Genomic DNA, 72089 nt, shown 5'->3' with positions numbered 1-72089 from the left:
AAACAGAAAATACAAATCCTGTTTCTGAGGAAAGTATATTCAGTGATGACTCAGACGAATGCTGGGGCCTGATAAGAGGGCTCCTTCAGGTTTTTAATTGAAATGTGACTACAGCAAGGAGTTGACAGAAATCACCTCTGATTTCCAGATAAATGCACAAATCCAATGTCATTGAAAGGCGATAAGACAGATTTCCAGAATAGGGATTTGAAAAGTTCCTCCCATCCTGCTTATTCTGAAATAGGGCACCTCCAATGCAACCTCGTTTATCTGACAACTGAATTTGTAATGGGTATCCGGGTGTCTTTGGCAGTAAAGTGGTATTATTTCCATTTCCTCAGACTTTTTAAAGCCCCTTTTCTCCCTGTAGCTATATAAATGCAAGGTAATAAGATAATAATATCAATAGCTAGTATAAGGGCTTTCATGTTAGTTACTAGAGCAGAACACTCACCTCTAAGGTTGTTTGGTTTCCTGATGTGCTAAGCAATGTGTCTTTCTAAGCAAGATCGTAATATTGACAATCATCTCATCTTTACCCATAACGCCTCAGGGCAGATGTTGCACAGCATGATATGTGCATGGGGAAGGAAGTAGAATGGGTGTCCCTACTACTTCATTCCCCAGAAATCAAGCTTCTTAAATTTGATGCAAATCAGAACTAAATGTTTGTGTAGTATTCTGTCACCTCCTCTCTTCAGTGTGGCTTAAACATTTGTTCCTCTTCTGATCAGTCATTGTATGCAGGCTGCCCCAGAAAGGAGCCCCAGGTGAGGAGCTCTTTCCAGCTGAAGCAATTTCTGGAGAGAGTTGATAGTTGGGAGCTGTCAGCCACAGTGCTTCCTCAGAGGTTCCCATCCTTCAGCCCTGTGCCTTTGAGGATCTGGGGAGCACACCCTAGCGTTCAGTTCCCCATGTGATGGTGGGGCTCCAGAGCCATTATTTGGGCTGAGCCTCGAGATGGGAGCAGTAGGTGACAAGGATTTATTTTTTTTCCTGCAATTTTACAAGAAAAATCTGGAGGGACTCATATATACTAATGTGTTTCAGTCCTGTCTTGAGGTAAAATGGTAGAGCTGCTTTTCTATGTTTCCTGAATGTCTGATTGCATATTGTCCTTTTATGACTTATTTACTTTTTAAAGTCTAACACTGATGTTTGTTTTAACCTAGCTTTACCTGTATGAATACATTGAGAAAATACAGACATTTGTCTTGGACATCCCTCCATCCCCAGGGATATTCTGAGGCCTTTATGAAGATACTTGGAAGATCCTAGAACAATTTCTCATAGACTTATCATTAAGCCATCTGCAGCAGAAACTCCTAAAGGAGTTTGTTGATTCTCAGGACCACTTCATCCCTAAAATATAATGAGTGGCGGACCAACAGATACAGTTTCTAGGCCAGAGAATTGGCATTTAACAGATTTTCTGGGTGAATCCTATATGCAATAAAGTTTAAAAATATCAGGCCTAGAGAGATTATTATGTTCTTTAGGTATTCCTGGCTGGGCACAGTGACTCATGCCTATAATCCCAGGACTGTGGAAGGCTGAGATGGGAGCATCACTTGAGCCCAGGAGTGCAAGCCTGCAGTGAGCAGTGATTGCCACTGCATTCCAGCCTGGATGACAACAACAAAAAAAGATATTCATGAAATATGCACAATTAATACTGATGAAAGTGTTTTAGTCTACCCTTTCCAAGGGCCTGGACAATTTTTCATAGATCATGCAAACTTGGCTTTTTATCACTGACTTCTTTTTAAGGGTTTAGTAAGTAATTGTTTAAGTAAGTGAAGATATTAATTAGATGGTTTTATCTAAAGCATTTTTGAAACTTTGCTATCTTGAGCAAACTTATAGTAAAATCTCCATCTTTAATTATTGAAATATTTGTGGAGGTGAACTGGGAAAATATCAAAGAAAACACACAGCAAAAATAATTCTACACCCTCCATTAAAATTTTCCCACTTACAGGGTTTCAAATTTTGTAACTGTAGACTAGTGACGTGTCTCATCAAGAGTATAATGGTATAATATTTTTTAAATTACTTATTGTAAATATGCCAGATTGCACATTAGAATTGCATTTAGACAGCTGATTCCTTAAGTCATAGTCTCTAGAGGATGAATATTGGAGATCACTGCTTTTATCCTTGTGGAAGTCAAAATAAAATGTAGAGATGAATTTATAAATGTAACATTTTATTGGGGAAGAAAAAAATTGCCATTTGGGGCATACACTCAGGCTGGGTGGTCTTTAGTATGTCTGAAAAACAAAGAGGAGTTTGGAAGTTTTATAAAAAAGAGAAATATTACCTACTGTTTTTCCAGAAAGTTCATTGGCCTTAGTGAAGTGTTGAGGAGGTGGCAAGCTCTGATTGATGAGTGATAGCAGTGGGTAAAACTAGTCTTACAGGTAACTGCAGGAAGTTTCAGAAGCCATTAGATGGACACAACTGGTTTCAGGTTACAGCAAACAGTTTTTTTTTTTTTTTTTTTTTTTTTTGCAACGAGGCTTGCAGAGGATTACATTCTTGGAGCAATGTTACCTGCCTTGAGTGCTCTTCCCCCGGCTTCTCGACTGTGTTTCAGTTGGGTATGACAAGAGTGACCCGATTTCTATCATCAACTTTCACAGCCTCTTTCTACCTGATTTACAAGATTTTGTCACGGTTGAGGAGCCATTTTAGTTAATTCTACCAATATACAAAGTTCATATGAGAACCTTTTCTAACAATGCTGAAAAATGTATCAGAGAGTTGGGTTCAAGCACAAAGATGGAAAAGTGCATTTATATTAGCCCTTCCATCTCTGTCAGTTTAAAATATTTCCATTTTGCAAAGAGATGATACAGGAGATAGAAATAAATTATTTAGGCAGATAGTGAGGGCACAAGAGTCCTTGGAAGAACTTCCCTTCTAACAAAAAGCAGCCCAAGAAATCACTTTTTTTCTAACAAAGAACAGCCTGGAAGATCAGGCTTCAAACATAGATGAAGAAGCTGGAAGCTTGCATGCAGGGGGATGCCGGCGGCTGCACAGATAGAAAGGGCTACCTGGGGCTAGGCATGTTCACCATGGAGGCTCCACCTTCCCTTTTTTGTTAGCACATGCACAGTAGGAAAGAGATAAGCAACATGGAGTAGTTCAGGCAGAGGACCCACCTGCATAATAAAAGACTGGGGTGGGGGCTGTCAGAGATTCAGATCCTCTGCAGATGGCACATCTGGTTCTAACCGGTTTTTCGTGCCCTATGTAGATCAGGTTCCGCCTTCCCACTAGCTGTCTATAAAAACCCTTACATGTCACCGCAGATTGGCAACCCATTTTTCCGGGACCTCTCTCTGTAGCACAGAGCTATTCTCTTTCTTTCGCCTATTACATTTCTGCTCTAAACCTCACCCTTTGTGTGTGTCCACGTCCTTGACCTCCATGACTGTGAGACCCAGAACCTCGGCTGTCACCCCTGACAACGAGGCTGCTTCATAGATGACTTTAATTCATTGTAAGCTTCAAAAATGGAGCATTTTCTACCGTTGTCACCATGATTTATACCATATAAAATTATTATTATTGTTTATTTTGACCAGACCTTCATGTATGGTAGGTTTGTCTTCGTTAACGGTTAAGGAACACATTTTAGATGAGTATTTGTCAAAGTTGGGCCAGAAAGGCTTTCTTTTTAAGAAAGTAATATAGTGCTTCTGAACCTTGCATTCCCATGAATTACAGAATTCATACAAATCCACAATTAGGTGCCTTTCTTGAATGCCACCATTCATTTGCTAACTTCTTATCCTTTGTCTCTATTTGCCAATATAATATCTACTCTTGGAGTCACAGAGTCTTAACTGTCCAGCTAGTTGATTATGTTTTCACTGTATAGTTTGTAGGGAGTATAGGATTACATAGCACAATTTTTTCTTGTAGGGTTTTGGAAACCCACTCTATATTTGGAGCTGCTCTGGGAAAAATTAAATCAATTTCACAGCACTTATTAATGAAATTATCAAGATTTTATAAGCTTCATGATTTTGGTTGCTATACTTTTGCCATTTTATTGCTTGGCATTACTTAGTTACAAGGGAGGATAAAAATGTTGAAATTTAAACCAATTATGAATGCTGGTTTAAAAAAACATGAAAAGCACTTACAAGGGTGGATTTAACATCATGACAAATTTTCTGTATATTAAAACTTTTGTGTTATCTCTGCCATTGATTATTGTGGGTGGAGTGCTGGCTACAGTAACTATTCAAAATCTTTAAAATATTGTGGGATCTATAGATCCTACAACTTCTCAAGTTCCACAGTTTTAACTTTATGTGATTTCTCACCTTACAATAAATTATGAGGGAGCCCTTTGGAAATGCTTTTTACTTTATTTAAATATTTAATCGACAAATAAAAATTGTATATGTTTATGGAGTATAGCATGATTTTTGATACATGTGTACATTGTGGAATGGCTAAATCAATCTAATTAACATAGCCACTACCTCATATACTTTTTTGTGTGTATGAGAACATTTAAAATCTACTCTCTTGGCAATTTTCAAGTATATAACACATTGTTTTTTTAAAACCGCTGTTAAGTGTATATTTCAGCAGCATTCAGTACATTCCCATCATTGTTTAACCATCATCACTATCCAGACATTTTTCACCATACCATACTGAAACTCTACCCATTAAACAATAACTCCCCATTTCGATCTCCCCTGCAACCCCTAGTAATCTCTTCTATTTTGTTCTATGAATTTGACCGTCTAGGCATTTCAGATAAGTGAAATCATATAGTATTTGTTTTTTTGCTTCTTGCTATTTCACTTAGCATAAGTTTTCAAGGTTGATCCACATTGTAGCACAATAGGTGTACAATACATGTTATTAACTGTAGTCACTATTGTATACTGTAGATCTCAACTTATTCCTCATAACTGAAATTTTGTATCATTTGACCAATACCTCCCCAATTCTTGCCACTTCCCCCAAGTCCCAGGTGCCCACTGTCCTACTCTCAGCTGCTAGAAGTTCAACTTTTTAAATTCCCCATATAAGAAAGATTATGTAGCCTTTGTCTTTCTGTGCATTTGATTTTGAGAATTCAATGAATATTCACTGTTATTTCCTTTGCCCTTTGCTGCTGTTAAATATGTTTACTGGCCTCCATTATTAAAATAGAATTTATAGTGCTTAAAAATTAATATGACTATTATGATTTTTCTTTCTTTGATATTTTCTGCATGTAGAGTATGACTTAAATTTGAATGTTGAAGCATGCTGAATTGGTTAATCACTATGAACCTATTAACCCACTGATTCAACAAATACTTGTTGAGCACTTAATATTGTATGCTTTGGGTACTTTAGGTATGCAAAGATGAAATATTAAAGGATGCAATACAGTGTGCAAAGGCAGAATAATAATCCATGTTGGGAGAAGTTATACCCCAGGAAAAAGAAGAATTTCCATGGAGAATGCCTCCTGCAAAGGCACAAAAGATAATGTAAATCTAAAAAGCAAAAGATCAAATGTAATGTAACAGGTAACAGAAAGAGAGGAAAGGGGAGATGATGGTGCCAGAGAAACAAATTGAGGATAATAGCTACATCACTTACAAACTAAACAATTAATTAAGAATGTGGGCAGGGTGCAGTGGCTCACGCCTGTAATCCCAACACTTTGGGAGGCTAAGGCAGGTGGATCACCTGAGGTCAGGGGTTCAAGGCCAGCCTGGCCAACATGGTGAAACCTTCTCTAAAAAAAATACAAAAATTAGCCAGGCATGATGGCAAGTGCCTGTAATCCCAGCTACTCGGGAGGCTGAGGTGGGAGAATTGCTTTAACACAGGAGGCGGAGGTTGCAGTGAGCCGAGATTGTACCACTGCACTCCAGCCTGGGCAACAGAGCAAAACTCCATTGCCAAAAAAATAAATAAATAAAAAACAAAAACAAAAACAAAACAAACAACAACAACAACAAAAAACAAACAGAAAACAGTATGCAAAAGAAGAGAACTGATGTAGCAGAAAACAGTCATTATCAGGGAGGACAGCTTTGAAAAATTGTGTAGTATTATATTAGTCCATTTTCACATCGCTACAAAGAAATATCAGAGATGGGATATTTACTTGTAAAAAGAAGTTTAATTGTCTCATGGTTCTGCAGGCTGTACAGGAAATATGATGCTGGCATTTGCTAGGCTTCTGTGGAGGCCTCAGGAAACTTACAGTCATGGCAAAGAGGGAGCAGGCACGTCTGTCACATAGCAAGAGCAAGAGAGTGAGGGGAGAGGTGCTACACACTTTAAAATGACCAGATATCACAAGAACTCATTCATTTTCGTGAAGACCAAGAAAAGATAGTGCTAAACCATTGATGAAAAATCTGCCCCCGTGATTGAGTCACCGTCCACCAGTCCCACCTCCAACATTTGGGACTACATTTCAATATGAGATTTGGGTGGGGATACACATCCTAACTATATCAAGTATTGAAAATGAAAAGAAACAAAAAAAAGTTGCGGAATGCTGCAATAACAATCTCACATACGAAAAACTGTTCCTGAATCAAATAACAGACCAAATGGAAAAACAAACACTCAAAGATGTATTTGAATAAATCTTTTCTGAAATGAAGGAAGACTTGTATTATTGTATTGAGGTTTTTAATTTAATTTAAAATTTATCAGCATAGACAATATGGAGTTATTTATGTACCTGTTGCCTGTCAGTGCCCCAATGAATGATGTATATAGTCCAGACGTTATGTCAGAAGGATCTCACTCCAGAGGCATCTATTGCCAGTGCTTCAGCTAATCACAACTTGATTAACACCTGGAACTTTTCTAATTAGCATATTGAATGTCAGAAAAAGGTTTTCATGGAGCACTTAGTAGGTAATTAGTTAACATGTGGAAGGTTAAAAATGGGCTCTCGTTAGTGAAATTAAAAATATTCAAGGTATGTGGGATGGTTAAAATATTTTAAACACTCTACACTTAGGTGAACAGCATATAAGACTCGAGCAAGTCCTGTATTCTCTACCTTTGAGGATAACACACAAAGCTTTATCTGTAAACATTCTGGTGTTTAGGTATTGAAAGAAGATTCCTCATTGCCTGATGATAACCATATGGATAAAAGGATCCCATCTCTCAAATATTGTACTATCTTCTTTAAGTAAATTGTCTATGTGTGATTGGGTCACCTAAAAGTACAGAGCACTGGGACTTCATGTACTTCAAAAGACTGAAATGCTGACTGAAATGTTTTATGCTGGCTTGTTATTTAAACACTGTAAGTGTGGCCTGAACCTTACCTTTGTTAAAATCTGGTAGTGAGGTTGTAGGGGAATAGCTAATTATTGCTCACTCCAAATATGTGGGAGGCTACTGTTGTATATCAAAATAGACTAAAAATTGTCATGACAAACTTGACTTAGACCAACACACAACAATTTAAAACTATAAATTAAAAAGTTATATTCTATTCCAGAAAAAAATGATCCAGGATGATCAGCTTCTGAATGTGTCCTATGAAATTGCTGAACTACAAGAATGAATAATTCCTTGGGAATCTTGGAAAAAAAATCCAGAAGGCAATAGATGAGAATGGCAATAGTCATGAGAAGAAAAAATGAAAGCAATGTCTGCAGAATTGAAAAAAAATAGAATGATACAATACTTTTATACATGGTAAAATACTTTTTAGTACAATATTTTTTATACTCAGCCAAGTTGTCATTTATGTAGAAATGAAACAAAGACATACTTGTATATGCTAAGAATTCAGGGAGTAGTTACCATGAGACTGGGGGGCAAAAAGCTTTATGATTTTTCTGGTGATCTAGAGAGGTATCAAAATAAGAATTATCTCAGAAAATGGAAAACCATTGTAGAAAAGGGATGGTATTGGATATCAAATTTATTTAAATTTATACCTAGTACTAAACACCAGTTATAATAATGGTAGCAGAAATTAGTTTAAGTGTCATAAATATTGAAAGAAAGACTGCACAATGGGTTGGGACAAATATACCTGAAGTTTTTAATAAAAGTAACGTGCAAAGGACAAATTAAGAGATAATTATATTAAATAGAAAGAAAAAATTATATGATGAATACTTCTTACACATGTATAAATTAAATATTACAGAAAAAGCTATAAAAACAAAACAGGCAGAAGTAGTAGACAGGAAATTGATGGGCACTGAAGTTGATTCCATATTTTACCTGTTGTGAATAGTACTGCAGTAAAAACAAGAATGCAGGTGTCTTGTTGGTATATTGATTGCCTTTCTTTTGGGTATATAGCCAATAGTAGAATTTCAGGATCATATGGTAATTCTATTTTTAGTTTTCTGAGGAACTACCATTCTGTTTTCCATAGTAGCTGTACTAATTTTCTTTTTCTTAAGATTTTTTTTTTTTTTGGCCACAATCTCAAAATAACTACATGGTGTTTTTCTGTGTGCCAACTCCTGTCAAAGAGCTTTGCAGTTATTAACTTACTTATTTCTTGCTATAATTATTTGAGTTAGGTTGTTCTTATTTTCTTTTTTTTTTTGGTTTGCTTTTAATGTTGAACTTTTTTTTTTATTATACTTTAAGTTTTAGGGTACATGTGCACAACGTGCAGGTTTGTTACATATGTATACATGTGCCATGTTGGTGTGCTGCACCCATTAACTCGTCATTTAGCATTAGGTATATCTCCTAATGCTATACCTCCCCACTCCCCCAACCCCACAACAGGCCCCAGTGTGTGATGTTCCCCTTCCTGTGTCCATGTGTTCTCATTATTCAATTCCCACCTATGAGTGAGAATATGCGGTGTTTGGTTTTTTGTCCTTGCGATAGTTTGCTGAGAATGATGGTTTCCAGCTTCATCCATGTCCCTACAAAGGACATGAACTCATCATTTTTTATGGCTGCATAGTATTCCATGGTGTACGTGTGCCACATTTTCTTAATCCAGTCTATCATTGATGGACATTTGGGTTGGTTCCAAGTCTTTGCTATTGTGAATAGTGCCACAATAAACATATGTATGCATGTGTCTTTATGGCAGCATGATTTATAATCCTTTGGGTATATACCCAGTAATGGGATGACTGGGTCAAATGGTATTTCTAGTTCTAGATCCCTGAGGAACCGCCACGCCGACTTCCACAATGGTTGAACTAGTTTACAGTCCCACCAAAAGTGTAAAAGTGTTCCTATTTCTCCACATCCTCTCCAGCACCTGTTGTTTCCTGACTTTTTAATGATCGTCATTCTAACTGGTGTGAGATGGTATCTCATTGTGGTTTTGATTTGCATTTGTCTGATGGCCAGTGATGATGAGCATTTTTTCATGTGTTTTTTGGCTGCATAAATGTCTTCTTTTGAGAAGTGTCTGTTCATATCCTTTGCCCACTTTTTGATGGGGTTGTATGTTTTTTTCTTGTAAATTTGTTTGAGTTCATTGTAGATTCTGGATATTAACCCTTTGTCAGATGAGTAGGTTGCAAAAATTTTCTCCCATTTTGTAGGTTGCCTGTTCACTCTGATGGTAGTTTCTTTTACTGTGCAGAAGCTCTTTAGTTAAATCAGATTCCATTTGTGAATTTTGGCTTTTGTTGCCATTGCTTTTGGTGTTTTAGACATGAAGTCCTTGCCCATGCCTATGTCCTGAATGGTATTGCCTAGGTTTTCTTCTAGGGTTTTTATGGGTTTAGGTCTTATGTTTAAGTCTTTAAGCCATCTTGAATTAATTTTTGTATAAGGTGTAAGGAAGGGGTGCAGTTTCAGCTTTCTGCATATGGCTCCATGCGGAGTCTCGCTCTTTCACCCAGGCTGGAGTGCAGTGGCACGATCTTGGCTCACTGCAACCTCTACCTCCTGGGTTCAAGTGATTCTCCTGCCTCAGCCTCCTGAGTAGTTGGGATTACAGGCACCCACCACCATGCCTGGCTAATTTTTTGTGTTTTTAGTAGAGATGGGGCTTCACCATGTTAGCCAGGATGGTCTTGATCTCCTGACCTCGTGATCTGCCCACCTCGGTCTCCCAAACTGCTAAGATTACAGGCGTGAGCCACCACACCCGGCCTTAGCTGTACTCATTTCCATTCCCACCAACTGTGTATGAGGGTTCCCCTGATGGGAGCAAGCCCCCCCAGAATCTGGCCATAAACTGGCCCCAAAACTGGCCATAAAGAAAATCTCTGCAGCACTGTAACATGTTCATAATGGCCCTAACGCCCAAGCTGGAAGGTTGTGGGTTTACGGGAATGAGGGCAAGAAGGCTTGGCCCTCCAAGGGCGGAAAACTGCTTAAAGGCATTATTAAGCCACAAACAATAGCGTGAGCAATCTGTGCCTTAAGGACATGCTCCTGCTGCAGTTAACTAGCCCAACCTTTTCCTTTAATTTGGTCCATCCCTTTGTTTCCCGTAAGGGATACTTTTAGTTAATTGAATATCTGTAGAAACAGTGCTAATGACTGGCTTGCTGTTAATAAATATGTGGGTAAATCTCTGTTCGGGGCTCTCAGCTCTGAAGGCTGTGAGACCCCTGATTTCCCACTTCACACCTCTATATTTCTGTGTGTGTGTCTTTAATTCCTCTAGTGCCGCTGGGTTAGGGTCTGCCCTACCAAGCTGGTCTCGGCATTACCCTTTCTCTACATCCTTACAGCAACCATTTTCTCTTTTCAATAAAAGCCATTTTAACAGGAGTAAAATGGTACCTCATTGTAGTTTTGATTTACATTTTTCCAATGATTCATGCTATTGAGCTTTTTTTCAAATACCTGTTGGCCATTTGTATGTCTTCTTTGGAGAAATGTTTATTCAGATATTTGTTCATTTTTCAATGGGTTTAAAAATTTTTTTTTGCTATTGAGTTGTTTGAGCTCCTTATATATTCTGGTTATTAATCCCTTGTCACCTGGGTTGTTTGCAAATATTTTCTTCCATTCTGTGGGTTGTCTCTTCACTTTATTGATTGTTTCCTTTGCTGTGCAGAAGGTTTTTTAGTTTCATATGATCCAATTTTCCCATTTTTACTTTGGTTGTTTGTGCTTTTGAGGTCTTACTCAAGAAATCTTTGCCCAGGCCAATGTCCTGGAATATTTTTCCAATGTTTCCTTTTAGTAGTTTCATAGTTTCAGGGCTTACATTTAAGTCCATAATCTTTTTTGATTTGATTGTTGTATATGATGAGAGATGAAGTCTAGTTTCATCCTTCTGCATATGATTATCCAATTTTTCCAGCACCATTAATTGAAAAGACTACCCTTTACCCTATTGTATGTTCTTGGCAACTTTGCCAAAAATGACACTTGCACTGCAAATGCCTGGATTTATATCTGAGTTCTCTTTGCTGTTCCATTGGTCTATATGTCTGTTTATATGCCAGTACCATGCTGATTTGGTTACTATAATTTTGTGGTATGTTTTGAAGTCAGGTAATGTAATGCCTCCAGCTTTGTTCCTTTTGCTTAGGATCACTTTGACTGTCCAAGGTCTTTTGTGATTCCATTTAAATTTTAGAATTTTTTTTTCTATTTCTGTGAAGTACGTCATTGGTATTTTGATAGAGATTGCGTGGAATCTATACTATAGATTGCTTTGGGTAGTATAGACAATATAAAAATATTCTTACAATTCATGGGCATGGAGTACCCTCTCATTTTTTGTGTCTTCTTCAGGTTCTTTCATCAGTGTTACACAAACAAACTAGAAAATCTAGAAGAAATGGATAAATTCCTTGACACATACACCCTCCCAAGACTAAACCAGGAAGAAGTTGAATCTCTGAATAGACCAATAACAGGCTCTGAAACTGTGGCAATAATCAGTAGCTTACCAACCAAAAAGAGTCCAGGACCAAACCAAACACTGCATATTCTCACTCATAGGTGGGAATTGAACAATGAGAACACATGGACACAGGAAGGCGAACATCACACTCTGGGGACTGTTGTGGGGTGGGCGGAGGGAGGAGGAATAGCTTTAGGAGATGTACCTAATGCTAACTGATGAGTTAATGGGTGCAGCACACCAGCATGGCACATGTATACATATGTAACTAACCTGCACATTGTGCACATGTACCCTAAAACTTAAAGTATAATAATAATGAAAAAAATTTCACTTCTTTAAATGTATTCCTAGGTATTTTATATTCTTTGTAGCTGTTGCAAATGAGATAGCTTTCTTGACTTCTTTTTCAGATTGTTTGCTGTTGGCATATATAAATTCTACTAATGTATATTGATCTTGTATCCTGCAAATTTACTGAATTTGGTTATCAGTTCTAACAGTTTTTTTGGTGGAATCTTTTGTTTTTTCTAAATATAAAATCACATCATCTGTGAATAACGCCAGTCTGACTTCTTCCTTTCTAATGTGAGGAACTGTTATTTATTGCTCCTCCTTTATTGCTCTGTCCAGGACTTGCAGCATTATGTTGATTAAAAGTGGTGAAAGTGGGCATCCTTGTCTTGTTCCATATCTTACGGGAAAGGATTTCGATTTTTCCCCATTCAGTTCATTATTAGCTGTGGATTTGGCATATATGGTCTTTATTATTTTGAGGTATCTTCTTTGTATACATAGTTTGTTTAGGGGTTTTTAAAATCATAAATGGATGGTAAATTTTGTCAGATGTTTTTCACTATCTATTGAGATGATCATATGGTTTCTGTTCTTGGTTCTGTTAATGTAATGTATCATGTTTATTGATTTGCATGTGTTGAACTATCCTTGCATCTCTGGAATCAATCCCATTTAATCATGGTGAATTATCTTTTTTATGTGTTATTGAATTTGGTTTGCTAGTATTTTGTTGAGGATTTTTGCATTTGTGTCCATCAGTGTTATGACCTGTAGTATTCTTTTTCTGTTGTGTCCTTGTCCGGTTTTGGAATCAGAATAATGCTGGACTTGTAGAATAAGTCTGGAAATATTCCCTCCTCTTCAATTTTTTTTGACAAGTTTGAGTAGAATTGGTGTTAGTTCCTCTAAATGTTACTAATGTTACTATTTGTCACTATCAATTCAGCAGTGAATTCCTCAGGTCCTGGGCTTTTCTTTGATGGGAGAATTTTTATTATGGCTTTGATCTTGTTACTTGTTCAGGTTTTCTATTTATTCATGGTTCAATCTTGGTAGATTTTAAGTGTCCAAGAATTTATTTCTTCTAGGTTTTCCAATTTGTTTGCACACAGTCTCTAATTATTTTTTTGTATATCTAACAATTCTTAGTTGTCTTAGTTGTTATGTCTCCTTTTTTGTTTCTGAGTTTCTTTATTTGGGTCTTCTCCCATTTTTTTTAACTTTATCTAAAGATTTGTTGATTTTGTTTATTTTTTCAAAAAATCATTTTTTGTTTGATCATTTGTATTTTTATGTAATTAAATTAATTAATTAATTCATTTATTATGTTTTGTAGAGATGGACTCCCACTTTCTTGCTCAGCCTGTTCTTGATCTCCTGGACTCAAGTGATCCTCCTGTCTCAGCCTCCCAAAGTGCTGGGATTAAAGGCATGAGCCATTGCATGTGGCCCCCTGTATTTTTTGTAGTCTCAATTTTATTATTTTTGCTCCAATCTTTATTATTTCTTTCCTTCTACTAATTTTGAATTTGGTTGTTCTTGTTTTTCTATTTCCTTGAGAAGCATCATCGGGTTGCTTATTTGAGGTCTTCTTACTTTTTTGATGTAGGCATTTGTTTCTATAAACTTCCCTCTTTGGCTTGTATCGTATTGATTTTGGTGTGTTATATTTCCATTTTCATTTGTTTCAAGAAATTTTTAAATTTCCTTCTTAATTTTTTCATTGACCTATTGGTCATTCAGGAGCAAGTTGTTTAATTTCCATGTGTTTGTGTAGTTTCCAAGGTTCCTCTTGTTATTGATTTCTAGTTTTATTATATTGTGGTTAGAAAAGATACTTGATATAATTTCTAATTTTTAAAATTTGTTGATACTTGTTTTGTGGCCTAACATATAGTCTATGCTGGACAGTGTCTCATGTGCTGATGAAAAGAATGTGTATTTTCAGGCCTGTATAGTTTTCATTGAAAAGTCTGATGCCAGACAAATTAGAGCTTCTTTATATGTTATTTGCTTCTTTTCTCTTGTTGCTTTTAGGATCCTCTCTTTGTCCTTCACTTTTAAGAGTTTAATTATTATGTACCTTGGGGTAGCTTTATTTGGATCAAATCTGTTTGGTTTTCTCTGACCTCCCTGTACCTGCATATTCATATGTTTTTCAAGTTTATAAAAGTTTTCTGTTATTTGAATAAGCTTCCTACCCTTGTTCTTGCTCAATTATCTCTTGCATACTAAGAATACTTAGGTTTGGTGTTTTGAAGTAATTTTCTATAAATTGTGGGTGATTTTCATTTCTTTTCCTTTTTTTGTTCTCCCCTGACTCTGCATTTTCAAATAACCTGTCTTCTAGCTCACTGATTCTGTTTTCTGCTTGATTTATTATGCTGTTGAGAGCCTCTAATGAATTTTCAGGTCAGCAAATGTATTTCTCGGTTCTAAGATTTCTGTTTGATTTTTTAAAATTATTTCAATTTCTTTGTTGAATTTCTCTGATAAGTTCCTGAATTGGCTTTCTATGTTATCTTGGAGATCACCAAGTTTCCTTAAAACTACTATTTTAAATTACTGGTCAGAGAGCTTATATATTGCTGTGTCATTAGGATCAGTCACTAGTTCCTGGCTTTGTCTGTTTGGGAAGGTCATAGTTCTCAGTTTGCTGGTGTTTCTTGTGGATGTACATCTATGTCTTTATTTTGAAGGATTATTTATTCCAGTCTTTTGCTTCTGGCTTCTTTTAGTTTTCGTTAAGTATCTTCACTTAGAGATTCTTTGTGATTTATTTGTTGAATTTCTTTCTTTTCCCCCTGCTGCTTCTTTTCTTTTCTTTCTTTTCTTTTTTTTTTTTTTTTTGACAAAGTCTCCCTCTGTTGCCCAGGCTGGAGTGCAATGGTGTGATCTCAGATCACTGCAACCTCCACCTCCCAGGTTCAAGCAATTCTCCTGCCTCAGCCTTACAAATGGCTGGGATTACAGGCACCCGCCACCACACCTAGCTAATTTTTTGTATTTTTAGTAGAGACGGGGTTTCGCCATTTTGGCCAGGCTGGTCTTGAACTCCTGACCTCAGGTAATCCACCCACCTCGGCCCCCCAGAGTGCTGGGATTACCAGCATGAGCTACTGTACCCAGCCCCTGCTGCTTCCTTTTGGGCACTAGATGGTGCCTTGTGCCCAGGTTTGCCTCAACTCTATTAAAAGATCAGAGTACTACCTGTCCCAAATGAGGGAGGTCCCAAAGGGGATATCTGGGCAGTGTGGGAAGGCTGGCTGGGGGTTTGTGCCCAGCGGACCTGTGGGACATACCTCCTATAGCACGGTGGTACTGAACAGGTACTTTGATTTGGCAACTACTTTGGTTGAGCTACAGTGCAGAGTTTCCAGGGCAGGGGAATGATATTCCAGCATCCCTCCATTGTCTCTGGCTGTTCTCAGAGATATTTCTCCTTTCAGGTACTCATGATGCTTCCAGTGGGTTGATGCAGGGACAGATCTCCTGCTAGGGAACCCTAGATGGTCAGAAAGCTGGTTGTCCACCGCGACCTTATTTTTTCTAGTGTAGAAACCATGAGTTGAGGGAAATTTTCTGTGTGTTTGGTCCTGGGAAGATTGGGAGGAGGGGTGTCACATATATGGAAGTCGAATTGTTTTAGTATCTTCTCACAGTTTTTTTCATTTTTCTGTGCCCGCCAGGAACTGTCTCATCCTCATATTTGAGTTCCAGGATATTGCTAGTGGTAATCTTGGTACTGTGTATTTGTTTCTGGTTTACTGGGGTTGGGGGAGAGGAGGGAAGCCAGCTTGTTTCTTGGCCACCATTTTGGAAACAGAAACAATTTTTAAAACAAGGTGGAGAACTTGACCTACCATTTGTCAACACTGAAAGTAGAACATAGTGATTAAGGCAGTGTAATAAGATAAATAGGGCACTGAAAAGAATATAGAGTATAGAAACAGCTATATGCAAATATGAAAACTTGGTAGTCTATATGGCATTGCCGAATGATTCAAGAGATAATATTCAGACAATTGGCTACTTATGGGAAGAAAAGACCTATATCTTTATCTTACATGCTACCAATAAATAGATATATTTCAGATAGATTGAAGCCTAAATGAGTAAAAGAAAACAATACACATTTGTAAGAATATACAGGAGGATATTTTTATATCAAGTCAATTACTTTTTAACAAGATGCTAATATCATAAATTATGAAGAAAAAGATTAACATTTAAAGTTTTTACACCTCTATGGATAATTCTCAAAACTGAAGAAACAGCTTGAAGGTACTGGGTATTGGGCAAGGGGAGGGATGAAATGGGGGAGAAGTAAAAGAGAAATAAATGCTAAAAATGAGTAACACTTAGCAATACAGTGTCAGTGAGAAGCCAGAGGTGTAATGCTGAAAAACTGGTTAGTATTTTGGCTTCATTTGATGGTACTAACATTCCATAGCCTATTGTGTTGACCATGCTTCCCTAAACTGTGTGTCTTCATGGAAAAATTTTTAAAGCCACATGTTGACCCTGGGAATCACCAGGGCAACACATCTTCCCACGATGAGAATTAAAACTCATGAAGAAATACTCCAGTGCCTTTACCTTATGGCAGACATAGGGTGAACCATTCGTTTCTGAATGTAAGAAATTTAAATTAAAAATAATATTATCATGCTAATAATTATCATCTAGTAAAATAATATCCAGAATTGAAACTAGCATTTATATTTTTTTAAAAAATAAGCTGCTTACGGAAGAAAGCAGACTTTCAAATTCAGAACAATGTATAATTTAATTCTCCAAACAGCATCTTAGGCACTAATTGACTTTGAAATGATTTTGCTTTTAGAAAGAGACCTTGTTGAACTCTTACCTCATCTGATAAAACATGCATTAACTTACTGAAAGTAAAGAGAATTATAGCATGATGGAAATAAAGAGCAATATAAATGCTGAATGACAACAATGCCATCTCTACATGACACCTGCTGAGTCTTTGTGGTTGGAAAAGTTCTGATTGCATACTAGGTTACTATTTATTTTCTTCTATATTACATAAGTGAAATGAAAGTATTTCTGCAAGAAGCAGAAAATCAGTAAGTGCAGAAAAAATTATATTTATATTGAATATTTAATATATTAGACATAATTGCTAAATGTGTTATCAGCTGTAGAGTTGTAAGAAACACATACCAGTAGTAAGTCAAGTAAATATGATAGAAAGAAGATAAAAGTGTCAATATGGAAAGGAGTAATGACACAAAAGATAGATATCTAAACAATCAGCCATATTTTTCGAATATGTGATTTTATGAGAGCAACCAACATGGCCCTGAATTCTGCTGATGGTCATAATAGAGTTCCTGTTGTGTCAGGATTGTGTCTAGCACCTGTGAAAGGAGAAAAATTACACATGCAAGCCTTTATATTGTAAATCAGAGAGGTGTAGAGGGCAAGAAGTAAAACCTGAAACTTTAATTCAGAAGAAGAATATTAGATGCATGAGAGGAGTAAGATCAGTTCTTTTCTCTTCTTTAAGGAAAATGACTCCAATTAAGTCAAACAGGCAAAAAGAATATATTGGCTCACTAACTGGGAACTTCAAAGGGGTAAATGGGCCTTAGATATGACTGAACTCAGCATTAAAACTACGTGATTAGGAAATTTTCTCTTCCTCCATCTCTCAATTTCACTTCCACCATGTTGGCTTCATTCTCAGTGTTTTGTTCAGAGAAATAAAGAGAATCACCACCAAATGGATTAAATTGTCTTTCAACCTGGAAATCTTAGTGAAAGATTATACATCTTTTCCAAGAGTTTCAGCGAAGTTTCAAAAGATTCTGATTTGCCTGGCTTGTATCATGTGCCCATCAATAATCCAATCACAGTCTAACGAATGAGGACTCTAATTGGTGGACTTGGATCATGTTTCAACCATTATATAGGTGAAGGGTTCAGGAGTGAGCAGGTTATAGTCATACACAGACACAAAGTGCTTTTTATAAGAAAAGGGACCAAAAAAGGGGAGCAAAATGCATGATGGGTAGATAATAAACACAGCTATAACAGTTCATTACATCCTGTTTCTCAAAGGGTGGTGTATTAGGCCATTCTTGCATTGCTATAAAGAAATTCCTGAGACTGAGTAGTTTATAAAGAAAAGAGGCTTAATTGGTCCACAGTTCTGCAGGCTGTACAGGAAGCATAGCACTGGCATCTTCTTGGCTTCTGCGGAGGCACCAGAGAGCTTTTATTTATGGGAAAAGGTGAAGCAGGAGCAGGCACATAACATGGCCAGAGCAGGAGCAAGGGTGCTGCCATACACTTTAAATAAGGGTGGCAGGGAGATGCCACACACTTTAAATAACCAGATCTCATGTAAAGTGAACTCACTCACTATCTCAAAGACAGCACCAAGCTAAGAAGGATCTGCCCCCATGACCCAATCACCTCCCACTGGGTCGGACCGCAAATGTTGGAGACTACAATTCAACGTAAGATTTGGTGGTTACACAGATCCAAGACACAATAGATGATGTGTAAAGGGGCAGTGTCAATATTACTTGGGAGCTCTGTGCAAATGCAGAATTGCTGTGCAGACTTTATACCTACTGAGTTAGAATGTGCATGCTAAAAAGATTCCCAGGTGATTTGTATGCATACTAAATTTTGAATAGCATTCATTGATACTTTCACAGAGAATTATATCCGTATCCAATCTTTCAACACTGCCTTTTGCCAGTTCATATTATTAATCTTTTTTCCTACGCATATCCCTAACTTGGTGGCACAAAGGTCCCAGAATGCCTGACACCTTTCTTTGCAGGCTCTCATATATCAAAATAGTAGAAATAATCCTCATGCAAAGTGACACTTGGTAACAAGTTAGTTTGTTCATAGGATTATAAATACGTATCAATTCCTTTTTCTAGATAAATTTTAATTCAACTCTGTTATTTTACTTATTACTCATTTCCATTTTACTCATTTTCTTTTGCTTTGTGTAAGATTATTTTATAGTGTATGCAGATATAAATTTAGAAGGATTATTTCCATTTTAGTCATTTTCTTTTGCTTTGTGTTTAATTATTTTATAGTGTATGCAGATATAAATTTAGAAGCATTATCAGATGTCCTTTTAGTCAACAGTCTTTACTCAGATCTTGTTTAATTCACTTGATTGGCAATTGTTTTCTCTGCTATTGTCTGGATAATCCCAAATACCCAGACAGGGATTGTCAAACACATTCATTGTTCTTTCTCTTCCTTGGCCTCATTGCTGTGCTACTGCACTTGCTCTGTGTTAATGTGACATTACTGTTAGAAAGTTTTCAATTTGTCTGTCACTAAAAGTTTCACTGCATTTTTCCGTGGCAGTTTAATCACATGCCCTGGTATGCCTTGTCACTTACTTGCAATCACAGAGCTAAAGTGATTTTGGCATTTCTCATCTGTAAGTTTACCAAAATACACTGCAGCCATTTTTGCATTAAATATGATATTTATTTGTCCTTTAACTTTAAGTAAATAGTAAAGTGATCACTACTTTATTTCTATTTCTAAAGCTTAACTACTCCCATTAGCTACCAAAGTCCTTGCTTCCTGACTCCTGTTTCCTGGAAGATATTTTGCTAAAATGTGACATTTTTGGAAACCAAAAATAGCCTATTCACCCAAATAGAATGATTTCTGGTGTTGTTATTAGGAAAAATAGAGAAGTAGACATTTAGCCTCAAAGAGTTTAACATGGAAATTTAACGTTTATTTACAATTACCTCCAATTTCCTAACAATCAGACCACTTCAAGAGAAACAACAACAACAGCAGAATCACATGGAAATCATCATACATTTTTGAAGTATGGTGAAATGGGATGCTTCTGAAAGGGTCAAAATTCAAAATGGCTATTTTACACATTTTAATACATCCTTTTACACAATGAAGAAATCAATACACCTACCATGTGTAGGTCTCCAGCCTGTCTCTCATTCCATGGGATAACATTAATTTCTGCTCCTATGATATTAGTATAACTACCTTGTGGCACAATGTGAAGACAAGACAAACATGCACAAAGTCATGCAATGATTATCTCATCTCTGCTTGGAGGTTGTTTTATCCTTTATGGTGATGAGCAAATACAGGCAGAATGAATAAACGTTAGAACACATTTTCCTTGGTAAAATATAAAATAGCTTATCAGGTTTTAGAATACTAACCAGCCATAATTTTAATTTTATTTAAAATGTAATAAAATATTACATATAATGGAAATAAAATAAAATCTATTTTAATGAAAATACATAATAGAATATTATTCAGCCTTTAAAAAGAAGGAAATACTGCCATATATGAAAACAAAGATTTACCTGGAGACCTTCATGGTAAGCGAAATAAACAAATACAGAATGACAAATCCTGCATGATCTCATATGCAGAATCTGAAAAAGCTGAACACATAGAAATAGGGAGTAGAAAGGTGGTTACCAGAGGTTGGGCAGTGAAGAAAATGGGGAAATTTTGGTCAAAATGTACAAATTTCTAGTTAAAATATGAATAAGTTCTAAAGATTGAATGTACAGCATTGTGACTACAGTAATAATATACTGTATGATTGATATTTGCTAACAGAATAGATCTTATTCTCACCTCACATACACACACAAACCATGTGAGGTCATAGATACATTAATTAGCTTTATTGTGGTAATAATTTCATTATATATAAATATATATTAAAGCATCACATTGTGCACCTTGAATATATGCAATTATTTGTACAATTTATGGTTCCTCAATAAAGCTGAAAAAAATATAAATAGTACTGTTTGTGTGGATAGATCCCATTCTAAATCATACTTTAATCTGAGTTCAAAGGAAGCAGCAAGAAAGGGAATATCAAATGCTTCATATATGCTAGGCAAGTGAAATGAGAAGAAAATGGATTAGATAATAGTCATCTTAAAGTAAAGTAATTAAAGGGAATTCCTTTCAATATAAGCTATACTTAGCTACCCATAAAACTGGGCTGCATAAACAGGGATGGAAGGGCATGATGTGAACTTTTCAAGCCACTCATTGAGTCATCTCTCATGACTCATGGAAGTTCCCTAAAAATATATATTTTCCATGAATTGCTTAGGCTTTTAGAAATGATTGAGCTTTATGAAACTTTATTAAAAATTTCTGATCTTTCATAAGTAGTCCTAGGGCAATGAGTCTCTGTTAAGATAGATCTTGACCCTTTACCCTTGAGAACTCACTGGTCAATGTGGTAGCCACTAGCCATGAGGCTAATAAAAGCTCTTGAAATATGAGTAGTTCAGATTAGAATATGCTGTAAATGCAAAATACATGCTGGATTTTGAAAGTCAATTTGAAAAAAAGTAAAATACATTTTGAATGAGTTTTATATTGCTTATGCATTGATAACAGTTTGCATATATTGGATATTTATTATTAAAATTAATGTCAACTGTTTCATCTCACACTTTAAGTGCAGCTACTAGATAGGATAATAAAAAATTACCTATGTGGCTTCTATTTGTTGCTCACATTATATTTAATTTGCAGTGATGATCTAGATTTTTACTGTTTCTGAAAAAATTTTAACTTGTTTCAAAATTGCTTAATAATACTTAAGTTCTTAGTTAATTAATGAGATATGTTTATCTTCAATATTTCTAGTGAGAATTGAGATGGAAGGACATACACATATCTAATGTGATTTGAAATTAGGAGAATATATAATGCAATGTATTTGATGGTGCAGTGCTTTTCATTTACTATTTGAGCTGTCAAATAACTGAAATATGGAGAATAACAAAGGAGTTAATGTTTAAAAGGGAAAGAGGCAGAAAAATGTTTCCCCTGGGTACTCTTTGGAAATACGAATAACCTTTGCATTCACTTACCACATCTGTGGCTTAGCTAGAGATAATGTTTTATATGTATTAGAAGGAGATACAGTTAGGCTCTCAAAAGGAAGATTAAAAATAAGTATAAGTCACTAGCATTCTCAATTACATTATAAAGGACAAATCTTTGTTAGTTGTTGAATGAAATAGCCAGTTTATAAAAACTGAGTAATAAGAAAAGACCTTGCATAAGGAAAAAACAAAACAAAACAATAAAACAGTTGGTTTCCTAGGAAGCAATTTGCATAGGTATTCCGCAAAGTTAAGAGTTAGTATTGAATCTTGCATTGTTAAGTAGTTTTGCTCAGGAATTTTATTGACATAATTATGATGTATTTTTCCATTAGAAAACCAATTTTCACTTAAGTGGTGAAATCAAGCTCCAGCTTGATTGTTATGATGAGAAGGATTATGCTGTCAAATCAGATGGATCCATGTAAAAGCAGTGTTTTTGTTTAGACAAATACTGAAAATTATTTGAGTGCAAAAGATCAGGACAACAATAAACTTCTAACTTCATCCAAAAAACTTTAAAGAAAAATTTTCTTTCTTAAATGAGTTTAAAATAGACTACAAAATTTTATGAAGCAGAATTTTTTCATTTTGAATTCAAAAATTTGATTTTGATTTATTTATTAATTACATGGAATACCATATTGATAGTGTTTTTCTTTACTTATATTGTTAATATTTTGTACACTTCCAATATTGCAAGGAAGACCAGACATTCTGATCATATCAGCCTGTTTCTAATAGCACTGCTTATATCACACGGGGAACCATCAATCCCTTCCCTCTCTGTACTGAATGGTGCTTCTGAAATAAATAGGTGAAATGTCATCCTTTCTTTTAGAATATGGCCTAGCTATAATGACTCAACTTTTTTGGGTTTTTTTTTTTTCTGGTAGAACATGGCAGAAGTCACTTTATAGAATGCCTGTAATTTCATAGAATGCCTTTAATTTTATATGATGCTTTCATTGTTTGTAAAGTACATCATGAAACCAGTAGTGGTCAATGGGATGAATTCATATCCGTACACACTTTGCTCTTGGACCTTTATTTTAATTCTACCCCAAGATCGCTAAGTTTAGTTTTGAGATTTTTTTTTTTCTGGTATTCCATCCTTGGATTTTTACAAGAAACTTATCTTGCCTTTTTGGCTGTGGCAATTCCAGGCTCCAAATCTGCCCCTGCAAATGAAGCAAATACTCACTACATGTTTGCTGAATAGCTGGGCATCCTAACCTGGAGTTTTTTGAAAGGCTATTGTCATTAGTGAGATACGTTTTTCCATAGTTCCTGTGAATTATGGAATTCTGGGAGAACAGTATAATTACTTAACACAACTGAATTCTGTGATGAAAAATAAAGTGAGTTGGTTATGTTGTTGGTAGGAATTGTGTGTTGGCAGCAATGTGGATGTTCTTTGAGGTGACTCCCATTTTACGTAATCCGAAACTAAAAGTTGGGCAGTGTATGCATTATACAGATGAATTTGAAATTGGAGAGCCTTGAAGAACATCCTAAAATCTGGCATCTCCATTAAAAACAATGAGGTTTGAGGGTTGGGGACAGTGGCTCACGACCATAATCCCAGCACTTTGGGAGGCTGAGGTGGGTGAATCACTTGAGGCCAGGAGTTCCAAACCAGCCTGGCCAACACGGTGAAACCCCATCTCCAATAAAAATACAAATTAGCTGGGCATGGTGGCTCGTGTTTGTAGTCCCAGCTGCTTGGGAGACTGAGGCATGCCTTGTTTGAACCAGGGAGGCAGAGGTTGCAGTGAGCTGAGATTGCACCACTGTACTCCAGCCCGGGCAACAGAGGGAGACTCTATCAAAAAAAAAAAAAAAAAAAAAAGAGGCTTGACAATCCACAGAATTGCAAAAGCACATAGACAAAATGAGTGCAAGGAGCTGTTGTAGTTGGGGGAAGGGAGCAAATGCATGGGATGAAGGATATTAATATATCAATGCAAATAAAGTATGTAAAAGAGTAAGGCCAGGTGGATGATATCATGGAAGTATAGGTATTAGGAAGTATTAAAATATTGTTCTACTGAAAATATGTGTAGATCCTTCCAGCATTTTGAGTTGTTGTGGTTGTCTGACTGGCAGGGACATCACAAAACATGCACAACATGAGGTTAAATTGCTGGTGGAATGCAGTGTCAATTGCATTGACACCAATTGCACTGACAATTGGTGGGCACTTACCTTTCTGAAACTGTATGAGGAGTTAGGCACCACAGAGATACAATTTTTAAAAGAAACATACTTTAAGATTTGGGAACCACTGGATATTAGTTTTTATCTTGACTTGTAGCTGCACTGAGCCCACAGAAATGCAAAAGTAGGAGGGAATTTTTTTTTTTCTTTCCGTATGAGAAATACTATGTTTTTCACAGTGGAAGAGGAAGCTTTGATGAATGCCTGACAAGTTGATCTCTCTAGACTAGTGCGGATCATATGTCAGACACAGAGAGTTTATAGACCTACTTTGAAGCACATGGTCCCTAGGAAACAAATCCTAGTTATATATAGTTATTGATCATGATAGACCACATTCTCCTCCTTGTTATTGAAAATAAATTCTCCAAAGTAATACTTTTGTTCAGTGCTTTGGGTTAACTAAGGTTGCATAACTGACCACCCCAAAACTCTGGGGCTTTAAATGACAATTTATTATTATCTCTCAGTACTGTGGGTTGGCCAGGCTCAGCTGGGCAATTCTCACTTGAGCCCTCTCATGCTTTTATAGTTGGATGATGGCTAAAACAGGAATCATCTGGAGGTTCAACTAGGCTAAAAGCCAAAGATGACCTCTTCATTTCTATATTTGTCACCTCTGCAGAATTGGGTGCAACACCTGGAAGATGGTTGGGCATCTAGCTCTCTTTCTACAGTTTCTCCACATGTCTGCTTCAGACTTCCTAACAGTATGGCAATCCTAGGGAAGTCAAATTTCTTAGTGCTGACTGGCTTATCCTAGAATAAGTTTTGCAAAAGCGAAAGTCACAGACGACATAGGCAGAAGCTGTGAAACGTCTTATAATTTAGCCCTACATGTCCTATAAAGTCACTTCTGCCATGTTTTATATGAAAAACAAGTCACATTTTGGGTAGGCCATATTCAAGGAAAAAGCAATGAGATTTTACCTCTTGATTTCAGGAACATCATTCAGTATGGTGAATAAAAGGATCATTAGTTTTCTTTGTGACATAAGCAATGCTAGTAGCAGCAGGTTGATATGATCAAAGTGTTTGGGTTCCTGAGAGATTACTGGGTAACGAGTTCTCAGATTAGACAGAAGAAAATTAACAACAACAACAACAAACTTCTTAACATTATCTACATAAAACTTTCCATCCTGTTCCCACAAATGGTATAAGTAGAATATGAATAGTCTTGGGTATCATTGGTCACATAGTAAGGGACATGCACAGGCAGTCATCAGCAAAACCTTGACTCCTTGGGCCTACTTGACAGGAGCTTGGCCTGTGCAATGATGTAATATCCTCAAGACCATCATGACTTTAGTTTGCAGGCAGGAACTAACCTTCCTGCCACTTCTATTTTTCCTTAGTTCCATTGTCTTCCTTCCTTGCTTACTTTTCTATATTTTTCCTTATATCCTTTCTTTCTACTCTTACTTAACTATTTTATTTTAATTCAGTGTCTGTTATGTACCAAGCCCTATGCTAGGAATGGGTAAAACAATAGTTCAAAGAATCAGACATGTTTCCTGTTTTCGTGAAGTTAACCTCTTAATGGTAAAACAAAAACAAAACAAAACAAACAAACAAAAACCAAAAAAAAAATTCCTTAAATACAACACTGAATTTTATTTTATTTATTTATTTATTTATTTATTTTTGAGAGAGAGTCTCACTATGTCACCCAGGCTGGACAAGTGCAGTGGCTTGATCTCCGCTGACTGCAAGCTCCACCTCCCGGATTCACTCCATTCTCCTGCCTCAGCCTCCTGAGTAGCTGGGACTACAGGCGCCCGCCACCATGCCCTGCTAATTTTTTTTTCATTTTTGTATTTTTAGTAGAGACGGGTTTCATTGTGTTAGCCAGGATGGTCTCGATCTCCTGACCTCGTGATCCTCCTGTGTCAGCCTGCTGAAGTACTGGGATTACAGGCGTGAGCCACTGCGCCCAGCCACAACATTGAGTTTTTTAATAAAATTAGGGTTCGGGCTCAACATGGTGGGCTAGAAATAGCTCGTGTGTTCTGCTCTCACAGAGAGAAAACAAAGTGGTGAGTGAACACTAACTCTGCAAGTGGACCACCTAAGAAAGCACATTGAGACCCATCAAGGGAGTGAGGCAACATGAAGAAAAGAGAAGAGCAAAACTGGGCAGCCACTCACCCAGGACTTTTACGGAACCAGGAGAAGCTCTCTAACATGGAGAAAGAGTGTGAAAGTGAGAGCCCTCAGAAAATTCATACTTCTCACAGGAACCTGTGCAATCCTGGGAAGAGGCGAACCCCTCGCCCCAGCCACCCCCGCCCCCCAACCCTGGACCTCTGGACTGATACAGAGAACCACCTGGAGTTGATGGGGAGGTAGCACTCAAGTCCATGGGGATCCCCACAGGCCTTCAATCCCTGAAAAGCCCAGTGACAACTGCATAGCCCCAATAGAAGCCTCAGTCGCAATGCCAGGGAGCAGCCAAATTGCTCTACTCCTCCTTGCCAGGCCACACTTGGTGCTAGCTTTCAGAATGGCAGGCCAGCCTCTGCCTGAATTATGTGGGCAGGCATGGCTAGGGACTGGGGAGGTTTATAAGGTATGTGGTTTTTACAGTTTCCTTGTTGAATGCTCAGAATCACTTGTTTTTCTCTTTTGCAGGGGTTTAACTTCAATCTAACTCACTCAAGAAGCTAAGAAAAATGAGTTATAATTCCACAATCTGTAATTTCATAAGTTCATGGCAATAAAGAAAAAAGTAATCTCTATGGGCGGAAGTAATTGTTGAGGGATCATAGGAAGACACTGGGGTAAAAGTTAGAAGATTTTAGTTCTTGCCCAGTTCTGCCATTTAATAACATTATGACCTGGGGTCTTAGTTTATTCATCTGTAAAATGAGGTAATTATCACACCAGGTCTTTTCACTAAAACACTGTATAACTCTCCAGCAGTCCATATGGATCTGTTGTTTTACTGGAGGCTTCAAACCCAAGCTACATACTGTGTCTTCGCATTTTACTTACTCTAATATATATATTGTGTTATTTCATTTTTTTAAAAATGAGGAAGAATATATGTATAGTTTTTGGTAGCCACTGGGCTTTACATCAAGTAACTTGATAATTTTTTACCTAGAGGGTAAAATAAATCAAAGGGATGATCTACTTGGTAACTCTTGACCTATTTTATGTTGTCATTTGGATGCATTTTCAGCTACCTATGCCAATACTAAGGTTGTACTCCACATCTGAGTGTATATTTGGGCTTTTAAAATGAAATTGAGTTTTCTGTGCCTTTTAGTATTTTGTACACTAAAAAATTATTGATATGGGGTGGTGGTAGTTAAATGTTGCTTGTAGTAACAGAAATTGTATTTCTGCTGGTGAAAGAGAAAAATGCTTAAAGGTTGTGTAAGGGTGTGCATATGTATATATGTATATATACATATGCACATTTGAACAAACTATAATTCCCACTAGCAGAAGTAACACAAACATTAATAACCCTCAGTAATATATTTCAGTAGAATTGATTTGTTTTATGAATATCCAAAAGCTCTGTGTTATACAACCAATCGGATCCTAAACCAAGTCTTCCATAAAGTTGGTACTGTTTTATTTGTTAGCCTAAAGTACCATAGACATCTACCAAAAGTAAGGAAGGGCAGCCTGTTATCATCTTTATTATGCCCCTCACAAAAAAATTGCTATATTTTCTTAGAATCTAGTTAGTTAGAGGGACTTTTGAAATCATCCATGGAAATAACTTATATTTTAGTCAAAGAAAAATATATTTTTCTCTATGTAGCAATACACATTTCTTTCTATACCAATGACTCAAGTGAGGAGCTGTGCAAGAAGTCAGAAATTAAAATGAGCCATGATATTTTTCCTCTATTTCTCTCTTTAAAGCTTGCTTTGTTTGTGGAGTACACAGATAAGTTTTCAAATCAAAACTGACTATATTATCAAGACAAGAATAGGAACTAGCCAAAGAACCACCTATGAAGAGGCCGGGCACAGTGGCTCATGCTTGTAATCCGAGCACTTTGGGAGGCTGAGGCAGGCAGATCACTTGAGATCAGGAGTTCAAGATCAGCCTGGCCAACAAGGCAAAACCCAGTCTCTACTAAAAAATACGAAAAAATTAGCATGCCTGTAGTCCCAACCACTCAGGAGTCTGAGGCAGGAGAATTGCTGGAACCCTGTAGGTGAAGGTTGCAGTGAGTGGAGATCATGCCACTGCACTCATGCCTGGGCGACAGAGCGAGACTTTGTCAAGAAAAGAGAGAGAGAGAGGAGAGAGAAAGAAAGAAAAAAGAGAGAGAAAAGAGAGACAAAAAAAGAGAAAGAGAGAGATGTATGAGGAGTTGCTACTGGTAGACACATATAAGTACCTTTTCTTCCCATCCTAACTGATAACTTATTATATTAGTATTCCATAGTGTTGCGCTTATAGAATAGTAGAGATCACATTGTCTAAAGTCTTTATTAGAAAGTCTTTGTCTTGGCTTATTTGGGGTGCTTGGACTGTTTCTCCTCTGGTCATCTGATTGATTCTATACTGTCTGATATTGTGATACAATTACCAACAGAAAACACATGGGGTTTTCAAACAAGTATGAGTGAGGTTCTTGGGTTTGTTAAGAACCCTGCAGAAGGATGGGAGTGACAAAAGGAGTAATGACTCAGCAACTGTACTCAGGGCCAAAGTCTTGAGGCTGGATTACAAACAACGGTTTATGCAATCTGCCTATGGCATATTCTCTAACTCTCTCTAAGACAAGTGATGGGTCTAGGCAGGTGGTTTTACATACCAGACTCTTCATGTTTCCTGGGTATATGAGTTTTGGAAAGTCATAGGACTGAGACATAAAGGCATTGGGAACTCTGTCAGGGGAAGTCTGTCTCAACAAGAGCTTAGTGTAAGCTGTAACATAAAGACTTGGTCTTTCTAGCTGTTTTTTTGTGGATGATTCTCACAAAGAGAGACAACCTCCTCAAAGTCACATAGTTAATAACTTGGACTCATTCCCAGGTCTGTCTTACTTTAGAACCTGGGCTTTGTACCCCATCAGTGGTTGCCGTCTGTGCTTGGAGATATTCCCACAGCTCCAGAGAACTCCTGAGAGGTCTGGATAGGGTGGAAGTTAGAAACTAATCTAAACTTTTATCTGATTCACATATTTGATTTTTAGATAGGGTGGCTCTTAAAAAATGATACCATTATTTTCAATACTTTGAAAACCTCGCAATATTTTTTTCTAATATTGCCACTGCCGTATTTCAAAAAAATAGAAGTAGATATGTGGATATATATGTCAGTGCAATTGAATTATCTTCTTCCCCCGATCATATATGCTCTGCTTTAAAAATGTATGCATATTTTTATGTATACATAAATGGAGAGAGAGAGAAAGAGAAAGATGCATTCTATGTTTTTCCCTACAACCTTAACCACCTGCTTTAATTGCCCAGAAGGTAATATTTGTAATACTTTGGTTTAGTATGAAGGTGACATTGTTAAATCTGGTGGCATTTTCTCTTCTCGTTATCATTTTATTAACAAGCAAGCTTTGGCGTTGTAGCTTTCTTTCCCTTCAGATCCACTTTAATTCTAGCTATGAACACAGAACATGCAAAACTGTTTTGCCCTTATATCATATGAAATTTGGAGGGGGGGTGTTATGGTTTTGAAAATACCTGGTGATAAAACAGAAATCCCAAGATTCTTTGGGAACTGCAAGTTTGGTAAAGAGTCAAAGTCTATCCTTAATGACTACCAACAGTGTCAATAAAAAGTGATGGACTTTTTTGTTTTGCTTTAAATATGAGGAAAAATTGGTTGGGAAGTAAAAGATGTCATGAATATCTACAGTATTAATTACTGTGTAGTAGAGCGTCCCAGAGCAGCTGAGGTAGTACTGCATTCTGCCCCTAGGTGGCAGCAGAGCACTCCGGGATTGGTGGAAGTCTGTGGTTTGCGACCAGGGAATCACGGATTTCAGTGAAAGGGTCTGAGACCACAGTCATAAGCTGTGAAAGCCAAGAGGACAGCTAAGGACTAAGGAATTGACACTAAGCCCGAATCTGGCAGAACAGTCAAGCCCCAAATCGTGACATGCACACAGGTATGGAACTGAAGGGGGTCGGAATGCAGTTTTTTTAGCCATCATGAGCAATTAAGGGAGCAGCACAGGTCTCTGAGTAGGTAGTTTAGAAAGCTTGAATGTTTCAGAGCAACTTTCTTCCTGATTTTAAGACACTGGATGAGAAAGAAGATCTGGATTCAAGATCTACCTTCGTCACTCATTATAGTGCAACATGAGGGAACAATGGGCTTCAGTTTTCAGATTTAGAACAAAGGCAGCTCAAAGGTTTTTCAAGCTCCTCTATTTTACAATTCTCCCAGTCCTGGCTACACCTGGATGTTAAATCCTCCTGTGTCTTTAACTGCATTCACCTGATTTTGTGGATTTTGTTCGTCAGCCTCCCTTTCAGGTTTGAGTTTTCATCTGGTTCCTTGTTTTCTGGCCCTCATCTTGCTACACCAGCCTCTGGATTATCCTTGGTCTTTGATCTGGGTGTGCTTTGGTTTGTTATCTCTTTTCCTTTGTTCCCTGTTGGAGACCTGTCTCAGGACTGGTTTAATCTTGTCCTTCTTCCACTCCCACAACGATCTTCCCAATCCAATCAAATTACCAGGGTTTAGGTATCTTAACTCTAAAAGAGGACAGTGCAGAAAACAATTGCTTGTTTTTTAGTTTTAGGTACACTGAATGGCCATAGAATACAAATTATGGGAAAAAATGAAAAACAAGAACTCTGGAAAGTCTGTTTTGTTTAACATAAATAAATTATGCAAATAAGTTGAAGAAAGCATGAAGAAGCATTTGGCATGCATTGAAAACATCTGGGTTTAACTGAAAAGAGAAAACAAAACATTTCATAAAACAAATATTTGAATTTAAACAATGAATTTATTAATTTTCACATCCTAAGTTAGATTTTGTGATGGATTCTCTTTTTCCTAAGTATGGCAAAAAGTATTAAGAAATAAAAACATATATATAAACATAAAATGTGAATTTACGGGGAAGCCTTGATGATACAAACAAAATCGGTCATCTCCAGAATTCTCTATGTGAAACCTGTAACAGGTTCCTTGGAATCGTTCCCACGACATCCTCTGGCTCTTGCTATGGCTTAGCATCTTTTACTATGCTTTCAGCCTATACCCTGGTGTATCACATTCTTTTTTTTGCCATTTTAACAACACGAAATTTCCATTGCAGAGTCATTTCTATCCATCAATTAGGCCTTCTGTTGACACATCTGCATTTTGTAGACGGGCCACTATGGCATCCTCAAGTGGAAATTTGTAGCCAGATGCATCACACATCCACCTATGTGGCAGATTGCGGCGGACTTCTGCAATGATTACAGTAATGTTATTTTCGTATTGGATGACGATTACAAAAACTGTTCTCTTGACATAATGTGGTTTGGGGTGTTTAGCAGTTAAAGAAATACTGGCTTTAACTTCCGTGTTTCCTTACTGGTTTCCCGAAGCTCTATGAAGCTACATTGCCCTGTGGAAAGAGATTGAACTACGAAGTTAGGAAAATCTAGATTTGAATTTATGCTCTGCCCTTTATAATCTGAGCAAAGTTTGGCGAGCTCTTCATCACTTCTCAGCCTGTGTTTCCTCTTCTATTAAATGAAGACAATACCTTGTAGTAGGGTTTCTTAACCACTATTGACATTTTGGGCTGGATAATTCTTTATCATAAGGGCTATTCTGTAGTTTATAAGGTTTTGGCAGCATCCCTAGCCTCGCCCCACTGGATGCCAGTAGTTCCTCTCTAGTTATGACAAACAAACATGTTTCCAGACATTGCCAAATATACCCTCAGGGGTAAAATTTCCCCTGGTTGACAACTCCTGCCTTACGGGATGTGAGGATTAAATATGATGATATTTGTGAAGTGCTTAATTTATGGAAATAACTACTTATGCTCTCTTGGATATCATATCCACCTCTGATTTGAATTTGTATTTTGAATGCTGAGAATTAAACTACACAGAGCAGAAAGACAGGATCCAAGAGCCTGATGATCATTAGAAGGGATTTAAAGGGTCATTGAGCTGGAGTTAGGCATGAAGGCAATTTGAATAATATGTTTGGTGGCATATATTATAGTGTGACACTGAACATCTGAATCTCTAATGTCTCCATCAACCTCTCTTAATTAGGCAGACATGAGGGTAATGTATTTTTTATAAGGGGGTAAAATACTTAATTTAGGGACACAAAGAGCCATTTGGGCGTATAACATTAGCCAGTGGTAAACCTGGCAAACGTCTAAGAGTAATAACAACAAAAAAATACCCAGAGCCATCCAGGAGACTGTCTTCCTGAGAGAAATACATTTTGCAATCCAGGATCTGTTAGTCTTTCAGCAAGATCTTAAAAATGTTTCTCAAGAGAAGATTTCAGTTTTCAATTGTCTCTTCTCTGTTGTTGTTTTATTGTGTAATATGTAATATTTCATCGTGATTTACAATGTAGTATGTGAATTATTAGTTCAGAGATCCAGAAACCTGTACCCATATTCTCCCATGCAACTATAAATATTGCCTTGGAAATCTTTGTGGCAATACACTATATACTCTGGGTATTGCTCGATGTAGTGTGGACAGTTCTATAAATTAGCTTGAAAGGAAGAGGGTAGTAAATGTGAGTCATGGTACTGCATGCTGCTATAAACAAACTGGGGTGGGCCCAGTGACATTTTGAAGTCATTCAGAAGTGTTTTGTGAGGTCACCTGTCCTATTAGATGCATATTCTTATTAATGGTTTTTTTGCTTTTTATTTTTATTTTTTTTTTGAGAGGCGACAAAGAGGAGCTAGGAAAGGAGTAGAGGCAGGTGGGAGGAAGTATCAGGACTTGCAATTAAATTTATTAACTCAATTGCCTAGGATACCAATAAAAGCTGTAATCATGAGGCCATCTAAAAGGCATTAGCTGTTTTACTGCTAATGGGGCCCTTGCCAACAGGAAATAGAACCAGATGCTTTTGGTGGGTGCCGGCAGCTGTTTGGTAGCACAGAATCAAATAGGTTGGACTGTGATAGGGCATATGGACTAATGACAAAAAACATTTTGTATTCATAGAGTATCTCCATTCAAAAAATACCAATATATAGTTTGCAAAAATGAGTGCATGAATCCTTACAGGACCTCCCCTGGGGAGATAGCCGTAAAGGTAGGATGATGATTTTTATGGATGAAAGGAAATATAAGCGGGAGCACATTGGGGTGTGCCTTCCCAGGCCATCTGTGATGGAATGAGCTGTAAAATCATAGCTGAGATATGCCCTAGGTTTTCCTTTTTCTTCCAAGCTTTCTAGGTGGGGATGCTCTAGAAGTTTTAGTGCCCACTTTAAACTATCAACCTAACTAGCCAGTGAGCTGCTTGAGAGGGGACATCTATTCTACATTCTGAGATCTGGAATCACTTATTTTATGAACAATTATAGGTTGGCCCTTGAAATGCTAAGATATAAAGCATGGCATCTAAATATTTAGATCGTTTATTCATTTACTGTATATTTATTTAAATATGCTAAGTGCTAAACATTGGGTTGGAGAAATGAAGTCAATGAAAACACAAAGTTTTTTGCACAGAGTCCTCAGGACAGCCTACAACAAGGGATATTAATAATATATCGAGGCAATTATGATAGATACATATAGTCTGGTACATTCATGGATGGTTAGGAGAGACTTCATGGCAGTCATGAGAAAGGCATGTCAAAGCTAGATGAGAAGGAAGAACAAGAAATATCGAGGTAAAGGGTGGAGAGAATAGACAATGCCATGTAGATGGCTGAGCATGTCAAAAGCCTGGTGGCAAAAAAGCATCTTCTGTTCCAAGAATAATAAATGAAGAAGTCAGAAGATAGGAAAGGAAGAGAAGGAAGGAAGGAGAATGGTGGAAGGTGAACTGGAGAATTATTCATAGGAATAAATTATTACAGGCACATGAAGAATTCAGATGGTGAGATCAGTTGGGGAGGACACCCAAAGGTTATTCTGCTGGCATTCTGGAACTGAATAAAATTGGAGACAAGAAGACTAACAAGTGGTGGCTGTAGTAATCCAGAAATGAGGTCATGAAAATCCGGTAGTGTGCAAGAAATAATGGAAGGTTTCAAGAAGTACATAGCAAATGGAATCTTCAAGACTTAGTGATTGTTGGATGAGATCTATTTCTGAGTCTCCCTTACTCTGGGGTGTAGCCATCAGGTCCTAATTCAAGGTGACTTGAGTGTTCCAAGGCCCTACATCTTAAACTACAATATTTCCCTGTAGCTCACTGCAGCTGGCAAACGCAGAGCCCAGATTCTGTCACACTTAGAAATTCAGGAAAGGCATTTGCTTTCCATTTCTTGGAAATAGAAAGCTCCCTTTTGATAATTACCAGTTAAAATAGCCTTGCAGAATGTTCAAAAGCTTAACAGACTGTAACACCAATTTACAGCCCTAAAGAATTTCCACATGGTTTTCCTACATTGCAGTGATAGCTCTGATGGGGCAATGGAGAAGATAAATAATGACTGATTTTTTTTTGCCTCTGTTTTCTATAAGGCAAGCACTTCTACAAATGGTATATGGAAGTGCCCATCTTGTTATTCTCCTCTCAAAAGTACTGAGTACTACATTAGGATTAAAATTAAATAAAATTTTCCAATTCGGAAGATAGAGTGATTGATTTACTTGTCATTATTTTGTTAATGAATTGGTAATGAGTTGAAGTCGGATATTTTGAGTATCATCATACATCATATTGGGTTTGTTTTTTTTGTGTTTGTTTTTGTTTTTTTTTTTAGGCAGAGTCTCACCCAGGCTGGAGTGCAATGGTGTGATCTCAGTTCACTGCAACCTTCTCTGCCTCCTGGGTTAAAGCGATTCTCCTGCCTCAGCCTCCCGAGTAGCTGGAATTACAGGCACCCACCACCATGCCCGGCTAATTATTGTATTTTTAGTAGAGATGGGGTTTTGCCATGTTGGCCAGGCTGGTTTCAAACTCCTGACCTCAGGTGATCCACCCACCTCAGCCTCCCAAAGTGCTGGGACTACAAGGGTGAGTCACTGCGCCCAGCCCATATTGGTATTTTCTCCAATCATTATGTTCTTTTATTTGTGATGATTTCTACTTTTAAAATTTAATTTAAAAGTTTTACGGTGGCATACCTTGAAGTGAACTTTGCTGAATCATGCTCTTATAAAATTCCCTCCTAATAGAATATGACAAAGGTGGTGGAAGTATATTGCATTATATAATACTTCCCCTTAGCAAACTGGAGTGGGAGCTTCCCTGTCGCTTTGAAGTAAGCTGCCGTGTTGTAAGAGAGCCTCTTAGAGGAACACTTGGGAAGGAATTACTACTGGCATGTGGGAGCTGCGAGTAAACTCTAGCTAATACCCAGCAAGAAAATGGGAACTTATGTCCTACAATCAACTGGAACTGAATTCAGGTAGCAACTGTGTGGTCTGGGAAGAGCACCACGAGCTCCAGAACACAGCCAACATGACAACTCGATTGCAGCCTTGTTAGACTCTGAACTGAGGAGCTGCTTTATGCCTGGACTCCTAACCAGTGAAAACTGAGATAATAAATGGAAGTTGTATTAAGCTGCTGGTGGTGATTTGTTACACAGCAACAGATAACTAATACAGTTTTCACTGGATCAGATTTATTTTTGTGTGACTTTCCCACTGTTTAAATTCCATAGAAATGCTCTGCCCACATCAAGATCATTAAATAGTCTTCTAATAATGATGTGTGTTCAAGTTCAGATTGAATGCTGGACATTCACTAGGAAATAGGTGTAATAGGCTCTATGTTTCCAATTCATTCATTCATTTATTCTTTGAGTTATTCATTAAAAAAAATTGACCTCAACATCAACTGTTTGCAAAGCACATGATGAATAAGCCACAGTTCTTGTTTTTGAGAGGTTGTAGTCTGGTGCAGATAGAGTCTGAACATAGACAAATATTTTCTCTGTAATAGGTGGAAAACTACAAAAGAGGCCTGTGCAAAAGTTAATAAGAATACATAGAAATTTAATTTTTTTAAAGGATGATATAAAAAGTCTTCAAAGAAGAGATAATCCTGGCCTGCATCTTAAGATATGCAGATGAGATTATCAGGCAGAAAAGAAGACAGGAAGATATTTCAGAAGGAGAAAAAAAGATTTGCAGATACATCGAAATATTTGAAATAGGTTTCAGGCTCAATGAAGTTCGATCCATTTCTGGCTCTATCACTTTCGTCCTAGCACATAGCACTTTTCTTTGCCTAAGTGAGCTTTTAATATGCTCTGGATACATGAAAGAATGAATGCAAACAATTGTGCAGGAAATAATGAGAAGTAGTTCAGGAACAGAAACTTTTTTGCTATGGCTGGAGCACAAAGTGGGCTGGTAATGGGATGTGAGAGGGAACGGGAATGGGAGGTAAAGGGCCTCGTTTATGTAGAACCCTCACACCTGACACCCATTCAGGTCTGAACGAAATGACTGGCCACTTTTATCTGATAACAGAGTGAAGTTTTGTTACTTTACACAAGAGCTATTTAATGTGATAATGGTTAAAAAACTAAAACTCCTGATTTCTTTGGCTTTTTAAACTTTTGATTTCAATCTATTAATTGTTTTTTTTTCTGACGATAATCCAAACATATGATTAAGATGGTAGAGTTTTGAAAGCATTGGCAGGGATATATTCATGTATCTATGCTGTAGAAAAGAATGTGAAACTACTGTCCAAGCAGCAAGGTTATTTGTTACCTTGATTCCTGCACCGTGAAGCAGATTTTGTCCTTTCCAGGTCCTGTTGGTTTTCTCCATGCCAGCAAGGCTGATGACTGTCTCTATGTAAAACACTGACGATTTTCATGACCTCTTTTACCTCAGAGTCTTAGTGTGATGTGACTTGTTGGTGTATACTGCAAATGATGCCTATAAAATTTGGAGGCTGATTTCTGAAGTCATTAAAGTGCACCTTGTGATGTTATTTCTGATATTATTTCTCAAGAATAACTACCATAATTTATCATCTTCTCAACTCCCATAATCTGGAGTTGAGAAGCCTTTTCAGTTTAACACATTATGAAGAGAGAATTAAAAGGAGTTGGTGATAATATAATTTTCCCTTTCTATGCTGCTTTAGAAATTTAGTTGACAAAACATTTCCTATGTAGGGAAAATGCATTACTGAATAAAATTTCCAGGGATGCTTTCTGACCAGAACTACTCATAATGAGATAAGATTGCCTGGCTTAGATTGAGAAGAAAATAACATATCAGACAGAAACATAGATGAATACACACACACCATAAATATAGCAGCTTTAAAGAGATTTTGCTAAACTGGTATCATTTAAATAATCCAGTGATCATTTTTGCAGTCCTTCAGCACCCCAAGAAGCACTCCTGGGTCTTCAGCATTTGATGATAATAAAAAAATGTTTGCATATCTGTGCTCATTATTGGAGGCATTCTACCATTGGGAAATGGTAGAAATTTTTTTTGAAAATTTTTTGAAATTCCCATAAAAATGCAATGACTCTGGAGCTGGCGTGGACATATGCATGAGACAAGTTACAATCAATGCCTTCTTAGATGTAGCTGTGATGGTAGTCTCCTGTTAATTCTAGCAGGAGGCCGTATTAACTCCTCATTAATAATTTCCCTTTCAATGAAATGACTTTCGAAATATAACAGGTCAGAAACGTATTTGTTTTTCCATATCATGTTTGGTAAATACCCCAGTTTTGAGTGTCTTTAACTCAGCGTTTTGGCGATGGATTTGCACTGGTGCTTTGTCTTCTTCTTGTTCTCTGATCCTACTATGAGGGTGTTTTCTCTTACTTGAGGAATTTATAGATGTATAATTGTTAACTGTATGTTTATGAAGCCCCTGTTTCAATAACTTGCAAGTTTGTTCAGATGAGATTTTCTGGAAGTCAAGAAGATCTGTGTGCAACGACATGAAAGACTTATTACTTGAATACAAATATGGCAATAGGGAATTATCTGGCTGTTTGCAAATAAGACTAAGTTCTGTGTGTGCTTCATTAAAATTACCAACATAAGTTCCAAATCCACATAGTCATAAATGCCCATAGGATAGAAGCACACAATGTGAAAATAAGGGTGATTGGCTTGAGTTGCTTATGCTTTTGGTTCCTTGCCATAAATTTGTACATGTGTTGTTTGTGTGCATTAACTAGGGAATAAGGGGCAGCAAGTTCCCAAGAGTCAATAAAAAAATAGAAAAATTTAAAAATGATATATATTAAATTAAAATAATAATTAAAATTTAATTAATAATATTAAAATTAATGTCATAACACCATCCATATATCCTCCTAAAGAATGTTAAAATACCTCTAATATGTTATATTAGCCATGATTTAACTCACTGCAGCTGCCACAGTTTCGAGTATGACAAATCTACTATTCTAATTTGACGAACTTCTGGAATATGTCATAATAACATACAAAGCAAGAAATGACTTCTATTTAATCTGGGTGAAGATAAATTCTGAGAAAAGGAGTTGACACAAAAGCTCATGGAGGAGAATATTAATTATTACACAAAATAATTACCTGTGAATTCTCTACTGAATAAAGTAAATAAGGCACAAAGCACTGTTGAAAACATCTGTCTCAGACTGAATCTGGGTAGGTAAATAGCACAGTTAAAGCTAATTTTTAAAATGAAAAACAAAAAAAGACAAATGAAGTTTAAAGATAAATTTTCTTAAGTAAAAAGACTCTATAGGCTTCCAATACCTAATAATGTTCTAAATGTCAAATAGATACTTGAATAATTGTTTGTCTAAAACATAAAAAGGAGATGACATATTAAACTATATTGACTTACATTTGCATCCTGACTATGACTTGGAAAATAGTATATATCTTTAGATATTTTTTATTATTGTTTTATAAACCAGCATTTTATGATTTAAACATCAGATTGAGAGTTGACTAGTTACCCTAGTTGTGCCACATTATACCATAAGTTCTATGAATCACTAAAAAATTCTTAACCTGACTTATTTAGTGTATCTGCCATTCTGTGGATTTGTTACATAAGGATGATTAATTATGTATTTACTACAGTCATATCCCAATTTACCTTAAGATTGCTGATATGTGTTTAGAAAAGTATTTATTATATTTGCATCTTTGCTTATTTAATAATGTGATCATTTTGCTGTTGTGCTGTCATGAGTTCTAAAATTTGCACTCAGTACTTATTTGTTTTGTTATGTGGAGATTAAATCTATTACTTCACATCTTCAACTATTGACTCTTAATTGGTATTTCATCTATAAGTTTAGTAACAAAATTAACATTTTTGTTAATAAGGTAAGAACTCTAACTTCATTAAATATTAATACTATAGCTGCTAAAGAAACATAGAAGAGTAATCTAGTTTTGAAGACTCAGGATTTTTTTCTTTTATTTCAGTTTAAAGCAAAAGGATTAAAGAAACTTTGGTATGTATGTGGATCAAAAGTAATGGTCACAGATTTTAAACACATTTAAGGATTTACTATAATATTAATTTCCTTTTCCCCACCAAATATTATATAAATCCATGAATTTTAATTTGTTAATCATCCACAGAAGAAATAAGTAAACATTATCACTACATGACTTTTGTCTTTATTATTTTTTTAATATGAATTAGTCAAAAGCAAAAGCTACAAAATAAAGGACTAAAGATAAAAGTTTTTAATCGTTACGATTGTTATAAAACAATACGAATGAAAGTGATCTCTTAACATCAAATATTTGTGTGCCAGAAAGCTATACAAGTGAGTTACATGATATGTGCATGTTTCAAGATATTATTACACCTAGAACAACTGCAATCTGCTGAAGGGATTTTTATGTTCATCTCTCCACGATCATGAGTGTTGGTTAGAAGAGTCTCTCTCTCTCTTTCTCTCTCTCCTTCCCTGCATTGCATCACAAAAACTCTGGAAATATATACATGCAGATTTGATGTGGTGATCAAAATAATATCTTTTAAAACCAAATTTATGTTTTATTGGTTTGGTTTTGCATTAATAATCATGGAAGCCAAAATTAAGTCTTTTAATATTCCATATCTTGCCCAATATTATTAGAATTTAATATTTGAATGGAGCTAAATTATTTATTTTTTCCATAGATGACTGAGTTGGTCATATATTACAGTGCAGTGAGTAGTTCAGTGTCTACTTTTTTTCTGAGTTTTAACATCCAGTCCAATTGACAAATAAGCCTCTTAGGAGTCTTCTTTTCACTATCTGAAGAATAAAGACAATTTCAAAACAAATATGTTGTTTATTGGGGAAGTACTTGCCATGTGAATCTTAAAGTGCTAAAAGATTAAAAGAGAATAAGGAGAATTAAAATCCAAGATTCTCTCCTGAAACAATAAGAATTTTTTTAAAAAAATAGATGGGTCTTCTGAAGTGAAGGAAGCTGTTTCATTTCTTGACTTCTCTTTCTAGGATATATATCAGTAGGGAATCTTAATTTCACTTTCACTGCTCCATAGAGGCCACTACCCCAATGCATAATGGTTAAGGACTAGGACTAGAATTCAGGAAATAAGCTAGTGAATTCTGATCCAAGTCTGTTTTCAAAATTACATTTAGAGATCATATGTCTGGAGTTTTTATTTTGCATAATCATAATATAAATTGATTATGCCATGGTGTCATATATATCAGTATACTATTTAATGTGCCTGCCATTTTCATAGCTGGTTTGATAATTTATTGAATGAACATAGAAAACTTTGTGCTATATATGCAAAGAATTATTTTTGCCACTACAATAATTAATGTAATGTCTTTATAGTCTTTGTTTTGCTACTACTAAGGACCTGTATTAAAAAGTAAAATTCTTAAAACCCTGTGGTTGATTATGATGTAATGAACCAAATTTACTCATGCATTCCTCTGACCATTACCTTGGGTATTCCCTTCCTAAATTGAATCTTGACTTGGCCATGTGGTTTGTTTTAGCATTTTGGACAAGGGGTTGATATCAAACATGACAAAGGAGCAGAGATTTGAAAAGCGCTTCTCTAATGCTGCTCCCTGTATAGCTTGTCTTCTTTGGTGACTTGGGAAAATATTTCACCTTTAGATTCGTCCTCCATTAACTTCAAATTATTCAATCTCTCCTTTTGTAGCAATCTAATTCTAAATCTAATTCTAAGGGTGACTTTGTGGTAAGAGAAGTTTCTAGTAAAGCCTGTCAATATCTTCACAAAAGAAGGTCAATGTGATGATATACAAGCAGATGCTATTTTTTCTTAAAAATTATTCTTAATGATGAGGATGCTACTCATTAATAAGATTATAGAGACAGAACTCATTTGCATAACCATAGTAAAAGGGAGCTAAAGAGGGCAGCTCTTCATCTTCATGTGTGAGAAAAATTGAAAATAGCAATATGTTCAATAGGCTATGTGCATGTTCTAATCACAGGGCTCTGCATGTCACTTTTAAAATTAACATATAAATAGCTGCTATTTTAATCTCTCTCTTTGAATGAATTATCACACATCAACTAGATATTTCAGTTAATGAGATAGCATTGCATAATATTATAGAAAATGGGTATCTCTATTAGGACTCTTGAAAATTGGAGGAAATGATGAAGAGTGTGACAGATGTCTTCTTCAAAGAATTGTTTGACATACATGCAAATCCACCCTGAACTGAAGTGCCTTGGGAAATGGGAAATGAGCCAGAATGGTGTGAGTGATAGAGTTGTGTACGCATTACCCATTATATAAAGATTTGTTTATTCTATTTATTTATTTATTTATGTATTTATTTATTTAGAGATGAAGTTTCTCTTTTGTTGCCCAGGCTGGCACGCAATGGCACAATCTCGGCTCACTGTAACCTCTGTCTCCCGGGTTCAAGAGATTCCCCTGCCTCAGCCTCCCAAGTAGCTGGGATTACAGGCACCCACCACCACGCCCCGCTAATTTTTGTATTTTTAGTGGAGATGGAGTTTCACCATGTTGACCATGCTAGTCTTGAACTCCTGACCTCAGGTGATCCACCTCGGCCTCCCAAAGTGCTGGGATTACAGGTGTGATCCACTGTGCCCTGCCCTGCTTATTGTTTTTTAAAAGTTTAATGGGATTTATTTTACGATAGATTTTAGGCAATGTAATTTCCTTTGAAGACAGGACTGTATTTGACAGCAAGGGACAGAAGTTATGTACGGTCATTATTCTTTACAAAATATGATAAACGAAGTCATTGCTATCTCTTTTTGAAAAAGAACTGGTTAAATGTTCTGTCTAATAAATATCATAAAACAAGTAATATAATTTCATGGGATATACATTATATATAATAGAAGCATACTCCAGGGAATTTTAAAAAATTTAATTTTTAATCAAAGAAAAAATTATTTTTCCTGGTCAACAAAAATAATGTAATATGCAGCAAAGGTTTTGTGCTAAATAGTGAAGAGAAACAGGATGGCATGTCGTTACCTCAATAAAATCAGAACATTTAATTAAAGCAATATTTCTACATTAATTATATAGCTATTTTGAGTAGAAGCATACTTACTTTTATGCAGCTCAATCATATATAAAACATCTAATTTTATATTTAAGTTCCTTATGACTTTATAATAGAATAATATTTTATTTCATAGCAATACCTGCATGTAGATGCTTTCAACAAATGTGGGTACTATCTATCCTAGATTTAAAAAGATAACTCCAGTTTCAAATAATACTTCTCTGCATCTATCAATGAGTCATATCACTTTAGTATTTGCCAACATTGATTAATTTGCTTAATAAATGTTCCGTAATAGAAGTCTTATCAGTAGCATATGAAATTAAAAAAAATAATGAGGTGATATACTGAAGACCTCTTTATAATCACGTCAGCTTTTGTAGGTCCTGTTAGAACCACAAATCCTTCAGTGGTTAACTGAATGCAATGAAGTGGGTATAGTTTTAATTAATATTATCAGACTCTATGATGTTGACATATCTGTAGTTCTAGTTACATTTTTAATCTTGAAATATTCTTTTAAAAAAGAACAATGTGAAATTTCTTAATTACTATCGAGATTTGATTCAGATTTCAGTAACTATAAATGTTTTGCCATCACTTCTAAAAGCAACAGACTCACTGAATTTTATTGTATAAAGCTATTTTTTCAATGTCAGTGCCTAATTTTCCACATGAGACTGAATAGCACAAGTTTTCATTTAAAAGACTTTCAATATTTTTTCATTAGTATATGTTGGTCCAATTTTTAACTTGTTGCTTGCTAATTAAATTTTATGAGATTGGATTGGATTATAGTTAAGAATGCTTCTGACAGAGGTATTTTGATTCTAGGTTGATATATTTTTAAGTTCTATAACAAGAATTGTGGTGATTTAAAATATTTACTCATATAAACATTTTTTATTTCGTCTAAGACAATTTCCCTGCTGTTTTCATATATTATGCCTTCTCCTGTAATCGTTTCTCTTCTTGCAACAATTTTCAGCTCTACATCTGTCAAGTAATTGTTTTTCCTTTTTTGTTTCAAAAACACTTCAACTCTTCATCCTCCATAATAACTCTATATAAATATTTGCATATATTAAATATTTGATATATTTAGTCACAGCATTAAATTTGTATTTGTTTCTCCTTCTTTTCCTGTCATTCATCTAAATATGCAGAAAGAAAAAAGAAAATATTGGAGTAGACTTCTATTATCCCATCAAAAAATACTAAAGCATCATCACTTTAGCTGGTTGAATCAAAAGACATTATAGCAATATAAATTGTTATATATTAATACCATGTTCACAACACACATATGGGTCAAATAATATCGTTGCCTGTATGAGGTGTTAATGCAAACTAAATATGGCCTGAGGACTCAGTACTTGTATATTTGAATCCTTATGGATGAACTACAACCTAACTTAATAGGTAGACAAGACTGAGAACCTAATTGGGAGTGTGTGCCTGTAACAGTGGCTGGGTCTTGGCCAATCCCTGCAGCCATACTTCAACCACTCATACGTTGTCGAGTGTTCAAATGGTGTTTAAATAAGGCAAACGCTGAGCTGTAACCAAGTCAGTTGTTTCTGTATGTCACTTCCGATTTCTGTATGTCACTTCTTGTTTTTCGCCTATAAATCTTCTTCCATCACGTGGCTGTGCTGGTCTCTGAATTTGCTGTGATTCTGGGGGCTGCAAATTTGCAAATCGTTCATTGCTCAATTAAACTCCTTTAAATTTAATTCAAGTGAAGTTTTTCTTTAACAGAGGAAAGAGTAAAAAAGTGGTTGCACAATTTTCTAAAGATCACAGTCTTGAGACTGCTCTGAACCACTACCCTGTGATAAGTAAAGTTCAGCCTATTTATCCAGCAGAAATGTTTCCCAAGGTTTATTTCCCAGATATTGTTAATTCACTGCACCAGACTTATTAAAGATTATTGTTGCAAGTTTCTCATTTCTCATAGTTGTTTTCTTAATATGTGAAAAATACATTATCTTTGAAAACTGACACATGAATGATTCCTAAATTAAATAATATTTAGATAACTTCACAATATTACTTTCAATAATAGGTAACAGTTTATGTGTAAAGTCAAAACACATTTATATTAATGTTAAACTACCTACATGTCAGATATATTTTAACAAGTGAAAACAAACCAGATTCTCAGTATTTTACAGCAGGGTTTATTATCCAGTAAATTGATATAAAGGAGGGTGGAAATTGTGTTCAGAAAATTTACTGTCTATTTGACTCACTCATTCAGATACTCATCTAACAAGTCAACATACCTAGGAACTAAGTAAATTTTACTTGACCTTACTCAGCAAGGACTTCCTTCACTGAACCTTCACACGCACATAGATCTTTGATTCCCTTTTCCTGACTTCATAAATGCATGCAGCGAACTGCTATGAGCTCCTATGGGAAAGGTTACAATAAGCTCTCTCTTTTTAGTTTCTGTGTATTTATATATTTTCTTCTCCCTTCTTTTAGCTCTTTCTTCCCGATTCTTTTTGAACTTCTGCTTTCTCCAGGAACATGTCAGAACCAGTTCCACATGTGTCTTTAGCCCCTAGCAAGGAAGTATAGCACAAATCATTTAAAAATTTGCAAGGATGATCTAGAGAGAAAAATAATAAGTTCATTTTTTTTAGTGAACCTAGTTATCTTAGCTCTTTATTACATTGTCATAGTAGTTTAATAGTTGCAAAATACTATAGTATATTTTAAACAGGACATATTGGAAAAAGTTTAACATGAACCACAAGATCTTTGGTGTGTATTTATTCCTGTACATGTGTACACAAACAAGTGACAAATCCTAGGCAGAGCAATCTAAAGGTGATCTAGTAGATGTGTTTCTAAAATCATGGAGCTTATTCTTGAGTCTTGTACTGAAGTGTATCATGATTTACAATTCACTGGAGTCTGCAGCAGTGCTCTATAAATACTTCATGAAATATTCTATTGAAAGTATTAGCATTTTGAGATACAACAGAAATTATTTATATGCCTTTGCTTTTGGAAAACAATTTTTGTCAGTATATACGAAGACATGAAAAACTTAGGTTTTGTTTATAGTTGGGAAATCTTGTTTTAGAATTTACTGTAAGCTGAGGCTTTGCATGTTGAGATTCTGCCTTCATTGCAATAGAAGCAAATTCTTATACATATCCATGGAGATATAAATATGTATATATATTTCTCAAACATATCCACATACATATGGATTAGCATCATTAAGAAATGCTGCATATTTTGCAAATTTGAACTTAAGGTATTTTAATACAAATATTTAATATTTTTAGAAGCATTAGCTTTTTCCTATGGGTAACAAACACATTTTCTTTCTTCATCCAAACTTCAGGAAAGAAAGAAGAAAGCCAGCCTACATAAGTTTGGGTAAGAATAAAAACTGTCATTACAAATAAACATAAAGGACACACTTTGAATATTTAATTTCTAATATAATTTAAAAATAAATATTTATATGTAATGTCTAGAAATAGATGTTTTCCCATTTCTGTCCAGTCTTTATTCCCTAAACCCATTGTATTTTTCAGTTATCAGCAATTTGGGGTAATTACATCTAGTCATGAATTTAGAGAGAATAAGATGAGGAAAGAGGTCTGTTTTGTTCAGTAAACATCTATCAAACTGTTGCTTCAGGCTAAGCAATAGGCTTAGTGCCAAGTGTACAAAAATGAAATACCATGTGGCCCCTGCCATGGACTACTTCTAATTTAGTAAGTAGGGGAAAAATGCCTGCATCATAATAAAAATGTTCAGAAGTAGTTGTGACAGATTAACAAAGTGGTATTATAGACAATACAGAGGAATGACTACTTTTAAACAGAGAATTAGAAATTATGAAATTAAGTTGATAATACTAGCATCCAGAAATTTCTAAAATGAGACTAATTTAAAGGTCTAGGGCAAAGATAATTCTCTCCATGGTAGCAGAGTAAACATAAATCACCTTTTTATCTGACTTATTGTATTATTTTAATATGTATTCTATTAGGCTTTTTTTCTAATTCTAAGGAGCTGTGGAAATGACACAAAAGAGAATATGCTCTATATATTCTTGATATGTTAGTGATTTAAATTAATATTTAATTTATAATCACCTTCATAGTTTGATACATTATGTTTAAAAAGTTCTATAACAAAATTTTTCTGTATTGTGGTTAATATTCACCACTTTAATTCCCTCTTGTATCCAGATAATACTCTGAAGTGCTCTATATGCACTTAACAAAAATGAAAAGTATGCCTTTAAGTCTAAAATAAATGTCTGAAGATACTAAAGAATAGTCCACTTTTCCTTCTCTTCTTTCAGACTATTTCATAGAAGAGAAGATCATTGAATAGACATCTATATATTCAGATGCCCTGATCCCTGCATGACTGTTATCCTTCGAGGTAGATTTGATACTTGAGGGAATCATTGGTTTGTTTATTTGCTTGAAATTGATATGTATACTATTATGTAGAGAGAATGTCTGTGCTAGCTTCATCCTGTCAGTCTGTGGACAAGAAAAAATCACATTCTAATTATTTGTTAAAAAACAAGCAAATATGAAACTAAAATTTAAAAAAAATGAATAACCAACAAAACACCCTCCTATTTCAGATTTTTTGTTTTTGTTTTTTTGCATAGGCTAACTTTCTTGGATTAATAGCATATAGATTGAGAACAGTTTATGAATTTATTTAAATCCTGTATTCATGGCCCTTATAAAAATTAAATCGTGATATCTTTATTTGAGAGAGTGGCAGATAACGATTTCTCAAAAACAAACTTTCTGTGGAACATGGCTTATCTCTTTTTTATGAAGGACCGGAATATTTGAAATTCCAAACTCTTTTGATGGTTGAATCAGTGATGTGGAAATCTCTGCACAAAAGAACCATATCAGAACCAAGAACGATGACTGTAAACTATGTTGATCCACTTACATGGGAGACTTGAGCAAAGTGCCTATAATATTTCAGAGTCTTCTGTAGGAATTATAAGTAATATGTGACCAAAGATAATGAAGAAACTTAGGTATCATCAAGGCTTGGTGCTTACAATTTACTTACTTATGTACTTATTTATGATTTGGTGTCTATGGAGGTGTTTGAAACACAATTTTGGTGGTTGGGATTTAGAGTAGTCTACTGAGAAGTGATCATGAATGTGGGATAAGGTTAAGAATGAGCAATCTCAGGCACATGGCCATGCTTGGGTAACTTACTTAGTAGTTCTGTTACCAAATTTCTATTTCATTCCTACAAAAATATCTTCTAAACCAGTGGGAATTTACATTTTTCATGTAAGATAACGAAGCCAGTGAACATGCTTACAGTGGTCTTTAGAGTTGGTGCTAACAGCTGTGATTTAGGGAAACAATCAGCATTTAAATGGGGAAAATTAAAACATAAAATAACTTGTTGTCACATAAATTATTTTTATGATGTACTACTGTAGTTATGTTATGCATGGGCATGTTCTCATTTAAAATTGGGTTGCTTGAATATTGTTTATGCCTTGAAAATATGCATGCTTTTTTGCTTTAAAAAGATCCTAAATGCTTTTTGCGTATTCTATAAGCACATCCTACAGAGCTTTTAATAAAACACTGACTTAAAGGTTAGGAGAGTCACTATAAATTTGTGACTTTGTCCCACTCTCTTCTGCTCTTCTGCTTCATGGCCTCTAGGCATTTAGTTTGTAAGAACAGATAATGAGGAATGGTAAATGACTGTCTATACCAGACTGATTCAGAGGCACAGTAATACAATACTGGCACATGCTTAATGTTACTGCTGTTGAACAACAATATAGCTTACAGTTTATTAACATTATTTTCCTCATAACTGTATTTTTCTTACCATGGCAACTTTAGAACGTCTCTCATGTAACATAATTTGTGAATATATACCCAATTAAAATTCTAGTTGCCTTGTTTTATGTTTTCTAGATAGGCAGCTATTGGATCAAAACCACAATATGGCTAAACCTGGCTGTACTATGTTCTAATCAAAGAGGCCAATTGAACAGTCAATTAGAAGAAAAAAAGTAGCTTCATTAACAATGGTTTTTAGGTGCAGAGTATTGTAGGTGTGTTTAAAATGGTGTTGAGTTGTTTAAAAATATCTCTACTTTAAGTATGAATTATGAAATAAAATTGTGTGAGTTATTGATATCTTGAGATAATGGTTTAGGGATTAAAGTACAAAAGGCTTGTTGAAAACAAACCTTCCATATTTTCCGGTTGGCTAAGTCTCACGTATGGTTTAAGTTGTTCTCTGCTATTCTCTCTCTCTCTCTCTCGCTCTGCCTTTTTCTCTGTCTTGAATATGTAAATTTAATGTATGGATGCTGAGTCTTAAAAATTGTAAGACCTTCTCATTTAGCCTAAGCCTTTTTCACCATCAAGAATTCTTTAGACACAGTCACAAAATTGGCAATATGAGGCTTGCGAGATGCATGAAGCAAAAGCTTTGTTTTTTCAGTCCTCACCCCCTTTTAAAAATTACCTTGGTATAAATATTGCATTGCCAAGAAAAGTCTACTTTTACCCTTCCAAGTTCACCATGCTTTCCTCTTCTATGGTAACACCCATTACAATCTGTCCACATGTCTCTTGTACTTTCCACATTATGAAGTGATAACATCACCCCATTTTAGGTGCACAACCACCCTTGTGCCTGGTAAAAGGGCAGCATCTCTGTGTTGTAGATGCAGAGGCTCATGTCCAGAATGGCTAATGAGTGGTAGCACTGAAACTAGAACCCGTATCTAGTAAACAATTTCAGCGCTCTTCACATTTTGGCTGCACAGCCCATCACCCTCACACTGTGCACGTGCCAATCCTAGACTTTTAAAACGGGAATTGTTCTAGCGTCACTTAACTAGTCTCACTGCCTCGTCTTATGATTATGCCCCATTTCTGAAAGTTGAAAAGTGTGCTCTTTCAGGGAGAGATGGCCCCTGTGGATGCATTACATGTCTAGCAAAAAGTTGTGTGAGGCCAGGTGTGGTGTCTCACGCCTGTAATCCCAGCACTTTGGGAGGTGGAGAGGGGATCACCCAAGGTCAGGAATTACAGACTAGCCTGGCTAGCATGGCAAAAGCCCGTCTCTACTAAAAATACAAAAATTAGCCAGGCACGTGTCAGGCACCTGTAATCCCAGCTACTCGGGAGTCGGAGACAGGAGAATCACTTGAACTCAGGAGGTAGAGAGTGCAGTGAGCCAAGATCGAGCCACTGCACTCCAGCCTGAGTGACAGAGTGAGACTCCATCTAAAAAAAAAAAAAAAAAGTTGTGTGGGTGTGTGGGTACGTCTGTGTGTATGTGGAGGTAGTGTACAAAAAAATGCAGCTGTGTCCTGGTGAGCAATGACTCAGCCTGTTAGTGGCACAGTCAGGACAAGTAAGAGAGTGCATTGTCCTCCGACTCAGCCTCAAGGACAGGGGCTTCCTTTCCCATTGCTGACCACCCCCAGCATTTCCATTACACTCAGCACTTCTCTGCGTCCTATCACACTCAGCTTCGAAAGTTACTCAGATTTCGTTTTCAACACTTGGCCAAAATATAAATAAAATGTTTCTCAATGCCTGCATTACAAACTCTTGTCAGTAGTATTTTCAGGTATTTTGATCACTTGTATCTGCTTTTTAATTTTGGAAAGCTAAAATTATTTTTGAAAATATAAATAAACAGATACATAAGCAAAATGCAACATTTTCTGAAGTTAGAAAAATATAATTTTACCATGATGAGATTCCTACAGATAGAAATTGAGGATCAAAGATAAGGCATAAATCATGGGTATGGATACTCCTTGGGGTTCAGCAATTGAATTTTTCTTAAACAAATTATACCCTTTCAATTTCCTATTTCCTTTTTCTTTGTGCATCTTTGATGTTTTAAAAGATTTAGTGTAATTCTATGGATTTGGAAAACAACATAATTGATGTGTTATTTGTATAAACAAATTTGCATTAATGCAAAGTTAGAAATACGTTACAAGTGAGTTTGATTTCTAAAATTTTCTTTCTCAGATGTGACTGGTAATTGCTCACAAGGAGTAACTCACTATTTCCTCTTTCAAGAGACTTATGACAGTTGAGCAGCAATCAGGAATGAATAAACCCAAGGGGGGTGAACAATATTACATACCCCAACAGAAAATAATTGCAACATTTATTTCTAAGATCTGTGGTAAAGCTTATGAACAGATTCTCTTAAACTTTGTTACAACTTGTGCTGCAATATGGATTCTATAAAAATGAAATACAACTCAGTTTTGCTAAATTAAATGTATACTTTAAATTTTTAAGTCAAACTGCTTTGATTATAAAGTCAATATAAAACTGAAACAAACAAAAGCCTAAGAATACATCAAATATGTCCATGTATCATTCAGCAGCTGTGCTTCAAGGATACAACAGTGTTTTTTCAAGTCCCTGGTTTTGGGAGGCAAGACAACTTTCTAGCTTTGAAAATTATGCAATTTTGGTATTTGGCATCAACTTCTCCTTGTGCACTTCAAATGATTCTCAAAAATAATTTAAAAAATAAACAAGCAAAGGTAAAGCCGTGCTTATACAGATAAATTATATAATAGCTCTTCGTATTCTACAATCAGGCATTAAAATAGAATAAATAAAGGCACCTGCTTTCCAAGATTTTTGAAATAGTTTATTTCATCATCGCCAACCCTATGTTTGGTAAAAAATAGTTGAAGGTATTACCATTTTGTTTTAGTGTTTTTCTAGAATCCTGAGTTTTGTGACTTAACATAAAAAACTTCAACAATGGGCAGTATTCTTTTTTTCACTTTAGCAGTGTACAAGATAACATCAATGTTAGGTCAATAGGAAGTAAATAGACTCATTGGAAGCCAACATGAACGCTATTAATTAGAAGATTAACTGTGTTTTTAAAAAATCTATATATTCCGTCTGATATATATTATATACTATTTATTTATATACATACAATTAAAATATATATATTTTTAACCACATAAAATTAAATATATATAAATTTTAAATTTATAAATTTAAAAATCTATAAATTTAACCAGAATATATATAATTCTATCACATAAGAAACCTAACATAATACAATTTTATTTTATTTGCTTAAGTAATTATCAATCACAGATATTCCTAGTTGAGTAGCTCCCCTTCAGATTGTCATTTTGTGTCTTGGGCTCCATTCATTTTGGTTCTTTCCTTCTTTAAAATCAGAAAGTTCTTTATTAAATGGGCAACAAGCAACCTAAAGTATTAAGAGTAGGTAGAATGAGAACTGAAACTTTAACCAACAAATATGTTTCCTTGTAAGAAATATAGGGGCAGAGAAGAGCAGGCAGAAAGCCTCAGGGTTCCTACTTTTGAGGGTTGCTCCATGTGACTACTGCTACCATTTGATTCTAACCATTCTAATCTCTTTAATTTGTCTTGTTCTATTCCCAGCAGCCCTCTTATGCTCCACTAGTCTTTCTCAGGAAACTTTCCTCCTTTTCCCAAGACAAAGAACCTCCTCTCTCTTTCCATCTTGAAAATGCTGATATAACAAGCTGTTTTCCTCTTTCTCCAAGGGCAAACAAACATTCGCTTTAAACAGATTACTGTTCTTCGAGAATAAGACTGGTTGAGTTACAAAAATGTAAATATATTCATTTTATTAACATAGTTTTTACTTGTTCTTTGTGAAAATCAATCCTGGTATCATTGTACTGAGAATGAGCTGATGCTTTGATTAGAAGAGTCTCACTACATAGGTCTCCACATTAGAGGCAAATGCTTTTTAGTAATTTGCAGTAGATGACACATGACACCAACTACAAATTTTATCTTATATCCCTTATATTTATACCTTGCTATAAAGGGGATGGGAATCTCCACTTTGTCACATTAGAAAAACCTAAAAATTGACCACTCTGTACAACTGTATGAAGATTGAAAGCTGATTATTAGTTCTTGTGTACTGGGACAGATTAAGTATGTAGAGGACACATGCCAGAACTTTCACAAAGCCTTGATATTATTTCAGAAAACTGCCAAATGTATTTCTTTAAAAACTAAATGCATGTGATTATTTAGTAATATAGTCTGCATGTTAACTAAAGTAAAGGATATGCTGTCTAACTTATGAAATGTTCACTTACATGCTAATTTAATTGAAAAAGCTCAAAATTTGACCTTATGAATTGCATTTAAGAGATAATTTTGTTGCCAGGCATGGTGGCTTATACCTGTAATCCCAGCATTTTGGGAGGCCGAGGCGGGTGGATCACCTGAGGTCAGGAATTGGAGACCAGCCTGGCCAACATGACAAAACCCGTCTCTACTAAAAATACAAAAATTAGCCGAGCATGGTGGTGGGAACATGTAATCCCAGCTACTTGGGAGGCTGAGGCAGAACAATCACTTGAACCTGGGAGGCAGAGGTTGCAGTGAGCTGAGATGTGCCATTGCACTCCAGCCTGAGCAACAAGAATGAAACTGTCCAAAAAACAAACAAACAAAAAAAGGTAATTTAGGATCACCTCTAGTACTTTTAATCAGACTCAACTGCCTACCTCAAAACATCAACAGCATTCTTACCACTGTAAGAGAAACATGATGGTGCTGATGGTGGTGGTGGTAGCAGTAGAAATGGGAGAAGAATATTTTAATTAATTATTTAAAAATTAAAATGCAATAGTTTAATATAACAGTACAGGATTTAAAAATGTCTGCAGATATGAAAACTTCAAGCAGCTCAGCCACTAAAACAATTACCAAAATATAAACATTTCAAAGGTTGACATTCTTATAAGATGATTGTCAAATTGATATGCAACATGTATTTCTTACACAATACACAAGCTAAGTATTTATAGCACCTTTTTTGCTCTTTATCAAAACATTTGCTCAAAGACTAACACTTTCCGAAATGCAGATTAATCATCATTACTTTAAATGACTTGCAAAAATAATATTTTTTATGTCTACATTGTATTCTTCTCTTCACTACTAACAAATTGACAAGAGAGTTTACCAAACCGAGGTTATCTTACTACATGTACCCAAGAGATTTTTATTTATAATTCTGTTATTACTATTCAATGAACTTAATAAAAATTGCCGTAGGATCAATACTACATTACTCTCCTAATTTTAGCTTGCACTATAAGCCTTCTGCACATATTATTCTCCTAATTTTAGCTTGCACTATAAGCCTTCACAAACTTTATGAGACAATAGATCACTTTATGGTGAAAATACTGAATATATGAATTATCAGGAAGTGTTTTTGTTTGTTTGTTTTACCCTTACTTTACTCAAGGTCATACATCTAAAGTTTTTAGGATACTCTATGAATTAGCATATCCTAAAATCTTATTCTATGTAATTAAAGACCTGGGTTTATAAATAAGGTTAAGTTTAGATCAGGCCAGTGTGTCTTGAATTCATTGCCACCTTCGATATCAGCTCTAACTTTCCTACTTTAAGCATTGCACATCTTGCACATGCATTATCACAATGATTTCCCAAATGGCTTCCTTGTCCTCCTCTTTCTACTAAAAATATCTCCTCTAAAAAATCTTTCTAAAAACCCAATGAGATCATCTGATTATGTCCCGTCTCTGCATCTGATTTTGCCACTCCTTTTGGTGCCTGTAAAAAATGGACACTTCTTTATTATTCTTTGCTTTCTTTATAATCTCCACGATCTGGACCTTACCTACTTCTGCTTTTCTAAATATCTATCTTCTCACCTCTCCTGCTACATCCCTGACATAGCACATTTCTGGCAGTTTCTTAAGATGTACAAGTGTGTCACATCTTTTATATTTGTTGATCCCTGTGCCTAGGGCACTTTTATTTGTCTGGTAATATTTTGATTACGCACTGATGCCCAGTTTAACTGTCTCCTCCACTGATTTGCGGCACCTTCTTTGAGTCATCTTTGCAAACATGTGCCTCTCTATAGTAGCATTACTATATTATAATTATCTTTTAACATGTCTAGTGCCTCCACTAGTCTGTGTTTCCTTAAGGATTAAAGAGTGGTGCATTTATTTCTGTGCCATGACTGCATAGACATGCAACCTGGGATACGGTAGGTGCTTTTTTAAAGTTTGGTAAATAAATGAATATTGCTGGAACAGCATTTAGTTCTGATGGCTGGCTCACTCATGGCCATCACATTTGTAGACATCACATTTACTTTGAGCCTGAATAAGAAGAAATCTGAATTAAAACTGCATTTTCTGGCATGATTCAAAGAGGACATATAATAGTCCAGAAAAGTTTTTAATGAATGAATATTCACAGTAAGAGCTCTGCTTCCAAAATGCAAAAAAGAGAAGAAATAACAATAAAAGCTAAGTATACTAAAATTTGATAATGTACAGTTTGTGTTATTCAGCTGATGTTTATGATTTTAGGCTTCTGTTCAGATTTAATTTCATGTTTTCTGGCAAAAATATTCATTAAAGACATCTGTGCTCTTCAAATGCAAGTACTATTTGTATTTTTAGCTTGGCATTGGTATCTGTATGAAATAGAGGATTTGTGTAATATATTTGAATTAGTCTATTAAAATAAAAAGTATATGTGATCTGTGGGTGTGGCTTGTAGGTTGGGAGGATTTACTGGTACTGCAATGTCAGATGTATGTGACATCTCCTCAAGAGGAGTGGGAGCCGTATGCTTATGATGATGGTTTTTATCAGGTACATTTCTGTTGTTTTTCACTTCACAGAAAGCTTTTGTTTCCAGTAGTACAAAAGGCTTCTTCAATGTTTTTTATTCCTTTTTGTTTTTAATATCAGCGGAGTGCTTATGTTCCTGTTTTCTTATGAGTCATTAAAATAGGAAGGGTTTTTAAAGTCACACTTTCCTATGTCCACAGATAATGAAAAAGATTTAAAGTTTGAAGCTGATAATATGTGAACAGATTTATTATAAAAGGCCATATTATGCTGCTGATATTTCCCATTCTCTGTGTGTGTGTTTTCTCCCTTAAAAATGTGACAATAGAAATCACTTACCATTGGAATAATAAAAATCATCTGTCTGTGAATATTTAAAACTATGTAGAAACACAAGGTAATAATTGAGAATAATTTCTACAGATGTTGCAATGAAATCAATTGGTGACTTTATCTTTAAAATTGGACTTCATGTGCCCTTATACTTACCAACTAGATTGCTTATTATGTATTCACTGGATCTGTTCTGTTTCTGAAAATAAAATAAATAAGAAATGCACTTCCTCTAAGGAAGACAGGATGAGCCATTTTATACTTTAGCCTTATGTTTTCTAACCTTAGGAGCATCTGCCCCTGACAGTAGGTGCTTGGCAGTTTCATGGGACTTAGGAGGAGTGTGCTGCAGAAGAAGGATGACTGCATTGTGTCAGGGCCAGTGGGTGCCATGCTCATCCTGGAAGCCATCTAGCAGACCTCATGTGGCAAATGATGATAGGGGAAAATATCTCCCACACTATAAGCCTTCTGTTCTTTTAATCCACATGCACAAAAAGAGAAAGAAAGAAATGTGTATACATGTTTTCTTTTATTCTTATTTCAGAGCAGGAGTTTGAGCTTCAGAAAAGTTGGTTGCATTATCCCTGTTAGGATGAGAAAAACTATTTGAAAGGGTGATCAAACAAATTGGAGAAGAAGAAAGACATGCAAGGAAGCCAGATAAAAGAGAGTCTCTGAGCGCCAGGTAGAACTTATCTTGCTGAGAAAATGAGACCTGATTTTCTTGTTTTGTTTGTGTTCTCCATCTCTAGGACTATGAATCCTTAAAAAAAAAACCTCTTTTGCCCTTGAGAGCTAATGTTTCTGTTTAACATGAGCTGCTTTAGCTATTTCTTATTGTTCCGAATGTACAATTTTAACACCTTTTTATTTAAAAATGCTGCCTAAAAATCCTATTAATTACAATTATTTATTTAAGAGTTCATCTTACTGTTAAAAAGATAAATAAATGCTGATAGAAAAAAATAGCAGAAGATGGGTGTTTGCATCCTAAGACTGAGTAGGCTATACAAATGTTAAAATTCAATTATGTATTGACTATCATTTTCTTTTTAAGATTTGGCATTACAGCTCTTATGTAAACATTTTTGAAATTTGTTAATTAAGTCAGCACAGTCAACATGGTCTTCTAGTACCTATTGTTAGTGAGTTCATATTATTGAAAAAGCACACATGTAGATTTAAAATATGTAACCACATAAAAATTTAAAATATGATTTTATAAAAATTTTTGAAGGAGTGAAGAAAGTCCACAGAGCTCTGTACTAACAGGGCTACATTAATGAAGATTCACCTCTATTTTCAAAGATATGGCTATGTAAAAATGTTAGTAGCTCTGATAGGGAAACAGAGATTGCATAAATTAAAGAGTAAAGTTTTCGGCCGGGCGCGGTGGCTCACGCCTGTAATCTCAGCACTTTGGGAGGCGGAGGCAGGCGGATCACGAGGTCAGGAGATGGAGACTATCCTGGCTAACACGGTGAAACCCCGTCTCTACTAAAAATACAAAAAATTAGCCGGGCGTGGTGGCGGGCGCCTGTAGTCCCAGCTACTCCGGAGACTGAGGCAGGAGAATGGTGTGAACCCGAGAGGCGGAGCTTGCAGTGAGCCGAGATTGCGCCACTGCCCTCCAGCCTGGGCGAGAGAGCGAGACTCTCCTCTCAAAAAAAAAAAAAACATACAATTTTCATAAAAGTAACAATTGTCTATTAAGTTTCTAGCAAAGGATTAATATTATTTAGATTAACTACATGGAAACTATTTGACAACCACAGCAGCAGCAACAAGCATTTATTGTTGCTTCCTATTTGCCAAGCTCTCTATTAAATACAAGTTACCACATTTAAATCTCTCACTAACATATGAAATAAAAACCAAGTTTATCCCCACTTTAATTTTTAGAAAAATCGAAGAGAGAAAGGTTGAGTCACTTGTCCAACATGTGGTGGCAGAGTCCCTAATGGAGGCCGACTGAATTTAAAACCTATGTTCTAATCCATACTCTGAAGTGTGTTAATGAGGTTAAGTAAAGTATAAATCTTAGATCCCTTGTGATAATAACCTCAAAATACACAACAATAAATGATTAAGTACAGATCTTTATATGACAGGTTATGCAGTGGAATTATATGGAAGAAGGAGGTCAGTGAACACTAGACTGACCAGTAAAAACTTTTCTGGTAGGTATTTTGAGCTGACCATTGAAGAAGGGACAACATTTCATTATTGTTTGTAAAGGTAATGGGGATGGTGGAGAAAGAATTCTCATTTAGGAAAATACATGAAACATAGCAGGGAACATAATGTACTCATAAGACAGAATTTGAATAAAGAGTATCCTTTTGCAGAATTTAATTCAATTCAAAATTGCTTTTTATGTCCCCTCACCTTCTTCATAGCACAACCCAAGAAGATATTTTGGCAAAAAATCACAGTATTGTGAAGTAAATTGCGGTAGAAACAAAATAAAGAAAGGAGCTATTTGGAGTTTATTATTGAAAATGACTCATTCAACTCTGTATGATTTTGTTTTCTTATTCTCCAGTGATTGGCTGCATGGCTTGAATAGCTCTGCACATTCAAAGAATAAAAAATCTTTAGACCTGGGAAATAATGACAAAATGCAGTGGGCACTAGGACAAAGATGTGTGCATTTTCAATGAGAATTTTTCCATAATGCAAAATGTTATTTTCTGGAGTGACCACTCCAAATAAGGTACAATATACTGTCCACTTCAGTTGCTTCTTCAGAGGTAAAGAAAGTAATATTAGGCAGTGTAATGAAACAGGAGAACCAATTCAGTGTAGAAGAGTTCTACTTAAGGTGAGATTAAAAACCTCAGGTTCATCTTTAGACGTTAACTTTTTATTATACCACATATATCCCTAAATAGATGTATGCCTCCTTTTTGACAAATACGAAACCAAATTTTTTCAAGTTGTTTTTAAGTCAGTGAAGTCGAATACAAAAAAAATTACCTAGATAATTTCAGATTAAATAGCATATCCTATATCAATGCAGTCTATGGATGCTAAGAAATAATATGGATTTGGACATAAGGTTGGCAATCTTTAATTTTTTTCAAGGAAGGATATATAATAAAAGCAAAATACTGCCACTATATCTTCTCATTTTTTTTAGCATGCAGAATATTTAAATGTAAAGTAGAAAGTACACAATCTTACAATAAAGGGTTGTCATGAAATTGAATGAATTAAATCGAATATACTTGCTACATTTTTCTTATTTTTATTATACTCTGATGGACAAGCAAAATGTTATCAGTGACTAGCTCTGGTTTGTGGATGGGACTGGAATCACCTCATTCAGATTAATAATTTAAAATCGTGTTACAGCCTGAGTGATCAGGAAATATCTATTATGCTACTCTCAGTAGGATACAATATGGAAATAGCTTTGTTTGTTTCCTCTATATACTTCAAACCCATTTTCCAAAATTTCTCTTCCCTATTATTTCTCAACATCTTAAGCATGTTCCCGAAGTTTTCTGTTTATTTTTGGCTATTAGAACAGTTTTATTTCAGTTATTATAAAGTGCTAATAAATTTGAATCAAAATATTAACCTCTCATTCAATTCAAACTTACCACGCTTAGCAACTCAGGCCACCGTTAGAATTTTCATAACAGCAGTGGGAGAGGGACCATGGTCTGTTCTTTTTGTTCTTATTATTCTTACTTCCCCATTTGCTCTGCTGTTTCTGGCACCTCCAGAAAGGGATCGGGGTAGAGTCACCTGGAGTCAGGGTGAATTAAATTCCTCTTTGTTTGGAGCTGATGTAATTTGGCACTGTATGTTATATGACCAAATTTTGTCTATCTCTTGCATGAAACTCTTTTGCTTATTTTTTGAAATGCTTTCTTTGAGGGCTGCTGCACTGAACTTATTACCTGTTGTAAGTAATGCTCTATTTAAATAACTTCTCATATGGCCTCCTATATTCCTAACCACTAGCACTTCAGCATTTCTATTAGAACAGGGGTCCCCAACCCTGAGGCCCCAGACCTGTACCTGCTCATTGCCTGTAGGGAACCAGGCTGCACAATAGGAGGTGGGTGGTGGGCTGAGTTCTGCCTCTGGTCAGATCAGCCATGGCATTAAATTATCTTAAGAGCATGAACCTTATTGTGAACCACGCATGTGAGGATCCAGGTTGTGCACTCATGAGAATCTAACTAATGCCTGATGATATGAAGTGGTGCAGTTTTATCCACAAATCATTCCCCTTCTGCCCCGCATCTGTGGAAAAATTATCTTCCACTAAACCAGTCCCTGGTTCCAAAATAGTTTGGGACTGCTGAACTAAAATAGCTGCAGCTGGAAGGCAGATATCCTGGGACAAATCTCTTTAAAGTAAATCCAAATGTCAGAAAGCATAAAGCCATTGGGATTCCTGCAATGTTGTTCCAACAAACTGGAGGCACAGACCACACTCATTATTCTCCCCTTTCCTTGTCCTAATCCATTAGCAGCTACAATCAACTGCTTTACTTGAGAATTCAGGGGACGGTCAAGTCCAAATCATTATGTCCTACTGTAACTCCAGAGCACTATGTCAAATTTTGCAAATATTCTTCCGTCGTGCTCAGTGATAATATTATAGTAAAGTCATATCTGTTTTACAGATTAGCAACTATCCATCTAGAAACAAATTTTTGCTCTCCTGTCTGGAAACGAATCCTATTTCAAAATCACTGTTACAGTCTCTCCAAGGAATTCACTTGCTGCTCATTTTACTTGGCTGGAAGTGGATAAGGGAATATGCCTCAGTTCTCTCTACTCTTGCAAATTGCCTTAAATGATTATTTTCTCTCCTAAGTGAATCTATGGCCTTTTATCTAGCCTGCATATGGATGTCGGGACTATTTTGTGATACCACTTAGTAAGACTTGAAAGGGTATACTTTTATGTGTGGAAAATCATCCCCCATTTTATATGTCTACATCTAAGGGAAAAATCCCTTAGACGTAGAAAATGTCCTGTCCAAAATTCATTAGATTTGTTTTCACATTTTCTGAATAACTTATTTGAAGTATTGGGAAAAACACTGATCTAGACAAACCAGAGTTGTAGACTTCAGATATTACTTTTTTAAAGTTAAGGTTAATTGTAAAGTTTATATTTATAGAAATTGTAGTAAATGGCTCAGCTCTTCTTGATTTGAGAATGGGCATACATAAGAACATTATTCTTCTGTCTTCTATTTGGAAACATTTATTTACAAAGCCATTGCTGGGGAGAAATGGTTCCATGCAGTATCATCTTGAAGCTGAGTTTTAAAATTTGGTATGTGCTTCCCCATAGATATTTTGAAAGCACTGTTATTCAATTCTAACTAAGATGATGAGAGTATTTTATTTTATTTATTTATTTATTTATTTAAATTATACTTTAAGTTCTAGGGTACATGTGCACAACATGCAGGTTTGTTACATGTGTATACATGTGCCGTGTTGGTTTGCTGCACCCATCAACTTGTCATTTACATTCTGAAGGAAGCACTAAACGTGGAAAGGAACAACCGGTAACAGCCACTGCAAAAACATGCCAAATTGTAAAGACCATTGATGCTAGGAAGAAACTGCATGAACTAATGGGCAAAATAAACAGCTAACATCAAATGACAGGATCAAATTCACACATAACAATATTAACCTTAAATGTAAATGGGCAAAATGCTCCAGTTAAAAGACACAGACTGGCAAATTGAATAAAGAGTCAAGACCCATCAGTGTGCTGTATTCAGGAGACCCATCTCACATGCGGAGACACACATAGGCTCAAAATAAAGGAATGGAGGAAAATCTACCAAGTAAATGGAAAGCAAAAAAAAAGCAGGGGTTGCAATCCTAGTCTCTGATTAAGCAGACTTTAAACCAATAAAGATCAAAAGAGACAAAGAAGGCTATTACACAATGGTAAAGGGATCAATTCAACAAGAAGAGCTAACTATCATAAATATATATGCACCCAATACAGGAGCACCCAGATTCATAAAGCAAGTCCTGAGATACCTATACAAGACTTAGACTCCCACACAATAATAATGGAAGACTTTAACACCCCACTGTCAATATTAGACAGATCAACGAGACAGAAGGTTAACAAGGATATCCAGGACTTGAACTCAGTTCTGCACCAAGCAGACCTAATAGACATCTACAGAACTCTCCACCCCAAATCAACAGAATATACGTTCTTCTCGGCACCACATCACACTTATTCCAAAATTGACCACATAATTGGAAGTAAAGCACTCCTCAGCAAATGTAAAAGAACAGAAATCACAACTAACTCTCTCTCAGACCACAGTGCAATCAAATTTGAACTCAGGTTGAGAGTATTTTAAAGATATTTGGATAGACAGTTTGATGTCTCTCAAAGTGAATAAGGCATTCTTTTATTTTTTCCTGTTTAAATCCTTTTTCCACTTTCTACAGTTTATTTTTTCCTCTTTAAATACTTTCTTCACTTCCTACAGGTGCTCCTATATGCTTTATTTTACTGTCCCAAAACTTCCACCTCTCCAAATCTACTTTTTGTATCTTCAGCTCATTTAAGTTCTATCCTTTTATCTTGGAAACCTTTTTATGTTTAGCCCATTCAAAATAAATTTTAAAAATGGTTTATTTTTAAATTTTCTAATGAATGTGAGTTCTTGAGGGATGTAGATCTTGAACTAGGATTGAACTTGGTGCACAGTACTAATTTCTTGAATGCATAAAAGATCTCCAACAAATAATTAGAGCAAATATTAATAAGTGAGGATAATTTGCATATAAGTTAATTGAGAAAGTAAATTAGAAATTTAGATAAAGATGCTAAGTTCTTTTAGTTTCTGATAAACTGGTATTTAAAGACTTAGTTGTACGATAATCATTACTGAATATAGTGGAATGATTTAGATGAGTCGAATTATTGCAAGATCAGATGTAAATATAAACAAAATCAATTTAACAAGTGTACCTTTAAAATATGGATATAATTTCATGTTTATTATATAGACCTTTTATAAAATATATGAATTACAAGTTAGTAGTAGTATTTTTTGTCCAAGAATTAAGCAAAGTATATCAATGGAATTTAATTATCCATATTATATGAATAATATAATTCCTTTGCTTCTACTTCTTTTGATTATTTTATTTAGGACTAGTGTACTACAAATAATAAAATACTCATTTAAATTCTGATTTTCAGTTGGAATTTGGGGGGCTTATGTAACTACAGAATTCATAATCAATCTAGCTAGCTTCCATCAATCTGGATTCAGGATCTCAAATAACAATATCCAAACATGATCTCTTCATTTTGTAGCTCTACTTTTCTTTTATTCTCCTTCTGTTTGAGATAGTTGACTTCATACAGTGTCTGATATTGTCATCAAAAGTTTTGTTTTAGCATTCCACTGCCTAACAACTTACAGAAAGTAAGTGGCATATTGAATAATATTAGCATAATTCTTGAGTTTGACTTTTATTGGGATGACTTGGGTTACATTTCCATCCCTGGGATAATTGTTTCAGCCCAAAGAATGGAAGATACTGACTGGTCAGTCCAGAGTTCTGTGTCTACTACAAGGTAGGGAATATGTTGAGAGGTTTGGGGAAGTCAGCACTGTCCCTGCCAAACCTACATGAAATAAGTATGGGGAAAGGATGGTTTCTTCCCCCCAAGAAAAGACAATTATCAAATAGTAAAATGGATAATTATAAGCAATAAATGAGCAACTCAAATATTTATCTATCTAATCTATCCAGTATAGATTAAGTAATAAAACCCAGATAAAGTTATTTGGCTAAGACCATTAGATGGCTCACTAGAATTAGTGATAGCTAGTAATGCCATTTTTGTGATAGCACTGGGATCAGGGGATATGGGTCTTTGGCATATTCTGTGATTGTTTCTTTAAATATGCATAGTGTCCCATCTTTGAAAGAACTTTGAATGGTACAAATTTAAACCATTACAATAATGAGCAAATATATGAGGAGAAACCAGAAATGTACACAAATCAGAATGTTCTACATAATGTACCTGAGCCCAGTCTCCTCCTTTGGAAATCCTAGAACTCTCTAAAGCTAAGGTTTAGAGGGTACAAGTTGACTTAATCCAAGGAAACTATACCTTTGACTCTCTAGAATATCCCACATAGTTGATAATGTTTGTACTTGGACCATATCGATAAGAAATAAAATTAAGTTATTGCCATCTTATTTTATTTTATATTTATACTTTTCAGAAATTTAAAGACTTCTTAATAGTTTTCTATAAAGTATTCTACTATTTTTTCTTATTGCTATTACAGAAAATGATACTTTGGAAACTAGTTTTGTTTATGAATATTTTGGAGGAAATCTGTGATACGAAACGTATGAATAACTGTCATAAACATGAAGTAGCTGTTATATCAAAGTCAGCAATTTTCCTGCATATGTTCTATTTCCTTAATTATTTCATGAGCAAAAGATGATGATGTCATAGACTTTATTGGTCATCACAGAGGTCAGCTGGTATTTCTGATTGCTTTATGACAAATGAAATTGCATACAGAAAACTGAAGCTCTCATATAGAAATTTAATTCACATTGCAATTAGGTATTTCAGTCTCTCTGCTGGGTGAAGAGAAGTGCAGTGTTTACAGCTTCTGCATCCTTGTATCTATTTTCTTATATAAGACATTGTGTAAGAAAATGCATTTTCTTAGCAAAAAGAGAGCATGATATTCTATTCTATTTAATTCACAAGCCCTTTTGTTCAGAGGAATATTGTGATTGATGTTGCACTGCTGTTCTTTTTTCCCTAAAGCCATCACTGTTTCTATTGCTCTGAGTTTGTGCAATGCAGGCAATTCTGTTGTCTTTCTCCCTTTTCATACTTTTGGATTTCATTGTACAGAGATTGTCAGGAAACTCCAAATAATTTCTCATTCAGCAAACTCTAGAATTCTCAAAAGTGAATTGTTATCTGTCATCCTATATACAGGCTAGATTTACTTCTCATCAGAGTAAACACTTTATCAGCATACTCTTTTTTAAAAAGCTTGTGTTTACACATAAGGTATCACTCTAAGTGATATATTCCTGGGCTTTATACCCCCTTATGCTAAATGTATCCGGTGTTAGAAAAGGGAAGTCTGTTTTACAGGGTTGAGTATACATTCTAAATAGTAACTATCCCTTGCTTTTTATTATTTCTCTTCTTACCTCGAAGCTTGCAGGATGAGTGCTGTTCATGCCTGCCTGGTTAGGGAATTCTAAATGTGTTTTAAGAGTTCCAGGAACCCTCATGCTGAGCATTTCATAAAATACATACCACGAAATCACAGAAAGTGTGTACATTTCCTACTGTCAAGACTGATGATGTAGAATGCTGATCAGGACAAGGGGAGTCTAGCCCTGCTCCCTTTCCCTAACAACAGCAAAACAAAAATAAATTTTACCTGCTAGAAGCAGCTTATATCTTCATGGCTGAGGTTGTGTATTATATAGGGATTATACTGAAACTATGTTTCAGTAAGTTATGATAGTTCAGTGCATGTGAACTGTAAGGTGGAATGTATGTTCTAGTAGCATATGATCTGAACATACGCACGATGCTTTTTTGTTTGTTTGTTTGAGACAGAGTCTTGCTCTGTCGCCCAGGCTGGAGTGCAGTGGTGCGATCTCACTAACTTCAACCTCCGCCTCCTGGATTCAAGCAATTCTTGTGCCCCAGCCTCCTGAGTAGCTGGGATTACAGGCACACGCCACCACGCCTGGCTATTTTTTTTTTTTTATTTTCAGCAGAGATGGTGTTTTGCCATGTTGGCAAGGCTGGTCTCAAACTCCTGACCTCAAGTGATCTGCCCACCTTGGCCTCCCCAAGTGTTGGGATTACAGGCGTGAGACACTGCTCCTGGCTATACAATGCTTTTAATTATGTGCGTGCCTCAAAGAGATAAAAACAGAGAATGAACTTTTGACAGTATGTCATCCAGTAACTTAAGTTAGCCTCCAAAATTTGACAGTGTGTCATCCAGTAATTTCTAAAATTTCCTGTTGCAACAAATTAACCTTACCTGTAGTTGGATAAATTCTATTTATTTTTAAGGAATAGTGGAGTCAAGGTTCTTTTACTTAAAAGAGGGGAGAAAAAGAGAATGCAGGGTAGGGGGAGGACAGAGAGAAATAACAATGATTGGTATCTTGCTACTTTCTAAATACCTCCCTGATGACTATTTTGAGAACCAGTCGGGAAATAAGCTCATGTTGCACAAGATGTGATGTTCTCATGACCCTAACAGAGGCTTACCAGCGGTATTCCAGGATAGGAACCACCTTCAGATAATGATGTAGTTGTTCAGGAATATCATCCTAAATACAATTCTGTAGCAAGTTCTCTCCCTTGGGGTGAAGAGAGACCCTCCAGTGGCAAAACTTATGCTGTTCCAAGATGCTAGAGTAGCAATAAATAAAGCATATATATACAAAAGTGTTCAGATTGACCTTATGTATCTTACAGTATGAAAAAGAACTGGACTGGCATATTTATATTGATTTATATTTATATTGATTGTTATACCTCAGCCCTACTAGAACTAGTCTCAGAAATAATATTTAATAATGAAGCTAGAATTTGTTTCCCTGTTAATTTTTTTATTTTATTTATTTAGAAATTTAAGGAGAAAGAGCCATTCTGACTTCTTTTCCAGGAATTGAGGGACCACAAGATTGGAATGTTATAAGTCAGTTAGAATTTTACTCAAACAGGTGTGTGTGTGTGTGTGTGTATGTATGTTTCCTTTACTCCTTTTTTTTTTTTTTTTTTTGAGATAGAATCTCGCTTAGTCTCCCAGGCTAGAGTGCAGTGATGCGATCTTGGCTCACTGCAACCTCCGCCTCCCAGGTTCAAGTGATACTCCTGCTTCAGCCTCCTGAGTAGCTAGGACTGCAGATTGCACCATCAAGCCTAGCTAATTTTTTGTGCATGTAGTAGAGATGGTGTTTCACCATGTTGTCCAGGCTGGTCTCCGGCTCATGACCTCAAGCGATCCACCTAGCTTGGCCTCTCCCAAAGTGCTGGGATTATAGTCATGAGCCACCGGTGTGTGTGTGTTTTCTATTGTTTGATAAGCAGTACATGAAAGCTAACATAACATCAAGCCTCTGAGCATCCAAAGATGAACTTGTGCCTTGGTCTCTGGGTTCATCTGCCCTTGGTTGAATTTTCTAGGGACCATGACCAAGTATAAGGAAGCAGCAATGGTGGAAATCTCTGAGAAACCTTCCTTCTAGTCTACATGGTGACAGTTTATTTTTCCAATGAATATGGTTAAATTTGCTCTTTTCTTGAGTTCCTTAAGAAGATCTGTGTTTATGGAAGGGAGAGGGGCTGTCAGAGAGGCAGATAAAGAAGAAGTAGCTAGAAATAAAATTATGTGTTAATAATCTTACTATTATATATCCTTGTTGAACATTAGGCCTTCATTAACTTGTCCCTGTGAGCCAAATACTAGTCAAGTTCTCTCTAACTCTGACCAAGCAGCTCCCTCAGGTGAAATATGTCCTCATCCTATACCTGCCTGCATATAGTATTATAGATTGTTTTCCAGTTCCATAGTTGCTGCTTTATGACATGGAATGTGATATTTGACATCATGGTAGGTATTCTTATTTGAATAAGAAACCAGAAGAGGGCAATGTTAACCTTATATTTTTAAATCAGGGAAAGTTTTGTTTTTATTTGAACACATGCTTCTATTTAGATACTTTGTTTTGCTGCATGGTTAGAACATTTTGTATTATATGGATCTCAATTGGTGTTTAGCATTTTTTAAAGTTTCCAAATCTTAGTTAAAAATAATTTTATTAGCTGTTAAATAATAAAAGTGTAGTACTAAAATTCTTGTATTTATTGTGGAATATCCTATGAAGATATTTTTTGTTTTTAATGTGAATGCTTGCTTTTTATTAAGCAGCATATTGATCAAGGGAAAAACTACATTGATTTAAAGTTTAAAAGAGCTAAGATAAGTATAGCAAGCTATAATAAGCTATAATATATTTAAGACGCATCTCATTAATGAAAAGGTTAGCATTAATATAATATGTTTCACACCCATGAAAATGTGGAGATATGTGAATTTGGAGAAAAGAACGTCAGTTTTCACTTATAAATTTGTCTTACGTATGATTAGCTCAATTATATGAAAATCTAATTTGGTGCTGATAACCTTCCATGCATTTACTCTTTCCTAAGTTTACTGTACTGATTTTATTGCTCTTATGATAGGATTTTAAAATATAATTACTTACGTTCTATTTAAAAAGAAAAAAGCCATGAAGGAGAACTTCTTTTTCGTTGTTTGGCCAGTACTTCTTGAGTCTGTCTTCTTCCATGTTTGCTAGCAAAGCATTCATTTTGTCATGAGGCTCTAATTACATGCTATTTATTTTAAACATGTCTCACCTAAGGTCTCCCATGCAGAATGGGAGTAATAATACTACTTATTTTAAAGGCTACTTGCTTTTGGAAGTGTAAGTATAATGCAGTGTGAGTTTCTCCACCATATCTGCACTTCCATGAGCTTCCCTTGTAGCTCAGCTCACAGGCACCTTCAACAGAAGGAAGTCCTGAGTTCCTGCCTCATCAAATTATCAAGGACATACGCCAAAATTCCCCAAAAGAGTTGTCCTAACAGAGTTTGTCAGGCAGTGGCCAGGGAGAGAAGGAAAGGTATTTAAACATTACAATGGATAATATTTTAGCAGATTTTACCCAGGTTAATTTGGGATAACGTTTTGGTCAATAAACAGAGTTCTTACAGGCTTCATTTATAAAATATTCCCTTTTGGCCGGGTGCGGTGGCTCACACCTGTAATCCCAGCACTTTGGGAGGCCGAGGCAGGCGGATCACGAGGTCAGGAGATCGAGACCATCCTGGCTAACATGGTGAAACCCTGTCTCTACTAAAAATACAAAAAATAGAGCAGGCATGGTGGTGGGCGCCTGTAGTCCCAGCTACTCGGGAAGCTGAGGCAGGAGAATGGCGTGAACCCGGGAGGCGGAGCTTGCAGTGAGCCGAGATCGCTCCACTGCACTCCAGCCTGGGTGACAGAGCGAGACTCCACCTCAAAAAAAAAAAAAAAAAAAAAAAAATCCCTTTTTCCCGTATGGCTTAGGCTATATCTAACTTTTTGAAAGGGGTTTTTTCTCTTAAGAGGAATGTTCAGTGTAAGAATTTTCTCTACACAGAAAAGGACATTAGGTCCCCCCTTCCCATTTTTTTAATTTCACAAAAGTATATTTTGGCTTGCAGTTAATGTGTTTGTTAAAGCAAAAAAAAGTACAGGGGCTAGTAAGAAAGACAGTCGTAAGAGGTGTGATAGCCCTTGTGTTGATTCTCAGGAAAGAGGTTGAAGAAAGGTGACCTGGCCTAGGCCTGTAACACAGCATCAGGCCCAAGGCAATGAACAGCATCCTCAGGCCCATCCTAGTACAGTACTCAAGTGTGCAACAGAAGCAAAAGCACCCCTTGCTGCTGTGAAAAACACATTGATGTATCAGGATACATTGCAGGAAATGTAACATATTAACTTACATTAATGATCCATAGAACTAAAGTGTGAAAGTTTATTGCTTTCATTGGTGTCTTCAATTATATTACTTTATTTTTCACCTACTTCAGATATGTATAATAATGTATTACAATATTTTTCCTCTCTAATATGTGTCTAGTTGTTCATAATAAAGTTATTACTTTTAGTTAAACACTAAATATGTGTTTCATTGTTCATCATAAGTTATTATGAACAACGAAACACATAGAACTAAACATTCTGAATTATTTAGGGACTGAATAAGTCCCTAATCTATGGTCTCCAAACTTCTTCCTATAACTTGCTTCTCTTAACATCCAAAGTTAGCTCACATGTGAAATGGAATCCATTTTTCTCTCTTGACACTTACCACCCACAGGGATATCAAATCAAATAATCTTTATACCTAAAGGAGCATTCAGAATCTCCTTCCTTTCTTAATGTAACGGGTACCAATGGCCCCAGTTGCACTTCTAAATCTCCATTTACTACTGAGGCTATGCCAGCGCCACAGAATTAAACAAATTGTCACAATTATATATGTTTTTATTTTCAAACCTAAGGTTAACTGACAATAATTGATTTTCTTTGAGGCTATTTATCTCTTAAATCCAAGAAAATAGGCTTAGATAGAATGCATTGAACAATTTGCTGAAAGTTTCCCTCAGCTTGAAACATGCACAGAAATGTTCTTATTGGAAGAGTTGTGCCACAAACACACGATGTTCTCTCAGATTACCTGGATAATATTATTTTGAAATTGATTATCCCATACAACATCCTCCAAACTGTTCTTTATGATTTGCTATATCATGATTTTTCTTATTACTGTGTTCCATTTCCAAATTTATGATTCATTAAATATTGTTTAAATGTTCGTTGCTTTGACACTGTTAGGCAATCTATATCTTATAATCTATTTTTATATATAAAGTGTGTGTGCTATATTTGTTCAGCAGTTTCACTGTGACTAGTTACCAACTTATCTTGTCTGGTGAGACATAACACCCATGTGCACAAGTTTCACAAAGTGAGTTTATTACAGATAGCAGCGAGGGACAACAGAAGCCTAAGATTCACTGGGAGCTGGTCTCCTAGCGCTCAGGAAAGCTGCCCAGGTTGGAGATGGCGTCTTGATTGCATGTGCCCCACTTGCATCCTAGCTAAGGGACCCTGCAAATCACTCTGACTTATACCGCCCAGGGTTATGTGAATCATTGGGCAAAAGCATTGAAAGGCACTCTTTTCTAAGAAGGGACTGGAACAGAACTTGGGCTGTTCTGGCCAGCTACTCCCTTATCTCACCATATTGCATTCCCAGTACATCCTGCAGTTACATTCTTGGGAGCTACAAGCAAGAAAGGGAAGAGAATTGAATTAGTCCAAGGCTACCTGGAGAACAGTCCAGCAATATTGACTTGCCTTTAAAATATAAATATATACTTTTTTCTTCCATGTTTATAAAAATTAATGCATGTACATTCTAAATAAACAATACAGAAGGGTTTGACTGAAAAACGTTTATAATCTTGTCAGCCAGAGATCTCCTTAATGTTTTGTTTTATGTATTTCTAGACATAATTCTGCACATTCATATTCATATCACACACACACACACACACACACAATCATACTTTACCAAGGTGCATTTGAATTGTATATGCTGTATCAAAAATTATTATTTTCATTTAATAAATTATGGGCATTGTTCAGTATCAATACTTACTCCTTTGCCTAGTATTTTATTATCTGATGATATACCAATTAAAACCTAATTTTACCATAATGACTTGAAAGGTGTCATAAATTTTACATTTTATATTCACATAAAATATTTTCATTTATATTTTCAAAGCTTGTTATATCTAGTCTATTATGTAATTAAAGCCCCAAATGTTTTCTCCTCATTGTACAAAATAAATTACGTGTTCAAAACTTTTAATTTTATGAATACTTCTGCATTCTGGAGTTCTTGACTTGGGAGATAAGCTTTATTATGTAACAGTATATCTGAAATGCACTCAAGAGATGCATGTGCTTTTTGTTCTTATATGCTTCAATATAAATCTATGTGGAATATGTGTTTCTGAAAGGAAAAGAAGATAAGTTGAAATTTTTAGATTAAGTTGTCTTCAAATCAGATCTTCATAGACAATTGTTTGTTTCTGCATTCCTCTATGTTACTTGTCTTATCTTTAATTTCTCCAGAATATATATTGGTGATATTCCTTTTAATTCGTTTTTTTACACAGTTTTGCTCTTGTTGCCCAAGCTGGGGTGCAATGGCTCACTGCAACCTCCACCTCCCAGGTTCAAGTGATTCTCCTGCCTTAGCCTCCTGAGTAGCTGGAATTACAGGTGCCTGCCACCATGCCAGGCTAATTTTTGTATTTTTAGTAGAGACGGGGTCTCACCATGTTGGCCAGGCTAGTCTGGAACTCCTGACCTCAGGTGATCTGCCTGCCTTGGCCTCCCAAAGTGCTAGGATTACAGGTGTGAGCCACCATGCCTGGCCTATTTCTTTTAATTCTTAGCCCATAACAAACTATATGCTTACAATTTCTACATTCT

The sequence above is a fragment of the Pan paniscus genome, chromosome 4 (assembly GCF_029289425.2).
Source record: "Pan paniscus chromosome 4, NHGRI_mPanPan1-v2.0_pri, whole genome shotgun sequence".
NCBI lineage: Eukaryota > Metazoa > Chordata > Mammalia > Primates > Hominidae > Pan > Pan paniscus.
This window is presented reverse-complemented; position numbering follows the sequence as displayed.